Below are 72,089 nucleotides of genomic sequence, written 5' to 3' on the forward strand. Positions count from 1 at the left end.
TTACTGGAGTTAATGCCACTTTCAACCACAATTATACTAGCACAACAATGGCAAAATACATGAACTCAATGGAGACTTCAGTATGAGCTGTCGAACCCCAATGAAGAAATCTATTTAATGCAAATACAACCTGATTAAATGATACCGAACTTGCTTATTCATCCAAAAGCTCATATATTTGGATTAGACTTTATATATGACTAAGATATCAAAATAAACCTTCAGATAACACTCAATGTTCAAGTCACTGCACAATAAGACTTAATAATATACACATTTTTTCATGCCAGTAAAAACTTTCTGCTTTTTAGTAGTACAGACACGGCAAACAACTTCATCAGACAAAATACTGTTGTTGTCCATAATATTCTGGTATGCCCCTCTTATCAAGCAGTCTGAACTCCCAACAGCATATCAATAAATGAGAAGAGAATATCACTGGTAATTTATTGACAGTTGTGACAACATGCTGATTGTTATTAACTGAAGAGTAAAAAAATATCAGTGACATCTTAATGTCATTAATGTCTTCAACTAAATGCTTAAAATAGAAGCTCTCTGTACAACTCCTACATAGCTTTATCTGAGGATGCTGGGAATTGACTATAAACATTACAGTTCCAATGAATCTGCTGTAATAAATCTGGACACAGCATGGGATGGTTAACTTTGCTGACTTTCATATTTGAGTGAGTTTCCCTTTGCACTGAAGAACTCACTGTTAGGAGAAACCTGGTTTGTAGTGCTGTTGGGGGAAATACCAACATCATAACAGAGATACCTGGCAATTATGCAGTCAGGGAAACACAAGAATGAAGGTGCAGTACTGGGCAGAAAACCAAAGTTATGTTTTTACAGAAACTTGTCAGTGTCTTCCTCTTCTATTACAATTCAAGGTTGGTATTTTCTTTGCCGGGGTTTTCCACCCCTCTGTTAGCTTTTTGTATCTCAAGGCCTTTCTACTCCCCATCACACCAAATGGGTAACAACAAGAGTGCTGCAAGTCCCGTGGTGGGACAGTTTAGTCTCTGACATTCAAATTCATAAGAGAGCAGTTCTACCACTGCAAACTACCCCAGGCTGCTTCCAGAGCATCCCACACTACCCAGAACTACTTCAGAAGACGGAATATTAGTTCTGTTTTATACAGCTCTTTCCATCCTACACGTCTGCTGACAATTATTTATTACTACGTTAATAGTCTTCCAGAGTCATGTATGCCACTAAGTAATTACCAGAAGTAACAGAAAGGTTTAGGTCCCCACTACTGAAGTATAACCTATCAGAAGATTTTGAAGTGGGTACAAAATTAGCACAGATCCCTGACCCTTCTCAGCTGCTTGGAGGAAAACGCTTCACCTGCAGTCACAGAGATGAAAAACATGTCTAGCATTCAGCCAAAGCAAATTACATTTTGAGATATACATTAATTTGTTAGTAATCTGTTTTTACAAAGGATTAAATTGTTTCAAAACTACCCAAATGAGACATTTTTATTTTCTTAAATAAGATTTTTTTTTCCCTCTCCAGATTATCTTTTCAAAACCATCATCAAAATTCTGGTCTTTACTGATTCAAGAAAAAACAGAACAGAGGAAGGACATTGCAAACTATTTCCCACCCACCTCTATTAGATACTGTTCTTAGATACAGTAGCTAAGCATCTTCTTTAATGTTATTACTGTAACTGAAATCTCAGCAAATATGTCAATGATTTCTAAGATACCACCCCAGGACTGTACACCGTACTTGGATTCATCTGTATAACGTTTCTTGCTGCCCTTTTACCAAGGCCAACAGAACATAAAGTATATTCTGTGTGACAAGAAGGGAACGACTTTGCCTTTGCATAACTCTTTTTCTGCCCAGAAAGTACAATAGATCAAAGGGGTCTTGGATGGATCGTCCATTCAAACAGAAGTATTAAACATATTACTAACCTGTCATTCCTTGTTCATGCTTCATGACATGTTAGAATGTCTTTTTACTGACTCTGTCCTCTCTTGGGTTTGTTTTGTTTTGTTCTGTTTTGTTTCTGACAGGGGTGTTTTGGGGGTTTTGTTTTTTGTTTTCAAAGATATTAAGTATAGAAGCATGGTAGAACTGCTTATATGTATGCCAAAAAAAATTCACATGCTCAGCATTCTCATTTGACCACTTGTCATATCCACAGTATTGAAAATTTCCAAGGAGAAGCCCATTTGTAATGCTGGGGTCACAAAGAATTTTAAATGTATAAAACAACACATGCTCAGATAAGTAAATGATAGAACAAGAAATAAAACCCCAAAGTCATAGATGATAGCACTTTTCTTCTGACAAGTATACTTAAGACATTAAACTTCCTTATTCCTATAAAATGTATCAGGAACATTGTGATTAGCTTAATGGAAATAAGCTATGACAGATTTTGGTTAAAAAAGATACAATTTACACTGTTGGGGAAAATTATTTTCTCTATAATATTTTAGGACAGAGATTCTGTAGAAACACGTAAGTCCAAATGAGGACAATTTGACCAATAATGGTAATCCTACTATTTTTATAATTGGTACTTTAACTGTATTCGGATATCTAATATCTACAGATGGAGGTGGACACTGCAGAACTTTAAGAAGGAAATGCAGTTTAAAAGATTCGAAACATTGGTTTCCTTTTCAGTGATTTCCAAACCAGCACTAAAAAAAAATAAAAATATTATTATAAAAACCTTTTGCCCTGCCAATCTAAGAAACTTTTTTTCTTGGACAGACTCCAAATGCTGTTAAAGTTGTGCATCACTGAGATTAATAGTGATGTTAGGGGAGTTGTGAATTTTATTACGAGAATGTACTGATGTATTGTCTAGGGGCAGCAATTAAGGACTGGCAAGTATTTCTATGTCCTAATTCCTGGTAACAAAAATTCAGAGAGCTTGAAACTAGTACTTGGGTAGAATATAAAGTTTGATACCATGCACTTATTTGACCTGGAAATCAAGAGCCCAGTACACAATCCTAAGTCCTTATATGTACAACCGGTCTCTCCAATCATAGTACACTGAAGTTATTTCTGTGCACTCAAGTTTTACCTAGAAGAGAATCCTGCTGACATTAAAGTTCCTTAGCACAATTTGACATACTACTTTGATTTGGAAAACTCATTTTGCTGTCATTTCATCTATTACCCCAAAACTTCTTCAGGACTTAAATCCTTTGCAAAAGCCAACCAGCTGGAAAAAGGATTTCATATCTTAAGAGCCAGAGCCACACATAGGCCTGCCATGCCAGATGGCTTATATAGGTCATATGTACTCCTCACCCTTCTGCAATAACATTTCTCTTTTCTGACATCCACCTCCTCCTTCACTAATATTACAATATCACTAGGCAGGGAACCAGGGAGAAGAAATGAGGACTACTGTCCACTTTAAATTCATTGCTTGCTCATTGTGTGTTACTTAGTAAATGAAGCACAAATACACCCTTCACACAAGAACTTTTGAGGATTCCTCATACTCTTCTGTACATATCAATGTAATCTGTAAGAGTCTGGCTGGAACTGGGCAAGAGTGAGGAGAGTGTCTGGGACATCACAGTGATGTTGTACAGATCAGAGAAATGCAGTGCTACTACCTGCTGCAAGATAGAAGCAGACAACTTCCATGGGACAGCACACAATAACCAATATTTATTTTGTTTGGTTTGGATCATTAGCAGAGAAGTCAATATATCCCACACACACCAGCTGTCGGGGGCTATCTAGAGAATGCTTCACTGGGCACAGAATTGCAGAACTTAGAGGTAAAAATGAGCCAGTCCAGGCCTTTTTGGAATAAAATTGTTTCTTACACAGCTCCTGCCTATGGCTTCTGCAGTTTAGTTTTAGAAGATCCTGATGGACAAAGTACCTGATATTCAGCTTACCTTTCCCTTTTTCTTAATTTCATCTTGATTCTCCTAATTATATTACCATGTACCACACTAATTGATGTTCACACATGGTCAACTCAGCTACAGCTGGTCAAATTTACTGCGTCACAAACCTAGCACAGTTTGGGATTCCTTAAAATTCCAGTTGTGTTAGTTAAGCATTGCCAATAAATGGGAAAATACAACTGCACTATTTTCAGAGTTCTTTTCGTTTTTCCAATGGTTTGTGCTAAAGGGAAGACAGGATCTCAGTTTGCATTTACTGTTTCCACCTCTTCCCCCCACGTCAATTAGATCAAACTACCACAGATGTATTTAGGCACTGTCACAAGAGAAAATCCCGATGAGTGGAGAGAAGCCTTCCACTCACATCCCAAACATCACACACATGCCCCCACCCTACCTCCAGGCATCTGGGATAAATCTACTAGCAGTTTTGTTTGTGACACTGTTATCAGATAATGACAATGCATTTCACCAAGAAAAGAGCAGCCTGCAAATTTTAAAAAACCACATAAATATCTGCATTAAAGTCATGGTAATGCATTCTAAAATGAGCTATAACAATTCTATGGTACTATCATCTCCCTCACTACCAATGTAATGGTTTCACAAATTTAAGGTATGATTGTGAGCTTATGTGACATATCTGCAATGCAGGGAATTGCTGCAACCCATTTAACAGGACAGGAAGCCAAGTGATGTAACCAGGGTTATATGGACAATCCGTATTAAAGCACAAATCAATCTCATGCTAACACCAAGCCACAGAAAATTTCTTCCTCTGAAAATTAAGTTACAAAACTCTTGTAAGTTGTACAAAGTGATAGGGTTTAAACAGATGACCACTTACACTCATACAAATAGCTTGCCACTACACTACCAAGCCAGAACCTTTCTCCCTTTGTCTAGTTAGCAAGAACACACTAACGTCCATTTCAGTATGCCAAAGGACACAGCACATCTCGGAGAGGTGCAGATTGAGATAAGGTCTATTCCACCTACATCAGGGGACAGGGAGTAACTAATGTAGGTTAACATAGAGCAATCTTTGAAAACAATCTCTAAGCATGCTGACAAGAAAATGACTTTTGCCTGAGGCAAGCAGGTGGTTTGTGGAATCTCCCCAATCACTTCTTCACCTCTCCATATTTACCTGTGAAAAGCGTCTCCTCCATCAGAACAGCTGTACACAACAGGAGACCAGTTTAGAAACTCAAGGCGTATCAAACCAGAGCACCAAGGCCATGCTGATTTGGTGAGTACTGCATCTATTTTAGCACCATGCAAATTCACAAAATAGGTCATGATCTAACCTAGGTTACACAGGTTCCTACAGACTCAAAATCAGGCAGAAGAATCACAAGGAAAAAAGCCCACGGGAGGGAAAGGTGCAGCATGACGCAGTGCTACTTCCAAGGAAAAGCAGAAGGCAATAGAGGATAGATTTTCATCACCACAAATGTGTTGGTCTTTTTGGTAAAAAGTAAATAAAATTTATTTTTGTTTACTACAAAAGGCTTGCAGTGAACCAAAACCAAATGAAAAACATTAGCTATGGTTCAGTGGGGTGGCAGTCATCCGATATGAACTGTAAATGCACTTGAAAGCAGGCTTTATTCATCCTGGTACTCACCAGGCTACTTGTACAAATCCATGCAGCCGCTGTGTCTTTCCTGGAAAGCTGTAAGGCTTTCTCGTGCCCTCGGTGGCAGGCAGGCGGCATGGCGGCAGCCACGTGGACTCAGCACAGGGAGGACCAGAAGACCATCATCTCCTTGTACAACAGAACTCTCCTGCCACCCTCACTGAGACACTACCATGTAGCACAGGTTGCTTCAAAGGCACTTAATAAGAAGGTATTCATCTTGAGTATGTCACCAGCAATTACTAAGATTTAGATGGCAGCATCTGAGCACAGACACCAAAGTGCGTCACTGTTCACGCCTCGGAAGGACAACGCCCCTGTGGGGCAATCTCTCTCTGCACACCCACACCCTCACCACAGGTTTTGGGTGTCCGTGCCCAGGCGCTGGCAGTGGGGGCTGTGGGGGGGTCTGGGTCTCTGTGAGGAGAGGCCGGGGCTGCCCCGTGCTGCACAGGGCCGGTTCCGGCCGGTTCCGACCGGTTCAGCAGCCGCCCCAGCGCAGGGCACAGCTGAGCCCGTCAGCGAGGCTGTCCAAGCCTCTGTGGAAACATTTCTGAGAAAGGGCAAAACGCTGCCCAGCAGCGAGGGGAAAGTGTGAGGGAAAGAAAGCATGAGGAGCAGCCCTGTGAGCACCCGCGTTAGGAAGGCGGGAGGCCAGCTTCGTGGCCCTCAGCCCTGCTGACTGCACCCCCTGGAGCCCCACTGAAACCAGAGGTAAGATGACACCAGAGAGGACAGAAATGAGTCTTGCAAATGGAACAGAGCAGCTGGCTCCGTTTTACCTGGGAAAACAAAGGGAGACAAAACTTCTCCTCTCCCTCTGACAGGAGCTGACGCCTGGCACGACGCTATTGCAGGTGCTCTACCTGGTCCTGCCGCCTTTCACCACAGCCACCGCTGGCCACAGGGACACGGCCAGTCCAGACATATGGACAGAGAGCTGGTGACGTTCAAACCCGTCTCCTATATGGTAAGCTCCCCAAATTGTCACACTCTTCCATTTCTGCATCTTTCTGAAAGTAATGCATCCAAGAAGCAGACAAATGAACACATTTTAATTTGAGATCACCAAACGATTTAATAAGTAACCATGAATACCTAAGGAAAAGAAAAAGCAACGCCCAAGCAAATTCCAGCACTCAAGCACACCGAGTACTGTATTACACCACACATGACACCCCAGCAGTAAGAAAAAATGACAAAATCGAGATTCAAAGGACTCTGCTTCAGTGTCTGTGAGTACAGCTAAACAAATAATTCTGCTAATCAAACACTTTTAGCATACTCACTCCCCTAGAACTATTTGCAGAGCTCTGAACTGCTTGGGTGCTGGTCAAATGGATTTGAACACGCAGAAACCAATCTTTTATTTTCATTTTTTCAAAATGCTTGAGAGATTATGGAACATTTAATAAACTACACCTGAGACTCAGTGATACACCATTCATACCTTTTACATTATATGGCACCAGTTTTATTGTGCATACAATATTTTTAATTTATTTTTTCATTAAAGATGGCAATTGATATTATACATTATTACAACAGAGGAAATATTCACCTATTTTTCCTTCATGCAAATGAGATTTCCAAATATTAAAGAAATTTGAAATTTCTTTATAGATTTCTGATTACTAGTAGTATTCATTGCCATTGACCAGTATGGAGTACAAAAAGGGAAGAAACCAATTCACTTTATTAAATGTGACCATAAATCTACTATATTAAAATCAAATTCAAGCTGTAAAACACAAATATATTTCCCTTCAGGGGAAAAAAAAAAAACAACTGGAAGGTTGAGAAGCAGGATGAAATTTTTAAAAATCATGTAAGAAAAGAAGTGATAATGAAATTAATAAAACCATAATAATAATAAGCATACTGGCCTGTACTCATCGACACAGAGAATACCTTAAATCTGCACAGAACTGCATGGGTCATGATATAGTTCCCATCTATACAGACTATTCTTGGGAAATTGGGATGCCAAGGGAAACTAGGATGCTTATTGGGAGGATGCAAAGACAGAGCAGGCGGTTAAACCGCACAGTCACCCCAGGAAGAAAGATGGAACTGGTGGTTGCAATTCCAATTTTGTAGCAGGATCCCAAGACTCAAACAACAAAAATGGTGCAAAGCAGATTTTGCCTCTTGAATTGCTCTAACCTCACTGAATCCCAAAAGAGATGGACACCAGGAAAATGTATAAATGTGTGAATCTCAGGGAGTTAGGTATTTTTGGTATTTCTGGGGTGGCAATACTATCTTCAGCTGCAGATTCTTATTTAATACAGTGATTGCCAAACATACTGGGCTTTGATTTATCAGAGATGATCTCGCAACTCTGCTGGGGTGGGTTCTTGTGCTGTGGGTGTTATAGTTGACACAATGAAATTGCATTTTCATCTGAATCATCCATATTTAAAGTATTTTTTGCTCCTCCACTTCCCTAGGTTGTGTCTCTACACAAGAGCAGGTCCAAGTGTAATGTTGTGTTTGGATATCTCTGAAGTTCAGAGCTGCCCTGAACATTTAGATTCAAGACAGCTAATATTTGCCTAATACATCTTGATAAAATGTTTTAGTAGACTCAAATTCAAGTTTTTGTAAAGGTCTATTGGCCTTTGTGTTGGTCCATTCCTATTTTCAAGGACCAGCCCACTCACCTGTTTTTCATGTGCAGTTCAGACACCAAAGTAGACTGATAACAGTTTCTGACACCAAACACAGCGTTGCTTTTTTTGTTAAAAAAAAAAAAAAGCAATTTTAATTTTAAAATGCAATCTATCATTTGTGTAGAACTGGCAACAGCATGTGTAAAGCTAAAAGAAAATGATCAGACCACATAAACTTAATAATGTGGTGCTAGCAAGAACATTTAATTGATTTACAGTGCAGCTCAATATATATTCACTGTGCTATGAGTAAAGCTATAACGTAGTCCATCAGTTCTTAGTGGGCTTCCTCAAGAGCTTCATTCACAAGCCTATTAATTAGCTTGGGTCCTTCAGTGTCCACCACTCAGATTTAAATCACTTGTTTCCCATTACGCTGTGTACTATACACTGCAGGCCTATAAAATCAGGCATTAATACTTCTATCAGCAGGGCTTCTGGAAGTCAACTTTAATTATTATAGGTGAAATCTTCCTAATCCTTGCAAACAAAAATTATTGAAATACAATGAAGTAGTAATTCAGGGATAGTGTTAAACACTGGAGTATGTTATGGTCAAATACCATCAAGTTTATTCCTCTTAGTAGGAAAGAACATTTAAGATCAATATCTTTTTAAAAATGCCAGAAAATGATGTTTTTTCAAGCAAATTCAGAAAGTGAACCAATAAATTTAAGAGCCCTTCAAGTTCTTTAAATGCTGCATTTTTCATCATACAACTTCTACACTTTGTGATTCAGTTCACAGGAAAAATAAGCCAGACAATATGGCTAAAACTGACAGCAATATTTGCCAAGTATGTCACATGCACAAAATAATTATATAAAATTATATTTAATTATTTTTAATATTTAGTTATTCATTCAAATTGAATACTTCCATATAAAATTAATTTTAGCATTACTTAATGTCATGTTCTGTGCTTATATTTGAGCATGGCTTTGATTTACATTGCAAACTAAGATCTACAGATTGTCAGTCAGCTTCAAAAATAAAAAAAGGCAAACAGGACAGGATTAAACAATAATATAACAGTCACAAATCAAATGCTCTCTACACTTCTGTGGAATATAAACAGCTGTTTCCTGGGTTTTAAAAAACATACTATGATTTAAAGCTCCTTAACAATTTGACAAAATTACTTTATAGCACTTTAAAATATTGCCTGCAAATGAATCTGACAAGCAATGAAGAAAAACTGTTCTTGGTACCATTTCAAATTATATTTGTTGTGCCACACAAACAACAAAATTTAGAACTTCACTTTTAAACTAGAGCTACATCATCATCTGTGACTGACCTGTGATACCTAGAAGAACATCAAAGAACAGCAATCTTTCAGGCTCACATCCAGCTCTGACTGAGGTTCACATTTCTTTCACTTACATTCTCTTGTACAGTGTTTAGCTGGTACTTATTTTTTCAGTGAAAACACTACCACAATAGCAACTCCCCCCCCCTTTTCATCAGCCATGCTAGCCGATAAAGATTAAAAATCAACAACATGGAATCCTATACCTCCGATACACATACAATAGCCTGTTTACGGATTCAACCTTGCAAATTACCCATCAGATTAGTATTTAGAAAAAAATTAGTAATTGATGCTGTTAATAAGAACACCCTTATCACATTACATAAGATAGAAAATATAAACAAGCATCTCCAGTGGTTTATATTATGGTATAAACACTCCAACAGTCAGTGTTAAAATTAAAACCAAAGCAAATAGGCACTGTCAAGTTACCCCACTTGGCTATTACTAGACTTCTTGCACTGTCCTGTGAAGCAGCTGGTGCTTGCTGCTCTTGGGGCAGGGACATTGCCCCTGCAATACTATTGTTCTGATTGACTCCCATCCTATATTCTTCAAATCCATCTTACTGGGACATGTTATGCAACAGCTAGAGAAATTAAATAATTTTATCACTTAAATGAAAACGTAATTTTTATCACTTAACTAAAAACTGGATTTCAGTTGCAGTGAAAACAACAATTCATTGGGTCAGCACTGTGCTAAAGACAGTAAACCTTACAGATGAGAGGGAGGAAAATGCTTATTGCAATGCCTCTGAATTACAGAGGATGTATTGCATTAAAACACACTGCTGGGTAGCATTTAGGAAATGCTAAAAAGAGACAAATTGAAAGAGATAAAACCCCATATCCTGCTATGGAGCTTAATGCAAAATTCCCATAGATGTCAACAGATAACTCTCTATCACAGTTTGGGGCCAAAGGCAGTTTGGCAGGTTTGGGGCCAAAGGCAAAACTGTTAAAGATACTTTGAAGATTACACCAGATTTTGAGATTCCAAAATTAAAACACTTCACAGTGGTGACTACCATGAAAGTTTGGTTACATTTTGCAAACCATGTATAATAAAGCTTTGTAAATTAATGTACAGAAGTACCTTAATCTATTAGCTCCCTTAAAGTCAGTGAAAAGCTGTTGAGAAAAGCCTGACAGTTTCATTCTAGCTACAGCGTTATTAAGCAAAACACCTGGCAGATGTATTAAATAAAAACCACATTTCAGTAGCTGACAAACCTCCCTTACACTGTGTACTAGTGCCACAGCTTTGTCCGTGTACATGTTTTGCTGTTCTCCTTCACATGTAATTATAGTTCCTGTTCACTAAGAGCTTTAAAAATCTCTGGGAGTCTTAGAAAGCATGAAGTTATTAACTGGGTTGTCCTGTCAGGATTGAGACTGAAGGCTAACTCCATCTTTCCGTATGCCACATCCTATAATAGAAGTATGCAGTTCTCTATTTCAGTAATTGCTTTGTTCAGGGACGTTGAAGAACAGTTGTATTGAATATGCATCTATTTACAATATGTCAGTCAAAGCCTCTAAATATAATAACATTAAGCTCAAGCAACATTCTTGCAGGGCAATACTTCTTAGTAAACACTCATGGGTGGATTTTGGAGGCTGTTTCTTTTAGCAGTAAAGAGCCAAGGCTACATATACTATCGCTGTTCACAACAAATAATAAGATCTAGGACAGCTGATGTTCCTTTTTTAGGTGACAGCATAAGCTCTGTTTTAGAGCTTTGAAGAAAAAGTCACAGTCCTTGAATTAGTCCACATAATCATTTTGACACTGCTGAAATCTGTATAACACTGACGAGACATTTCACTTGTCCTGTTCAGGTGGAAGAATCCTGAAGCCTGGAGTAGTTCATATACAATTTCACATGCTTTCCATCATCACCTTCCACCTTCAGCAAAATCATTTACTGTCTTTCACTCTAAAGGTTTATTAATTTGATCAAGGGCAAAGGTAGTATGTTCCACCAGTTAATAAAGTTTATAAAGCACTAGGGAATCTACTTGGATGAGAATCATCACAGAAATGCAAGACTTAATCAGACCAAAACCAGCTGCTAATGCCAGAGAGATGTAAAACTCATTTCGAAATTAGAAGGGGTGGCTGAGCAAGCAGACAAAATTGAAAAGTTGTATTATGAGACACAGGTGCAAAGACTTTTAACCTAAGTTAAGATTAGGCTTTTAAGGCTTAAAAAGAAAGTACTGTGAAATGCACCTGAGGTGAGTAGTTGAAAGGATACTCAGACACAAGGGATGCGCTGATCATAAGAATTTTCAAATGGGGGAGTAGGAGATTCCAGCAGAGAAAAAATATTTAAACACTGAAGCTCTATCAACATTATAAGCTAGGAATTACAATAGAAGTGACAAAATTAGAGAGCTTTAAAAGAGCATTGTATAATCCAATGACGATTGAACGAGTAACCTGCAACCAGTCTGAGCAGATGCATCAGAGGTATGATGTGTGTGTTCAGAATGGTTCTGGACTACGTCACATGCAGACTTAATAACAACATATCCATATGTATAACAGCATTCATTTGTCAATAAAGTACCAATATTCAGAAGAAGAAAATGAATGAAAACACTAACTTTACTGCACTTCAAGATCACTGGTGCAGGTGGGGAGTTTTTTGTAAAGAAATTGGGTGATGTAGCAAGTGTTATTACAGTGCCATCTAGTGCGAACGAGGCGTTTGAATGAAGATGGCAGATGGGTGAAATCTCTGCAGCCCACAGCACCACCACAGGAGGAGAAAGCCTCTCCACTAGGGCCATGGTAGGTAGAGAGGCCATCCAGCTTCTTGCTAGGAGTTAGGAAATCTGGCTCAGACAGCAGTTAGCAAAATATTTCCATTCTTGCCTTTGGATGAATTGTCGCTCAGAGTATCAGTGTCCTGCATTTAGCATTTTTAAGTATCTGGATTATGTGCTGGGCTACTTTTCTCCATCATAGTCACTTGCTCCTCCCTCAGTCACACAACGGAGAAGAGCTTTGTGCTGACAAACAGAAAATGCTCTGAACATGAGAAAATATAACTCTGATTTGGCTGAATGAGAAAAGGCTTAGCAAGTAATAGTCTGTGAAATACTCACAACAATTCCCACTTCATACAGACTAGTACTTGGGCTCTGGCCAACTTTGTACCTGCAACGGCTCACAGATATAGGAAGCCCATTTCTTTCATGATACCTTAAGTATTGACAAGGTGGTCGATGCATCAGGTGCCAAGCTGAGAACAATAAGAGAAACCACTTAACTGTGAGTGTTGCATTTAATTTGTTAAATTCTAAAGTGAACCTCTTAGACTACCCCATGGGGGTTTTGTCACGACCCAGACTGGATGGACCAGGGAATCATGTTTAATTCGAAATTCCCTCGGGCTAAATTAAGGTGAAATGACACCAAACGATCAGTTAAAGATTTTATTCATGACACAAGCAAACTGAACTGGGGAGGCATGGTAGTAGGTGGCAGGGTTTCTCACAACAGGAATTGGCATAGGACTACTTCTGTAAACCAGGTAACCATATACATCAATTCAGGGAATAAGGAGATCCCTCCCATTGAGTCACGAGGTTCAGAGCAGACCCCCTTGCTTTCCAGACTCCTCCTCACAGAAGGGTCTAGGGGCAGCTGGATCTACTCTTAGTCTCAGACTTGGTCAATGGTTTATATCTTGAAACGGATGAGGTGTAGGGATTGTGGAAAAGGAAAAAGAGAAGAAAGAGAGAGAGAAAGGAAGAGAGAAAGATTTCACCAGTCCTGGGTCCAGCATTGGTTAAATCAGCCGAGGGGTCCAGTCCCGGTGGGCTTGTGCACCCGGGGCTTCAGTTTGTGTCCTTTTATCATCCTTGCCCCTCCTTTGGGCAGGCACCCGAACTCCTCAGGTTAATGAGCAGTTTGTGAGCCTTTGGGCTTGGGGGTCATTTGTGGAGTAACTTCTCCTTCCCTGCAGATGTGGCCATTGTTTGATCTTTGTATCAGAACAGCTTATCAGAACAGGGAGCTGCGCACCCTCCAGCATGCCCTCCCCCTCCTGTTGCTGATGTCTGAGCTGATGGGCTTTTCACCTTGGTTTCTTGCTGTGCAGGGTTTGTCTTTAAGCAGAACTTGCCCCACCACAATGTTTGAGACATTAACTCTTTCAGTCTCTCACAGGTTTGCAAATTCTTTGAGGAGGAAATACAAATTCCAGCTGCTCACAAAGCTACAAAGAAAGCCTGGTTACTGCACATGCAGGTGACCTTGGGGCATCTCAATCAGATCCACAGGGGAACTCCATGAAGGAAAAGCCACTCTAAAATGCTGGCTTCGTTAAAGAATTTTCTATTCCATCTTTTGTAAAGATAGATTTGGGTCCAAAATGAGAACGTCTGTTCGTATCTGCCATGCAAGTGACAAAAACTCATTAAATCTACAATAGTTTCCATGTAAACCCTGGAGACAAAAAATAAGTTCTAAGGCGCAGCTGCCATACCAGCTTCAGAGCAGTTTTGTGCATTTAACTTCCTTCAGAATTATACAGTCTTGTATAAATTTTGTAGGCAATACAGAAAAGCACAAAACTTCCTATAAAAATTCTGACAGAATTGCTTTGTGACACATGGGCTATCCCTGCTACTTCACAGGGAAGGGCACCCAAAATGCACATCTTGAGCAGGTACAGGAGGTGCAATTCCACTAAGAGTGCAGTGGAAACACCTTCTCCTAGCACTGTATGAACAACCTTCACTCTCTTGCTACACCCACTGCTGCTCACTTTTTGATGTCAGAGCTCTGCAGCCTGAGAGATACAGGCAATGAATCAAACTTGCTTTACATGAAATGAGAAAATTCTTCTTGAAATCACAAACCACAAATCAGGAGCCATACACTTGTCTCCTCTCCTGCCTACACACAAACATGCACCCATACACATATCCACTTTATTTTATACGAGAAGTAAATGATACAATTACTGCCTGCCTAACACACACAATGCATGCAGAAATGTTTTCGATATTGCCTTACTTTCTAAGGTCTTTCACGGAATGATTGATCATTCATAAAAATAATGTATGGGCCCAGCATGGTTTCGTTGGATGGTATCAATGTCCAAAAGCCAAAATAAAGAAAGAAGACATGTTTGTTTGGATCTCTCTGATCCTGAGCTGGCCAGAGACTTGTTTTAGGCTCTGCTCAAACTACAATTGAAAGTATCCTTCCTGGATGCAGGGAAGAAATCCAGCATTTTTGTTCTTCCCTAGCTCCTTCCACTTAGACATTCTGTATACATAGGTCCCATATAAATCCCAAACCCTTTGTTTTGCCATTTATGGTTCCCTAGAATCATATTACAACAGCTTTGATTAAAATACAAACCAAGTGAGTAATTGCAGGCTTTTTAATTTTACAGCGTCAGTTTGTCATTGTAATGGATATGTTGGAACATGAAAGTCTCTTAATGAATTAAAGGAAATGCATATTTAGAAGGACTTAAAACTTCCCATGACCAGCAACCTCATACACTCACACAAAAATAAGAGAGGGAGAACAACTTTCCTTGTCAGTGATACAAACCCCCAATAAAAATGATGAACTGTATGTCCTCCTGACTGCAGCTCTCAAAGTGGCTTCATTGAATATCATTAAGCAGAACTCTTGTGTACTTATTTTGAACTGGCCCTTCCATCTATATGTATCCATGATGCTGAAAAAAAGTTATTTTTACAACAAGAGTTGAATGGAAAATAAAAAAGAAATCGCTCTGTTAATATTTTTTGTCCCCTCCAATCTGTAACATCTCATCTTAAAAGAAGCAATACATTTCAGGGATGTTTGTTTCCAGGAAGCAGGTGCTTGTTTTCCCTTCTGCATGGTGTTCATCATTCAACGCGTGTTTCACAAAAGACACAGTGAGAAGCTTATTGTAGTGGAAATGCTGGAATACCATTTTTATTGTGAAAATCTAATTCGTAGATCTAATCACACTTGGACTACCCCTCTGATAAGCAGAGTAAACCCAAGTATCATTAAGGAAACTGATACATTTTTCCTGATGCACACTCCAAACAAGTAGGAAATCCATTTCGACAGCTGTGGTAATTAGCAAAATACAGGGCTGAATATGTTTTGTTATTTAAAGGACAGCAGAGTAAAATAATCATTAAGGATTTGCACTCATATTACAAAAGTAGTATTGGCTGGTAGAGCGCATTTCATAAAGGAGGGACCCACTCCCACTCCATCTCTGCTATCAGTCTTTTAAAGTAACAATAGGGAACAGCAGAACTACAATGTCACTGCTGCAGTCATGCCACAAAGTATTTATGCATCATTGTCAATACCGCTAGCTATTATTCTTCAAGTAACACGTACCAGATTAAACTTAATTGTAAAATAGAACACCATTTTTCCTTTCAGTTTATGCATGAAAACTACATGCACATGTGTGCACACAGAGTGGTAAATGCAGAAATGAATGCAAATTTTATCCCATTCAGGGAAGGCATTTCTGGGCATTGGAAAAGCAACAGACCTTAAAAATAAAATTTAAAAAAAGAAAAAAAAGAAGAAAAAAGACCAGAAACAAAATATCTTTTTCCACTTATTCCAGAGCTACCAAGGCAGGAGTAGAGCTTTCTTCATGGCCCATTGCTGCACTCCCAGTGTCTCTTGGTGTATACACACGACTTGTAAAGATTTCTGGGTTTGGTGGTCTCTGCTTTCCATGGCAAAGCAATTTCTCCAGCTGAAAAAAAGCAGAACATAGCACCACGCTAAGCTGTTTAATGCAGCTGTAACTCTTGCCTAGACTTCCTTGGCAATTTGCCAAGTTGCAGTCAGAATGACTCAATTTTTCCCCTGATTTTAACTTAAATCCTCAGACGTGACAAGCACCTGCAATTTGTAATGATTAGAAAGTGGGAAGTATTCAGTGACCTTCCTATTCCAGCCCTGAGACCATAAGCTTACTCCACACTCTAAAGATTTTAATAGCTTTTCCTTAGTGTTTACGCAACAGCCTTTTAGGAAGGCGTTTTCCATTTCTGAGAGATGCAGCTCTGGCTGGACCTAGGCAGAGTGGCAGAGCAGGGTGGCACCGGACTTGGAAATGGGAAATACACATTTATACTCTGCATCTTCTTTCCATAGGGCTCCTCCCACACCAACTAAGTGTGCTCCAACATGACGTCATTCTGCTACTTTCTACCCACGTCCCAAACCCTTCTTTTGGGATCTGCAGCTCTTCAATAGTGTCAACACCACTCCACTGTAGCCCTCAAGTTTTACTGAAATTGCTATTTACTCACATTGCTGACTACATTGAATAAGACTCCAATTCAGCAAACACTTGTGCACCCACTTGATTTGAAGTATGCACATGGTCCAATTGACTTCAGTGAAGTAAAGCATATGGATAAGTGCAGGGCAAGGACGAAGACTGAACACAAAGCATGTTTACTGGATACTGCCATACAATCATATGTAGTATTGCTTTACTTATGGTGACTAAACTTAACTAGATTTTTGTCCACAGGAATGTCCACATCCACACCTCTTACACCAATTACTCTGAGCAAAACTATTCAATACAGTGTCTGTTAAAATGATCCCTTCACAACCACTAATTTTATAACTTGCAAAAATACCTCAGTCCTCCAATCTTATTTGGCAAGCAATTTCTAATACATAAAGGAAATAAATGTACTTTAACAAATTTACCTCCCTTCACTTGCATGTGGTTTTCTGCTAAAAATCAGCCCTTTTCCCAAAAGCAGTATGTGTTTGATAAGCATAAATTGTCTCTGCTTCCATTTTTTAGCAGAGGGATGTATGTTAAGAAATAAAAATGCAAGCAATTGTTCCTCCTGCTTGCTATTCATTCCTCAAATACTGAAAGTCTCTTTATGAATAATATGAATTGATGTTCTTGTCAGTAGCAACAATATTTACAGAATGTATGTTACATTAAAGAGGAAATTGAAAGTAAAGATGCGATTCCACTAAGAGAGACATTGAAACATGCAGACTATCTCACCCTTGCAAAGTCTGCTCACCTTTTGTCAAGATGTTTTGCTTAGTATTCATAAACCTTTTGTATTTGATGTTGACTATTTAAATCAGTTATTATCTGTCAAAGTGGGTCTCTGCAAACATTTGTGATACCACAAAGAAATAAACAGCAAGTTACTATAAAGCATAACAAAAACCTGGGATTTTTCATAAGCTATAGAAAGTTTCCACCATTCAGCTAAGGATGTTCCTTGTCGGAAACACAGAGAAAATGTTCTGAAAGTGAAATACAGAACTAAAACAGCTAGTCTGATTCACTAAAGTCTTTCAGTGTACCTAAGGAACTACTATAGGCTCCATTAGCATAGCAGCTTAGCACCAAATGCTATCATTAAAATTGACATAGAGCTGATCATAGTGCAGACTACAAAGGTCCCATCAATACCAGTGAGCTCAAGAGGAAACCTCATCTGAATAAATGTATCTCCACAATTTGCAAGCTGGTGGAACTATGGTGCTTAATTCCTTCCCAATATTCTCTTAAAAAAAAAAAAAAAAAAAAAAAAAAAGTAGTTAATTTTCCTTAAAGTAATTCCTGAACTCATGAAAGGAGAAGAACAATGCATTCAGCACATAGTTCTTAGGGTGAATAGAAAATGATCACATTTTATTATTTACTTGGAGATCAATAAATATACTTCTAGCCCAAGTGTTTTACACCCCCACAGCCATTGAAAGTACAACCAAAACTCAAACTCATAAAATCCAAATTACATTTCCTTTTCTCCATACACAGAAGCACGATGCACCAAAACATACCACAAAAAAACCCAGTGAGAATCCAGCTTTCTTTACATTATCCAAAACATCTTTTTCAGATGCTCTTTGACCACGGGAACAGGGGAGCGAATTCCAGAGCCAGACATCTGAGAGCAGTGTGTTTTGTCAACAGTGCCCTCTCCTCTCTCAAACAGAAACCAAGACCCTTCCCAAAGGAAGGAGGGAATCTGTTCAGATTGCTGAGGAGCCTTGCACAGAGTCACCGTAGAGAAAAAGAAGTGTAAAATAGGCCCTTTTAAACAAATATTTTGAAATTGTGGACTTGCTGACACAGACCACTTAACACAATTTACATAGTACATTTTAACAAAACACACCTCTGGGTAACCAACTCCCTCCACCCCAAAATACCTAAGCCAAGTAATAGAGTGCAGTGAGTAAAAGAAGTTAATTAGGAAACCAAACCAAAACAAAAATCGTCCAAACCAAAAAACCACAACAACAACAAAAAAACCCAACCAAAAGAAAAGAACAAAACAGGACACCTGGAGAAAGAGGAAAGGTGTAGTTATTATTTTACCACACTGTATTTCATCCAAAAAAAGCTATTTCAAAAGACTGCTGCAAATTTTAAAAAAAAAAAAAAATCCTAATGATGCTGAATATATGCAGTAGGGGCCATACACGAATGGAAAGATGATGCCTTTAACAGGTTTTTCTGTTATGGTTACATTCAAAGCAGACAATTATGCAAATAAAAAGAAAGAAAACTCTGTAGAAGAAAATACTTCTCTCTCACAGGAATGAAAATGAAAACAGTATTAATCATATGGCTCTGGAGAATTTGGTATTAAGCACTACTAGTGACGAAAGATAAAAAACAGTAATTCAAATGCATTTCAACTGTCATAATATATCCATTAATATTCTTTTCTCTCAAATTTTACATTTCTCATTTCTTTCCTCAATGAAATAGGAAAATGGCTTATGAGGGGGGATGGAAGGCAAAGAAAGCAAATCAAATGGAATTGCAACAGGTAGGTAAAAAGCAAGCCATGCTTCAAGCCAAGACAGCTTCTTGAATGGATTTATATTACTGCGTGACTGAAGTACTGTGCCATGATTTTGGATAGATTTGCTGAGGAGTATATTCCCAAAGCCAAATTGAAAACGCATAGTTACCCAGAAAATATCATAAGAAATTGTCCTAATTTGTCCATAATAATGAAGCCGTCACGCTACAAATGCAAAAATTTATATTTTTCAGTGAAAACACACCTTTTTTCCCTTTCTTTTTTTTTTTTTTAAAGTATGCCTCAACACTTCATGCTTTTCAGTAGACAATTTCCCAAATTGGCATCGGCAGGCTCATATATCTCATGGCAATACTTGGTAAACTGGACTGATTCCTAAGACACTCTCCCTTTTGGTTGAGAAAAAGAACATAATTTTCTTCTAACTGGACAGTGAAACAATGCACAAGTCAAATGGTAAGATACCTGCAGTCAGTGCAAGAAACGAGAGCAACAGTAGAAAAATCATGCTATTTTTTTATACTAAATCTGAAATGGAGAGTCAAACTGCCCTTAACTAGAGGAATAATTAAAATATCATCTAGAGGTGAAGGTTCAAACCCCCTTTTGTATGAAATGGTTGACAAATATGCTCCAGTAAAAATGCTGTTCTGTTCCTACCAGCACTTCTGACAATGCTGTGATGGAATTTTACCTTTCTCCTCTTCAGTTCCTCAAGCAAGGTGTTCTGTCTCAAAATCAAGACAGGTATCTATACATATTCTCTCTCATCATCAGCCCTGCCGATACACCTAGACATGTGCATCAGTAGCATTCATTCTGCACACCCTTGTTCACATCTCATCTTCAAATCGTGCTCTCATTACTCCTCCGATATCTCATCCCATTCACTGTATCCATAAAGATACATGTGACTGAACCTATTTCCTTCATACACTGCTCTTCCAAGTTACACTGTAAACTGGCACAGTTTATTCATATAGCCAGCTCCCTTTCATATGCTGCTCACTGGCCCTTATATTTCAATATACTGCTTATCCAACAGAAATGGTACAATGGCCTTTCTCAAAACTTACCTGAAATCCCCAATGATCAGAAATCTGTACAGTGACATGTATTTGCAAAAGAGGTTTTCCAGGACTTTTCGTACAGCCCATGTAAAAATTGGACATTGTCCAAGAACAGTTTTTGCAACACAGAACACAACCACTAATTTAGGAATGTGTTTCTGTTTTATCAAACCCAGTATCTGCTTTATAAAAATATGATTCCCCTCCTACCAAGCTGCTGACCGATATATTCTGTTTCTTTTCACTGAAACTTAGTATCATGCTGTGTTTTCATGTTGAGATGAAAATTGGAAAACAGGTATACAGGTTTATTCTGTCATCTTGACAATCTGTTCTTTCCCTGTGATATTTTAATCCACTTTCCATACTTTCAACATTAACAACTTCTGACAAACTTTTCTTCACCCATGAAGATAACATCCTCATAAATGACCTTACACTATGTCTGAGGCTTGGAACATGAATTTATTTCCTTTTATCGCTCTGTACTAAAAAGGAAGAAAATGAACCATTATTAAATCGGGCTTTCCTCCTGTCCTTTTTAATTCTCCTTAGGAATAACAGTTTCTTTTGCTTTTATCTTTTCATTCTGAACTACAGGTACAGTCCTATTATATCACTTGCTGATGCCTTTAAGCATAATAATCAGCTCAAATGCATTCCTTAAATCAATGAAAATGAATTAAATTAGTACCTGCAGGCAGAATAAATTAAATAAAGTGTATAATAATACAATTCTTACACATTTTTCTCTGTGCAAAAACATTAATATTCTGTGCCTGACATTCAAATAAACAATTTTATCCCATTAAAATGAAATATCCATATTTTCATTTTTTTTCTTATTAAAATTTAAGATTTTTTAGAATGACAGTATTCCAAGAGAAAAGGTAATAATCTGTTTTCCCACAGAGAACAGGAAGGCAGAGGATTCTCATCTACATTTTAAAGAATTGTACCACTTACAAAAAATACTGGTTTTCTAGGACTGAAAAATGAATTTCCTTCTTTATCCACAGGACAAAACAAAACCAACTGTGGAAAAAGCAACCCGCGTTGTTTCACACAGACATTTCTGCTATCAATGTGGTATTTTTATGAGCAAGCAGTTCGTACACGTCCTGGTCACTACTTGAAACATGAGTAAGGATTGAACTTCTGATAGAGTTACCCACAAGAAGCAAGGCTGAGCGTACACACACACATTTAAAATGAGACACTGAATATTGAGTAACATTGTAATCTGCAATTATTTTAGATAAAATTGGGATTTGCATCAGTTCTTACTGTTAAGTGTTCAGCATCACCTCCAACACCCTTGCTTATAGATTCTAAACTATGTGTTATGAACCTTTCCCAGTTGACCCACAATAAAAAAAAAAGCATCTTGATTCAGAATAAAGGTCAAACTGCATTAGAAATTCCTTAGTCGGATAGATAAATTGTGAAAATGAACTTTTTGTCAACGGCTATTGCCATAGCGTCAACAATCTAATCTGTGTGATAGCCATAAATCCAACAGGAAATCATTATTTTAGGAAGTAATAAGGTTGCCTTAGTGCTGTGAATGGCATGCACTCACTAGGTCAAGATCAGGGAGTAGCCCCAAGGGATATTCCACTGTTCCCTCTCTCTTCCTCCAAATTATCTAAAGGGAAAGGGGTTTACGCATCTCCCAAAATTCATTTTTCCTTTAGAAAATAAGGAAAGATAGAGAATATAGAGAAAAAGTAAGAAAAGCTTTCAGACTTGCTTTCCTTTGCTCCTTTCTGCCTAAAGTCTACCTAATTACCTTATTTAGCCTCAGCCTCTGAGCACCTCTTGATTTTTCATGTATTAATAAGGCATATTCCAGATGAGGCACAGAGGCAAAGCAATTTGCCCAAGCTGCCCACAAGCCCACGGGTTTCTCAAACTCCAGCCTAATGCCATAATCAGCAGGCCATTCCCTGGCTTTGCAATAGGTGAGAACCCAGGGCGTTTTTCAAATGTTCATTTTAAGTTTCATTTTAGCATAGCTAATGTCGCCTATGAGAGAATTTCATCTTATGTGAGAGTGTCAGGAATCTTCTGCTGACAAACTCAGCTGATGACAGCTCTCCAGAGTCCACTGATAATACGTCTGTGGACAGCCAGAGACTCCCTGCTGGGTATCAGTGCACAGCGTTCATCACTCTGCTGCCAAACAGGGCCTGGTGTAGTGAAAGAAATCAGAAAATACCTCCTGGCCAAAATGAAATCAATGGCAAACACCTGTTCACTGGTGGGCCCCAGATTAAACCTCACACCTGGAACACCTTCCTTTTGAATGGAAAAAAAGACAGTGTTTATGGTAAGCTATTTTTTAAATTTTGGGGGTGGTAGTCTTCTCAAAGACCTGTGGAAGCATCTACTAATTTCAGATGATGTCACATATAGAAAGTGAGTGAGCACACTTTTTTTCCCTAGGATTTGAAACAGACTAAAAAGAAAAATTATTTCCTCTTATTTTTTAATTAGAATTGCCTGCCCCTCAGCAGGTGGAAGGACACTGCCTGCAGGAGCTTTTTTGTTGGCTAAAAACCTGGTTTATATAATCAGCATGGTAATTAGTGAGCTCTTTGCTATTAAAAGGAACTCATTACTGCTATATTTTTCTGATTGATCCATACTCATGAACAATTTAAAAATGTAAAAAGCATTTTGTGAACCACTTAAAATAAAATCTTCAATATGAATATCGAGAAAACGTAACTGACAGTTGTCTTTGACTAAACTCCAGTCTATAATTCTCTAGCAGTTCGAGCAAATCTACATGGAACTGGAAAACCAAAATAATTACCTTAAGTCATATATTGTTCTCCGCTACTTGTCAGATTTCCTTTGCAAGCGATGGGGTCTGGTTAGATCAAGTAAATACTTCAGATTCTGTGACACTTTCACAGGTGATGCAATCAGACAAAGCAACCAAGTTCCTACACAAGTAGTTGTAGAGTCACTGGATTCCCCTGGATGACTCCACAACTTGCAGCGATGCTGCTCTTTTCCCTGAGGGCTCCTGGGAGGCTTGCCATGTCCATGAAGTCCTGTTAGTCACATGGAGAGATAGCTTTCTGAGAAGCAGTTTGAAAATAAAATCACCTTTACTCAAAATTAACAATAAGCATGGATCTGAAACTGTTACTTTCAGTTTGTACTGAAAGTACAGAATGAGTTACTTTCAACTTTGTACTCTCTGCCAAGTTTTCTCATGCTTCAAAAAAAAGTGATAAATTATCCAACAATTTCTAATATTCAAATTCAAGGAGAAGGGAGAAGAATGAGGGAGAGATGACAAGAGGGTGGACACATGTCAACTGCTCAAAGAATTTCCCTTATTCAGGAAAATCTCAAGTGAAATTCTGCCTCCAATGAAGTCAACATACAATTCAATGAACTCAACAGTGCCAGTATTTCAGCCTTGACCTCCATCCTCTAGTGCTTCTAATAAGCAGTCTGTTCCTTTCTTCCTGACCAGCTCAGGTGCCACTTAATTTCCAAGCTAGCTGTGGCTCTGAGGTTGACCCCATTCTTTTAGGCATTAAAAAAAAATTTGATTCTTCCATCACGACAGCAAGCCAATCTGGTGTTTATAGGCCTCACTACAGCACCAAATACTTCTACAAACCGAAAGGGCATCACTAGTAACTGAAATGGGTACTTTTTTTGACAGGGATCATAAGTAACTATGGCTGGCCCAATTCATCTGCTATTAAAGTAAAAAGCAGACTTCAGTGAGAGTTGGGTCAGGCCCTAAAATCATGCAGCATGGTCACACAGTGCTTACAACAGGAAGGCAATATGGATTTCAGCTCAGACGTTCATGAGAATCAAGGTAGGTCACTGTCCTGGAGGGCATGAGGACAGCCATATCACTGTTCTTGTACTTCTGGGCACTTTATGTGGACAAGTGATCTCCACGACTTATTTGTATAATTTTCATTCTATGCTCCCACAGAAACACTCTGCTGCCAGCATTAAAACTACCAATGTGCCATTTCAGAGCAATTCCTTTAAGATAATGAATTTCAATATTTAAAGGTCTATTTCCCTACTCTGTTCCTTCCCATTTCCATATTTTGAAGAGGAAAGGATTATGCTATTTCAGCCTTTGCTCTTGTTTTTTTTAGTGCAATAAGTATTTTTAGGGTCTTTTCCCCTTCCACAAAAATGACTGCTTATAGCACTCACTTTGCTTTAAGAAATTTATTCTTGCTTTCAAGCTGTGGAAACAACTCTTACTGAATATTATTTTTATCTTTCTTGGAGATGGGTGATTTATTTTTAATTGCTTCTTTAGGTCAGGATGCTGCTTACCACTATGCCTACATTTACTGTGTTCATTAATTTAAGCTTTTTTAAAAAGTAAAATGTCAAATCACTTTTTTTCTCCTGGAAAGGGAAGTCATGGTAGAGAGAGAAATCAATTATTAATCACCATTAACCGAAAGTAAAAAAAACCAAGAAGCATCTTAAAGACTCAAGTGCTCTTGAGTGAATGAATTTATACCAGATCATACTTTTCCAGCAGAAGCTCTCCTAGGAAATTAAAGCACAGGGAGATGGACGTCTAAGTCCTCAGAGCTACTGAGGTCCTTTATTTTCATTTCAAGGCAAAAAAACCCCAAAACCCAAACCCCACACTTAAAATTAAAACAAAAAAGAAGGAAAAAAGAAAACAAGAAGAGAAAAAACAATCTCCAAGGTTACACAAAGATATACACGAAAACAAAGACCACAGCCAGCTCTTCCAAATATTAAACTCCAGTTAATCCAAATCCAGCTGTCCAACCCCTCAAAGTTAATAAATTAATATAGTCATAGAAGTACAAGATTGTAAGCCCAGCACAATAAATTGTAACATCTACAGATTTCAGTAGATGCAAGTAAATACACCCTTTGTTATTTCCTGCATTTTAATCTAACAAGTATGAAAAAAGTACATGCAAAAACCCTGGAAAAATGCCACTGCTTCTCAATCCTACATATTTATTACATGGATCATAGGGGAGAGCCCATAAACATCCATAAACCGATTTATAGCCTCTTCTGCTATGAAGCAGTGTATTGAAAAAAGCCAGCCCAGAACTGCCTTGAAAATGTGATTCAGTGATCTTGTATTTGCTATATTTTATGCAAAGCATAACACTAGCTTTTAACTCTAACTAATAACATTATTTTTGTCTTTTTATCCTGTATTTTGGAAAGTAAATTTGGACATAATACTGTAACTATCACACTGCCACTGAACTTCCTACCAGAGAATAAAGTCAGTATACAGATAAGAATACATCCATTTCTATAAATAAATAAATAAAAATTAGTATAACAAATAACCATCAGGAATTCAACTCTCCTAACAGATTAATTCTAACTTTGCGTAACTAGTATTCAAAACCAGATACGCTAACATCAGCCAACTGAGTGGAGCCACCACGTGTGTACCATGCAAGGACTCCTCCGTTTAACACTTGCAGTGAAATCACTGCCCCAGGCAGTGCTGTGTGCGCAGCTCTGCACCCAGCTACGGTCAGGCTGCTTCAGACCAGGGTAACGGTTGATGCAATAGCCCATCCCTGACAGAAGACTCTGCGGTGTGTCAGATGCCCAAGAAAAGAGTGCACAAACCATGCTGAAACTTTTATTGGTCAAGGTCATCCTTCACTTTGAAGTACAGCTTCAAACCCAGAAATGCAGTCACTTGTAACCCTGGAATATGCTGCTGAGCACCAACCCTTTGCCATCACTTCCGTTTCCCCAAGATCTGCTTCAGATCAGATCCCTGGAATCCTATGATCTGTCAGTCCTCATCTATCTACTGTTATTTCCTGATTTATTATAATTTTAAAACTAAAGTAGTGGGGGGTTTGTTTGTTTGTTTGAACCAAGGACAAGGCTGTTAGGGAATCAGGGTGACACCATTTTAACAATGTAATCAGAATTAATTTCCTCTCTCTTTTGTCAAGTTCGTCTCCTGCCCTTCAAGAGCTTGCTGGGACATGCTTCTGTGCAATATATTGCTTTATTTTCCTTTCCTTTCAATTTTAGTCAGTTTGACACCATAGGCAGTTTTCAACTGGATAAATTGTATTTTCTTATTTTTCTAAGAAATCTGGTCAAGAATATTCTACAGGATCCATGGTTTTATTCCAGTTTCTCAGCATATCTTCTGTCCTCCTCAGACTATCTTTTTTTGCCTGTTTTAACTGCTGTTTGTCTAGTAACAGGCAACTCCCTTCCTTAGAAAATGTCGCTCATGGACCTTCATTGCTGTATGAACCAAGTATCTGAATATGAACCACTCTGGGAAACCAATGGGCTTAGGCCTGTACTAATACTTCTGTGACCTACTCATTGCTACAGGCCGTACTAGGAAAGAAAGGGGATATGCTAAGAAACCTAGATGAGAGTAACATAGGAATCATAAGCTACGGCAGCATCATTGATCTGTGTAAGAAAAAGCAAAGCTGAGAGCATGTGTTCTCACATGAGAAATGCATTTTCCTGGAACCACTCTTTCCAAGAATTGAAAGCAGAGAGTGAGATCACAGACCAGAAGTGGAAAGTCAGCTGAAGAGTCCTGCTCCTCTGGGAATGACAAGCAGGTCATTCTTCTGAAGTTTTTAGGGAGAAGTACGTCAGTCCAGCTGATGAAAGGAGATTAAGGAAAAAGTCAGTAAAGGAAAAGTATTCTGTAAGTCCACACAAAGGTAGCAACCAGGAAAAAAAAAATTCAAAAAATGGCTCATCTCCTAAGTACCACATGTTAACTTTGTGCCAGCAGTCTTGTTTTTTCAATAACTAATCTATTCATTACTCCAGACTAAACTGACTTTTATTACCAAATGAGTCTACACTGTCAGCTGAACTGATTTCTTCTTTTATCAAAGAGTTTTTATCTCATGGACCTGACCTTGTAGACAGAAGTCAATCTGTACCTACGGGCTGAGTGTCAGAGCTGTCCCCAGTGTGGTTGACGAAGACAACACTAATGTGACCACCAGGAGCTGTAGCTTACTTTGGGGAGGTATTCCAGTATGGCACTGCGGTCAATTTTGCTGCAAAGACAAACCCGAGAAAAACATTTCAATGAGGCTTATGTTGCTGTTAAAGAACCAAACAGCATCACCCTGTTCACACTTTTAAAAGCTTCTCTGCTTGTAGTGTCCCCAGAGTGAAATTGTGAAAATACAAAGCAGCATTTTAGAATCCCCAGTTTCTCCTGTAACCAACATCCTTGCACATACTTGCTGTGTCTAGCAAAACATTGGTTAAAGTGAGCCCAGACAGAATACAAGACAACTTTTTTGCTCCAAAGTATTATTTATTTTAAATTTAGATATGGAGTAAATTACTGCTAGTCCTGCTACACTATGTTCTTGCTGTTCTTTTCATGCTATTCATGATACTAAAGAAGGCAGTGCTATTTTTCTAAGATTTTATATGGGGGGCATGAAGGTGCCCCACATAAACTAATGATGGCAAAGGGACCTTTGGGATTAGTGGAACTGAGACCTTTAACCCTACACTGCTTTCATTCTGGACTGTAAGGTGCCTGCCAACATTTTGCCTGCTCCTTTGGCACCTCTTTATACTCTTAATTTTCAGGACAGGTAGTAATATATTCCTTTGGAAACATGACACAGCTTGTAACATCTACTTTTTGAGAGACCCCCTGCAACAGTAGCAACTCCTCTCCATACCCTACATAAAACTCATGAAAAATGGGCTCACGATCAATTACTAACATTTCTCTTATATCATATTATCCATTTTACATAGCAAGGCAGCTTCTAAGTGCACCAGTCTTGTTTTAAGCAAGCCAGCAACTTTTTGCAGGGAAAGGCCATAATACAGAATTAGTGACGTGCCTCAGTGAAGGACACTTTGGAAAGGAAACTAGACCCTTGTATAATGTATTACCTTTTATCTCTTCAGATTTCAGTACACATGTGAAAATTTCAGATTTCTTCTCTCCTCAGAAGGTATTTGTCTTCAACACAATGCCATGACACAGTTTGTCACTGTTCAGCATAACTGCAGTAACTAAACCTATTTCAAAAGAAAGAAAAATGAAAGAGACTGTAGCAGTATACAAAGAAAAGAGAACTAACATGAATGGAAAGCCAGTACCAGGCCTCCTTGTTCTAGCTAGTGCAATTAGTATTTAATGCTAATAATTCATATCTCAGTAAGACACATATAGTTAGCACTGACAATAATGCAGGCTCCAATAACACGGGATAAAATTATAGGCATGCATTTACATAAACACTGCAAACTTCACCCTTTTTCACTTCCCTTCACAGATAACCCCACACCAACATCATTAAACTAATTTATATCCCTGGCTGGAGAATATCAAAAACCATTGTGCAATTTTCCATTTCCTTTGAATGAGCTTTCAGTCATAATCTACATTTTTATTCACGTTAACATCCTTTGCTAAATTTATAAGGATATGTGTTTCAATAACTGAAATCAGTGTATTTGCTCTCAATTGCACTGCTCATTTCAGATTAGTTGTTTATTTAACTGAACAAGCATTCCACAGAAACTTGTGACAACCAAGATTATCATCTGACCCCCTGAGATTACCCACAGAGAGCCACTCACTGAACTATTTTGAAAGTTGTTTGGCAAATTGAGAAAAATATTTGCATATTCTGTGACATAGGAGGTACCTTCTACTTGCATAGGCATGCAGTGGCCTTGTATAATAAAATTAGTATTTCCTATATCTACTGAAAAACACGTGCGTCCTAGTATCCCACCGACCTATTTAACAGACACATCGCAGTTACACTTTGATCACCCACGACATACCTAGATCTTCTTCCTTCTCCTGTCACTTCCTACGATAGATCTATATTTTGTGGTAGAAATGTTTGATATGAATCTCTAAATGACCTTGTATGACCTTGTACTTTCTACTACTGAACTTCATCCTAACTTTTAAAGTTTTCTAATTCTTTCCATATTACATTCTGATTTTTCCCTGAGTAGAGAATGCTTCATAAGTTTGCCTCAGCAGATTTCATTAGTATATGTCTACTTCTTGCACCAAGGGTAACTAAAAATATGAAAATATGAAATATAACCAATCTGAAACTTGGAGGAGCTCCACTGGGAACCATTAGGAACAGTCTCAGGAGCATGATTATTCTCCTAACTATACATAAAAAGAGAGGAAAAGGGTCTTATTTATCATTTCTACATAGAAGGACAGAAAATAAAGGCATCACATAAAAAACAACAAGCAGATAATAAAAAAAAATCTTCTGCCTTATAGGCAGGTTTCCACAAGCTACTACTGAAGCCCAGTACTTAGTAGTACTCACAAGAACATTAAGATGATTAAGACTACAGTGTGCAAATGGCTCAATTCAGGTACACATTATACACGTATTGTTCCTGATTCCCTGAGGCACACAGAGATCAATACCACAGTTTGAGACCAAGGCCAGCTTTTTTTTCTTCTCAGCACGATATTTTTAAACTAGACGCTCCTTACAGTAACACAGATCTGCAGCAATCCAGCTGAAACCAAGTGAGATACATATGTTGCAAATCAGTTAGAATTTATTTTAGAATCAAGTCCTATAATTCAACTTAAACATTCAGAGGAGAAAAGGCTACAGGCAAAGTCTCTGCATACCTATTTTAAGGGGGAGGAAAGGGAAAAAGTTATGACATGCGGATGCTTTCATTGCATTAGCTCTTAATGGTATGGCTCTTTATTGCCAACAGCTCCAAGTATCACAAAAAGCTCTTACTTTGCCATTATCCTCTTCATGTTGGTTTTAAGCTGGTTAGAAGCCAAGGTCCAGCAACCTCGCATCAGGGAAAAGCTTACAGGAGAGTCTAATGATGATCAAAATCTGTACTGTACATCATGAAATTGAGAAAAAGTTATTTCCTTTGTCACTCTTTTTATGTTGCCCTTCTTATTCTGCCACTTCACCCAAGACAGGTTTCAAAGTGGCATATATATATACACACATAGTAGCAGGTGAGATTTTTTTGGCCCTGCATCAAGCAGCATGCTTAGCCCTGGTGCTACTATTCCCTTTCCCTACTTCTGCTTTTCTTAGTCCTCGGAAGATCTCTGTTCTGAATAATCAATAATTTAAAGCCCCCTGAAATGTTATAAATTATCTATTTTTGTAACATTTATGCTTAATTGCCGCAACTATGACAGATTTGTTAGCAATGACAGAGGAATGAGTTGTTCCAGCATGTACAGCTAAAGCTTGAAGTAACACCTGGGTTTTGACCAGTAGAAACTGTGGCAGTGCCATTCAGCAGACTGGAGAAGAGATGGTCACTCTTAACCTCTGTGTACAGTTGTGGGGAGAATTTCTCCCTCACCCCACATAAACATTGTCAGCTGAGCATCAGACACAAGATGGAGTTCTTCAGATGGATTAATTGTAATAAACATGTAAGCAAAGCAAAGGAAGTTTGGGTTCTCCTTTGTAAAGCTTTTCAATTTTTAGCCAGGGGTGGTCACAAAGTTGAAAACAGTTTGGTTTTGTTTCCATCTGCAGGTATCATAAAAAGCAAAGAATATGCAGTAGTGGAGACCAGCTGTGAGTCATACACATGCCCTTCAAGACGTAAAAGTGTCAGGGGTTTTTCAGGAAATGTGAAGAGAGAAAGTGATAAAGTATTCTCCCTCAAACCAGGGTTTGTACTAGCTGTTCTTGATGATGCTCCAGGCAACTTCATTTAGCCTTTGGCTGCTGCCTTGCCAAGCAGCCTTTGATGTTGCCTCAGGCAATTATCATCTAGCCTTTGGCTTCTGATTCATTGGACACCTTTTGTTGCCATTTCTGATTTGTGTGATCAGATCTTATCAATTTCAGGTATATATGACTCTTTTTGTCCATCTGGACAATTATGTAAATCTGATGTAATCTTGGTCTTTTTATTTTTATTTAATTCACTTCAATGGTTTTATCTTCTTTCCTCTCTATAATAGACTCAGAAAATCCCATTCTTCCTGCCCAATGGGATGCCTCATCTGCTTTGATTTTTCTATTCATTTTTTGGGTGGGAAGGAGAAATATGCTTTCTTTGCATTTATCTCATTTTATACTCAAAATGTTGAATGCATACCTTCCAGAGCCAGATCTTCCATGCCCTTTTGCTCAAGACAATATATCTTGGCCTTATCAAACAGCAATGGAAGAGATTTAGAATAAGATGGCTGCTAAAGCTGTGAACTCCTGCCTATTACTCCTGCATTAATAGAAAGAGTAGTAAAAAGCTGCCATCAGATTTCTTCTTTGCTCATGATACTTTAACTTATTTCTTCCTTGACTAGGAAAAAGCTGACTTTAGATTAGACTGTAGCTGTAAGGTGTCATCATTTCAACTAATTTGGGGAGTGGGAGAGGAATGTTTGACCAGCTGAATGTTAGCAGATATTCTGAGTTTTACTATACATTTTTGATCCTCACTTTTTGTATACATTCCTTTTGATCAGATCTTGTGACTTTTCAAAGTGATAGGCCAACTTCAAAGAACAATAGTGTCTAAATATCAAAAGGTTTCCACAATTTTAACCTTAAACAAACTGTATTGCATACATAAATCTATCCTCAAATTTATCTAGCAGCTTCCCTATTACCACACCACAAAACAGATATCACAGTAATGAACATTAATTCTGCAAAGGAACTAACTGCAGACATTTGGAGCCACTCTAGCAGTAGGGTGCTTTTATCTAAATAGTCAACGAACTGGAAGGCCTCATCTAATGCCTGCAGGCTGTAGACCCCGAAACACACCACTACATTAAAGGTACATCCCCTGTTTTGGAAAGTTTACACAAGAAAATTACAACATAGCTATACAAACAAAGACGTACCATTAAATAAAAAAGCATGAAGTACTCCTGCTAGAAATAGCTTTTAAAGGAAAGGCTATATAGTGCAAAGAAAGCAGGAAACTCTTCCATTTTAACTTCCAGAAACTTCTCCTTGCTCAGTGCACTCCCAGTTCGTACATCCGTGCTCGGCAATGGCACCATGCAGGCACCAGAGCCAGGAACTGCCATCAGCCCCACTCTGCATGTCAGGGCAGCAATGTTTGCACTGTATTTCACAAGAATGTCTAAATGCTTCTAAGCTAGCAGCTTTCCCTCGCTCGTTAGTAAACGCACTAACATGAAAGTCTGAATGGTGCAAAGTCACAGGGTCACTTCGGTTGGAAGGGGCCTTTTGAGACCATCTAGCCCAAACCCCCTGGCTCAAGCAGCATCAGCAAGAGCAGGCTGTCCAGGACTGTGTCCAGTTAGGTGTTCAGCACCTCCACAGACAGAGACTCCACAACCTCTCTGAGCAACCTGCTCCTGCATACAGCTGGACTCTGTTACATCATCTGCACTCTCCCATCTTACAGACGTGATATCACACAACATGACTAGAGGTGTGGGGGCGAGGGGAATCACTGGGCCACATGGCACTTGTTCTCAGTCATCCTCTACAGCACAGCGTGAAAAACATCATCTTCCAGCGTGATGAAGCAAGGGCATACCTGCTTTACTAACAACACTCCACAAGTGAAATTCGGTGGCTTGCTTGGTTTTGGTTTTTTTTTTAGTTTCTGAATAATCTTATTCAGGGAGAAACAAAATGATCATCAATGGAAAACCAAAAAGTAAATGCAAACCCTAAAGTCTCAAGCTTAGTAGCACTGACTTTTCAGAGCATAAAAATAATGCAAGATGGCAAAGAACTCAAAGAAAGATAACTTTCCAGTAAGATCAAATTGCCTGGGGTGACCAACATTTTAGCAAAAAGCCAGCCAAGTTCTGCAGTTAATATCTGAAGAAAACATAAACACAAGAATAAAATACTATGCAAAGAAAGGCACTGAAGCACCACTACACCTGCCCAAAAGCATTGTAACCATACGCTGCTACTATTTCATAATACTGCAACCCTGACATTATGTAGCTTTTGCATTAATGCAAATGAACTTTTAACTTACTTTAAAATGACAGGAACATTAAGCAGTATAAATTTTCATGTGGCTAACACTCTTGTGAACGCACAAAGGCAATCGCAGAGGTCTGTTTAGACGGTTTACACAATACTATATTGGCACTTAACTTTCAGATTTGGCTGGAAAACACTTGCTCATCATCGATGCTCAGGAACATAAGCCTAACAGCAGTTCTCAAAGAAACACCTACACGCTAGAATACGCTTAGTCATTTTAAACTTAAAATTACCCTTTTTTGGACTCTAATAACAGAATGTGGTGCCTTTTTTGGTGAAGTATTTTCATGTTTTAATCATCTTCTGACCACACTGTAATTTGAAATTAGTCTTATGTCTTTAAAAAATTTACAACCATGTTTTCAAAAAAAAAATCAGCTACCTCATTTTGTCAAAAGTCACTAGAAGTAGGAAGCACATTTTGCCAAATATCTCTGGGAATAGCACCCAGTCAGAAAAATATATAATTTGGGATGAGGCCTTGCTTGCCCCATCCCAAACAGCTGAGCTGGGTTAGCAAATTCAAAACTTACATCACTGTCAAAACTCAGAATCCTTAAAAAAAAAAACCACACCACAAAACAACAACAAAAAATCCCCCAAACCCACAACTGGTAACAAACCCTTCTACAAATACTAGCTCAGATATTCAGTCTCGGGGTGAAACACCAAATATCTACAGCATACTAACATCTGATGGCCTTAGTAGAAACTCCTCTTGCCCTGTTAGGACTTGTTTGGTTCTGATCAGATCTTTACCATGACAACTTTGTAATCTGTTAGAGAACAGAAAATAAGACCTTGTTTCTGTAACTCTTTTAAATAATGTTTGTAAAACTTGTGCTGTTAAAACAGGTCTTCCTAGTTTTCTCTCCCCCTGCTTGAATATTGTTTAGTTCCACCTGCACATTGATTCATAGCCACAGTAGTTTCTACAAATTACCCTTCCTCTAGAATATTATTATGGTGCCCCATAATCACTACATCACTACTAACTCCAGTTACCAATAGTACAGTGCGCTGAGTTGGGTTAATCATTATCTACCCAGGCTTAGATGTCACAAACTTGCTGGAAAGAAATAAATTATAGATCAATACTACTGGAACTGGAATGATCCATCCCAATTAATTAGAACTACCATATTTCAGTACATTTCAGACAACAGTTACAAAGATTCAGTGAATTACTGATATGAAAAAGTCAAACCCTTAAATAAATCTTAGTAAGCCCAGTCCCTAAACTACCATTCCACAGAGACAGGGTTTTTTTAATGCACAATCATAAAATAGTTTACTAGTAACAGCTGAATTTCAAAGCAATAGCTCCATACACAGCCAGTATGAAACACAAAGCCTTCACAGCCTTGCATGAATGGACTGGGTTGACTAGGTGAGAAATTGCGGCTACACTTCTAGCAGATGGTTTAGCTCAAACGTCTTCACAACATATCTCTGTGTCAAGTTTATCCCAAATTTTGGGAAAATCCCTGAAATAGTTAAAAGGCTTCACTGGAGCAGGTATGCACCTACTAGCATATCCACCTAGTATCAAACTAAATCTTACCATTGGAAGCTGTGACAAGTCAAGCATGAGACTGATGCTATAAAGTAAAATAAATTTGGAAGAAAAAAACAAAGCACAGATATTTATTCACCCTAGTTGTTAGCAGAAGAATGGATGTTTTAGTCTGGGATTCATCTATGTGATGTATCTATTGTCCTCTTATCCTTGCAATTAACCCAAACAAGTTTTGGGTGAGAATATCATCCCAAATTGAGTGGTTACTACAGAGAACTGGAACCTTGCCCAGCGGAAGGACTTCGTCAGAGACACAGGCTGGTGCTTCCAACAAGAGCCCGAGACACTCGTTCTGTTTTACAGTGCCACTGCCTGACCAAAAGCCTGTCTGTACGTCAAGGCTGTAGCTCTGTGGAAGCAGCCAACAGCTTCCCTGTTGCAAAGGGAGGAAAGACTACTATGGCATTCTGCCTTCTTGTCTCTTAAAAGCGATGCCCTTCCTCAGCGTGAATGGTCTGTATCTGCCAAGATCCATTTTATGAACTGAACTAGCACCTCCAGAATAGCCCTTGGGAGTGGATTTGGTTTTAATTTGCCTGCAGGATGTCATGTGCTGCTTGCTGCACAGGGGAAGGAGCTGACAGCAGCATTGTTTTGTTACAGGTTATTTTTCAGTGCAGTCAAAAGGATGAAATCACACGTATTATCTAATTAAACCAAATGAATCAGTATTTCTGTCTTGCACGCTGCTGGCATATCATCTTAGAAGATGTGCTTTTGAAAACAAAAAACCAATTTTATTTCCCTTTGAGAAGCTCCACAGAGTAATACCATCAACCATTTTAGGAATACCCCAGCAGGTCAAACCAAATCTATTGCTGTCCATCAGACCAGATCTAGAGTAGTCTTAAAGGAAAAAATATTTAAATCTATCAAAATATTTTCTTTAGTATTAATTTAACATTTTAAAATACTTTGATTTGCCTGTGTCCACACAGGGACAAGCACTGTGCATGGCCAAGAAAAAAAAAAAATCCTGGAAACAGAGCTTTTTATTTAGCTTTTTGCTACTCAAAAATATAGCAGGAACTTCTGGAAAATAATCCATTCTATCTTCAGGAAAACAACTTTGCATGTTGTTCATAAATAATCAAAAACCTTAAAAGATATCCAAAGAGTACTGAAATTTTCTCCCTTAATGGAAAAGCATTTAAGGTATGTGTGTGTGTGGGAGGGGGTGGTTTACATTGACTGCACAGACCTAAAGGTGCAACAATACGCAAGCTTCCCGTACCATTCACGCAGCTGAACGGAACTGAACTGAGCAAAGACAAAAATTGGACTCAAGTGTTTGCATCTCTGCCCGTGTTTGTGATTGAGAATGGAAGAAATATATTTGGGGCAATAATTACGGCTGCTTTGTTCCTTCACCCTGCTGATCACTGATTACAAGAATGAGTTTCTGGGGAACTATTTGACTTCCCCAGCAGTCTGAGCTCCAGACTGAACGTGCTGATGAGCAACGGAAAACGCTGAAGGTGTGGCAAGCTGGAGGCTGCCCACAGAAATGCAGTTATGAACATAACAAGTGTATTGTAAAACATGCTTCACGTTTTTCAAACTTGCTGTAAAGTCTATCACTCGCCAATTTCCTATGACAAGCTGAAAAGCTTAAGTTTTTTCCCACTTTGCAACTGATCCAGCAGGACCATGAAGAGACAAAAAATTAAATGGATAAGCTAAGAAAAAAGAAACAAGGAAATAAAAAGCGGCAAAAATCATACACTGCACAAGGAATAGAAGAAATAATAAAGGGCACGTGTTATCCCAGAAGTGGCACAGTATTCTTTCAAGTAATGTTTCTGAATAGTATTTACAGACCTCCAAATCATATCAGAAGAGCAGCAAGGGAAAAAAACATGTTAACCCTTCCAAGGTGTTTTGGGATGACATTGCTTTGTTTAAATGAATCCTGCAGAAAAGGCACAGGACGACTCACGTGTCCCCACAGCGTTTCCTGAACCCTTCTTTGAAATGTTTGAAAGTTTAATGACTTAAATTTACTCGCAAGTATCATCAGAGGTATTCTAGGATGGGACTTCAATATACTTACTGTCCTTTCAAAAGATTGAACAGAAATACCTCAACAAAATAACTAATTACAGTAAAACAGGAAAAAAGTATGTTTCTAATAGCGCTTAACTGTTTTGCATGACATAACCCCAAAAAGAGGAAAACCAACAACCAAAGCACTTTATGTGAACAGACCTGCCCAGAGTACCAAACCCAGCACTGACTCTGCAGTTAAGAGCACTAACAAGACGGCTACAAACTTCCCCAGCCAGTCCCAGACCTGGCAGGAGAGAGGCACAGGTGGGACAAGCCCCATCACCACCACTAAGTTACCATCGCCGTACTAGAGGGGAAGCCGCAGATTTGGACCCAGAGCTCTTAGAGGGAGCGCGAGATGAAACCCATACCCTGGACACAGTCAGCAGGGATATTTTCAGACAGTAGCTTCTGAAAAGAAAGTAACTGTCACGCGCATGGACTAATCCAATACAGAATTGGTTTCCTGATAATGCTGAAAACTCAGCAAAGACCAAGACCCTTTTGTGCTCGACACTGTACACAGTTGCTGAAAAGTACTCTTCACCCTCAAGGTCTAGTTGCTGAAGAGGGTAAGGTAGCCAAGCTTTTGGGAGGGAAAAAAGGGTACCCTGAGAATAATAAAAAAAAAAGTTTGGAAGGTGGAAAGTTAAGAACGGAGCAAGGAAATAATTCTCAGAGCTCCTGACTAAGAGACAGGCAATACTACCTCGGCAACGGAAACGCTGTGACCGTCTCTGCTCGCCTGCCAGCCTCACCACACGGAAGCACACGAGGCTTGTTACTTATCGCAACTCGTGACGCCCCCGCGTCACCTGCGCGCCGTATCCCCTCTCCGCAAACCCCACCAGATCCGGGCTGACGCTAACCCCGCGGTGTCGCGGTCCCGCTTTGCGTCACCGGACCGGGGCGCTCCCGACCGTTCCTCCCGAGCCCCCTCGCTGGCGGCATCCGACCCCTCCCGCCTGCACGGCGCTTCGGCCAGGCGGTTCCCCGCTCCCAGCCCGGCGGCTCGAGGGCCGCTCCGCCGGGGAGCTCCCGCAGCCGCCGTTCTGGCGGGCCGCCCTCTCCCCCGCCGGGCAGCCGCCGTCACCGCACCGCCGCGACGCTGCCGCGCTCCGCGGGACGGGGACGGGGACCGGGACCGGGACCGGGGCAGCGGCGGCAGCTCCGCCCCACCGCCGCGACCGCGTCACGGGGCAGCGCAGAGGCAGCAGCAGCGCCACACCCCGCCGCCGTGACGTGTGGTGACACTCTCGCCCAACGGCGCGGCCGTGACGCCCCCACGGCGCGCCAGCGCGCGTGCGCAGTCCCCCGCCGCCGGGAAGGTCGCAGCGGTGACCGGCCCAGCAGCCGCCGCCGCCGCCGCCATGTTGTCCGTGGCCGCCCGCTCCGGGCCCTTCGCGCCCTACCTGTCGGCCGCGGCGCACGCCGTGCCCGGCCCGCTGAAACCGCTGGCGCCGGCGGTGGCGCGTCGGGCCGAGAAGGTGCCGCTGGACCTGAGGCGGCCCCTGCTCTGCCGGGAGTCGATGAGCGGCCGGTCGGCCCGGGGCGGCCTCGTCGCCAGCGCCAGCCTCAGCGGTGCGTGCCGGGCCCTGGGGGAACCGCTCGGGGCGGGGGGGGGGGGCGGGCAGCGGCCGCCTCGCCTCGCCTCGCCTCGCCTCAGCCGGCGGCAGCCGGGCCCGGGGGCCGGCCGTCGCCCGAGGCGGGCCGGGGGCTTAGGCGGCAGGCGCCGGGGCACCGCACGACGGCGGGCGGCGAGCCGAGGGTGGTGCTGCCGCCTCCGCCAGCGCTGCTCGGTCACTGCTCGGCCTGTGCCCGGCGGGGAGAACGGCACCCGCCGCAGCGGCTGGGAGCGGGGCGGGGGTGTCCTCCGCGCTGGAGGTCTGGCCTGGCAGGCTGGCGGAAAGCGGGGTCGTGAGTAAGTCGAGAGGTTCTGGGTTTTGCTTCTTTTCTTTTTTTTTAAGATTTGATTCCAAGACGTCACGAGTATGGCAGCACGCATTCATGACTATAGAGTTAAGGGCGCTTGAAAGGCTGCTTCCTTTTGATGACTGGGGTGGATATTTATTCTGTAGTTGGGAAGATGCAGGAAAACTCCGTTTAGTGCAGTAAGGTATTTAACCGAGGGGCATCAAAGCAGAGACGTGCATTGAGAACACACGGTGTGTTTTATACTGTTGCAGAAAAGCAGCTCTAACAGTGAATTTGTGACGCCAAAACCATTGCTGTTTTCTTTCTTGGAACTCCTGTATTTCCTCCCCAGTTCATGCAGTGCTCAGAAGAGCATCAGCCAGGTAAAGGTACTCCCAAGTCATCCTTGCGGAACCTGACTTCCAGCCAAAGGGCAGTGCTTCTCCATGAAACGGACAGATTTGCATTTCATGGAGAACTGCTGCCCTGCTCTGCTGATGCTGGGCATGCAGCAACAGTTTGCTCTATGCTGTTACAGAGGATATTCATATAAGTCTTGGAGGTGGCAGTGCCTTGTGGAAGATGATCTGTAGTGATTAGAACTACATATTTTCCCTGGCCCTCAACTGTAAAGGATATGTTCAGGTGAAAATTCTACAAATCTGTAACTAATATAGCTGTCATTTAGTCTTAATTAACATCAAGCACATTTTTCACTGAATCTAAGGAACTTTTAGAAGTTAGTTGTATTGCTCGTTGCTAAACATAAAATATTTTAAGCCTTGATACTGAGATAAATTAGTATGGTTTACTCTCTCAGAATTTTGAATTTCAGTTTAATTTCTCTGCAGTTAAAATCCTACAGCAAATACCTTCTCTGTACTGAGTTACTTGTAAATAAATGCAAATATTTTCCCCATTATATTGCATATAAATCCCTGAGAGTTATTTTAAGTACTTGAGAGAATGGGTTTTATGAACCTCTGGTAACTTTGCACCAACTGCTAGACTAAATAGTTCTTTTCAGATGAACAGAGGTTGCACTTTGGCGAGTAATATGTTCTGTCTTTGGCGTGTTCTTTTCTTTGGCTTATAGATTTTCATTGAGGGAAGCAGCTTGCTTTTGCTGGAAAAACTAATGGAAGGCCTCGTAGCCGTCACATCCTGTTAGTTTAGCACACAGGTTTGACATGGGAATCCCACTTGAGAAGCTTGGGAGTTGGATAGTTATCCAATCCTTCTGTGAAGTGAGCCTGGCAAATAGGGGACTGCACGTTTAAAAATTATTTACTGGTACAGTTAGCTTTGACAACAGTTGACTATAAAGGGGGATGCCTAATACTGCATTTTTAATCTCAAAAATGCTTAACCACACACTTAAGATTATTAAAGGCATAGAACTTAAGTCAAAGAAAAGCACAAAAGTGTTAAGCTATAGATGTGCAAACTTTACTAAATCAGATTTCTTCACAGCAGTTTTTTTCAGGGAAACATTTGAATGGAAAACAGGTCTGTCTTGTCTTAGCTAGTCATGGTATCCTGCAGGAGTTTTGCCTTGAAATCTTCTGAAAAAACAGTTCACTTTAAACCCAGAACTTCTTGCAGATTCTTCTGCACCCTTATCAGGCTTCATGTAATTTTCAAAGAATAGGTAAAATAGTTTCACAAATCACCTGCTTATCTACTAAAAATACCTTCTGGAAACCATTTTCCTACAGCTTAAAATTGAAAGGTCTAATTAGTGGAATCCTACCTAGACTTTGGAATAACTTTTACCCATTATTCCAAAAATGCAATTCAAAAAGTATAACCTAAAATAAATCATGTTTTTTACTTGAAAGTGTTGTCATTTCATATCCTTTTTCTTGCAGCACCTGCCAGTGTTCGTTGGGTCCATAATGATGTCGTGGTACCTGACTTCTCTGCCTATCGTCGTCAAGACGTGCTAGATGCCACCACATCTTCTCAAAGCAGCAGTGAAGCTAGAAAAGGGTTTTCCTACCTGGTGACTGCAACGACATGTGTAGCAACTGCATATACTGCTAAGAATGTTGTCACCCAGTTTATTTCCAGCCTGAGTGCCTCTGCTGATGTGCTAGCGTTGTCAAAGATTGAGATCAAGTTATCTGACATTCCAGAAGGCAAGAACATGGCTTTCAAGTGGAGAGGGAAGCCCCTTTTTGTGCGTCACAGAACGCAGGCAGAGATTAATCAGGAAGCTGAAGTTGATTTGTCTAAACTGAGGGATCCGCAGCATGACTTAGACAGAGTAAAGAAACCAGAATGGGTCATATTAGTAGGTGTCTGCACTCATCTTGGCTGTGTACCCATTGCTAACTCTGGAGATTTTGGCGGTTATTACTGCCCTTGCCATGGGTCCCATTATGATGCCTCTGGCAGAATCAGGAAAGGTCCTGCTCCCTATAACCTTGAGGTTCCAACTTACCAGTTTCTTGGTGATGATGTAGTGGTTGTTGGCTGAATAACGAGGTGCTTGCTCACTTTCATGTTCCTGTGAATGTACACTCAAAAGGGTTAACTGAGATTCTGGAATACTGTAAAACCAGATGATCCTAAAAACATATTAGCTGTGTAGATTCTCAACCAGAAGTATGTTTGAATACTTCCCTGTGTTCAATTTTAATAAAAACTTGGAGTAAGCACTTGTTCCTGACTTGTGTATGGACTTCCAGTGTGTCTAGTCAGAGAGATACTACAGCAGACCCAGAATATGTTTATGGAGCCCTCCTGAAGGGCTGCAGATTCAAGATAGACACTGAACCACAAAGCCATTGTTTCCTTCATACCATGTGTTTTCATTATTTTTATTTTTTTGTTGTTTTTACTGCATTATGGGAAGGAACATCTAAAAAAGATCTTGCTGTGAACTTCTAACAGTGTTTGGAGTAAGTTTCAATATAGAATCCTATGAGATGTAATCCTTCTCCTTTCAATGTATTTTTTTGTTTTCAAAGGAAGTGAAGGAAAAAGTAAATAAAAACCTACCTAGAAAGAAAATTCTTTTACGTTGTTCAGAGGCAGCTTATAATTGTTTAACTAGAATGATAGCAATGTAATTTTATTATGATGTTGACAAAAATAAGCGTGTCGTGTTAGAATTATAAAATTATTTTTTTACTTGCAGATAAGGCTTGATCTCATGCATATCTAAACGTCAGATCAGGTGCTTAGGACACTGGAAAATTTGTGACACTTTTCCAAAAGAAGTAAGTTGAGAGGGAAGTAAAATTGGAAATCCCAAGTTTTACAGAAGGTGAAAAATAAATCATATGAACGACTCAGTCTGGACTAATCTCCAATGTTGAACATAGCAGAAGGTTGAGATGCCATCAGAGGTATTTTAAGACTCAATGATTTGTGTGAAAATTATCATTTCATATTGCCTACAGGCTAAGCCCACTACAGGCCAAAATTTTGAAACCCCTCTTACCTTGACGCTGACTCTGAAGGCATGGAGAAACAAATGCAGCCTGAAATAGATCTTTTAAATAGCCTTGATCCTGCCAGTACAAAACAAAGCTAGCAATTAATTGCCTACAGTATATCAGGAGAAATAAAGTTTGCTGTGTCCAGAACAAGCAAAAAAACCAAAACGACACCAAACTATCTTGTATTTCCTGTTTGCTTCCCATTCTTTACTGCTGTTCTGTGAATGCTTGTGTCTTGCACTGCATCAATGTGCTCCCTCCTGTTGCAAAATAGAAAATACAATCCTCAGAATTCCCTGGGTCTGGAATATTTAGCCTCACGTATATCTCCTCTAAAGCTGTGATGACAGTTGGGTTAAAGCTGAAGTTTTAAATAATCAGAATATTGATGCATTTGGCTCACCTGTTCTCAATTTAGTGAAAAGATGACCATAGATGACTACTACAGAAGTTCATAGGTATGCATTTTACACCATTTCCTAAATTTGAGCTTTACACCTTATTACTATGCCCACAAAAACATTCTCAGGATTTTTTTTTGGTATAATGAATCATGCTAAACCAATACTGATGTTCCCAAACTTGTATCTAAATAATTGGTATTCATGTATGTGCCTTGTATTATAGGGTTGATCTTTCCTCAGATTTTCTATTTCAAGGAAAAAAGCTTAGTAATTCCTAAAGTAACATTAGAGCATTGCTTATCTGCTCACAAGTGGCTACTCTCACCTCATCCTAAAAATGTTTTTTAGCCCACAGGTACATTATTTAGGCCTAATCTTTGTTTACATAATCACTAAGTAACTGGTACCAGTAAACTTGCCCCCTGTAAAGCAAGGAATGGCCAGGGCTGTTTCTGAGTTGGCAAGTGAACACAGTGAAAGCTATAGAGTAGTTATGTCACAGCTGGGTTTAAAGGGTCATGCATAAAATTACTTGCACAGAATAAGCTGTTACTTAAATTAATCAAACTGACTGGACCAAGTCTTGCCAATTACAGCTAATGCAGCACCATGACATTGAACATGTTTGAGAACAAATTGGCAGCTTTTACTGTGAACATGAGATGCCAGCAATACCTTTATTCACCAGACTGATGACATAACAGTTGAAGAAGCTGAAGTATTGCTTATATTATAAGCTTATATTACAAGCTTATTGCTTAGTGCAGATCTGATAGTCTCCATCCTCTCTTCAGTTCAAGACTTTGTTCTCTTTATAGTGACAAAAAGATCATTCCTAATGGGCCAAGCGTGCCCTAGAAAAGAATCAGGATTAACTAGAATTTGAGAATGAAAGAGTTAATAGCCTCAAATCTCCATACCCATTCAGTTTGGTATTGGAAGTATGGTTGCAAATTAAAAACCGTGAAATTTCATCTGAACACATTAAAATACTTTTTTACTGTTAAGGTGTCAAACACTGGAATAAGTTGCCTGGAGAGGTTGGGGAGTATCCATGGAGATACTCAAATGCAACTGGACAGAGTCCTGAGCAACCCTGCTTGTGCGAGGGAGTTGGACTAGATCATCTCAAGAGGCCCCTTCCAACCTCAGCAACGCTGCGATTTGCAAGGAATAATGTCTAATCATTGTATTGTCTTCTCTGGCATCAGAAACTCCAGAAGGCCCAAACTCCCTGAGGGGGAAGCATGACTCAAGCAAGGGTAAACCTCCACGTGGTGATGTGCTGATTGCCAGTAATGAGCTCATAATTACCCTGTGGGCTAAGATGTCCTTGGAAGGAGGTCCGCTACTGCCACTAATTACGAACATTACCACCATACAAATGGCTAATGTTACCCTTTTCATGGCTAGTGTACCCCGTGGGGCTGGAAGTACAAGTGTTCAAGTACACAGAAAAATACCACTATATTTTATTAAATTCTGAAGATTCATTGTATTAATAAGAAGCAGTGGCTTGCTGGGCTTTACTACGTCTCTGTACTTCCACTTTGACTCCCTCCACTTCACTAATGGCCTTAACAGGGCTCTATTCCTAACATCAGATCCTTTTCACTTAAACCGTTTGCCAGCGAAAACAAAAATCAAACTCGGAGATTTCACCTAGCTAATAGGGCACCTTTCCCCTTCCAGAAATGTATGAAGCCCCACTTCTCTCTTCATATCTGGGTTTTCCTCATATTTGTGTAAGAAAACTCTGTGCTCTGTACAGTTTTCTTTTTGAGCAGCAGTATGAAGTCACACTTTCCCCTGTGCCTCATACCGTCAGCCATATGATCAGTCTGCTTCAGCCAGCCCGGCCAGCATCATTTGCTGCTGTTGACTTGACATGGTGGCAGGAGCTAAAAGCAAGGACAGTCTGATGCTGGTACAGGTTTGCCAGGTTGATCAGTGTTGGGGCCTGATGTTTTTCAGCAGCTAAGTTGTAAAGCACAAGCCTATGCCAGAGAGAAGAGCTGCATTGCCTGCCTTTCAACTGTGTGCCTCTTAGATAGGAAGGAGCAGCCACGTGTCTGTTTCTTCTCAGCTAGCTACTTTTTCTCCTTTAGAACAGAACCGTCTTTATGAAGTTGCTGACCAGAGTTCATGCTTATTTAATAAAAAAAGTTCTTCAGATAAGGGGAATAAAGATACTAAAATCAAAACATAATTTTTAATATTTGACATTTCAAAAGCTTTGTCTTTCCTTATCTTTAGAAGAGGGACAATATTTGTAATGTTTACTGCTGCCAAAGGAATAATTAGTGCAGAGACTCTAAACAGAAAATCAGAATATGAAGTCATTTTCCTGGCTAAATAACACATGGGGTTTTTAACCCTTCTGATTTGTTAGGACAGTTTCCCACACTGTACAGTCATTAACGTATGTTCTTGCAAACGAAATGAGGCAGCATTCTCAAAGGCCATGTTGCACAGCAGCACAGTTATCAAGGACACTCTTGCCACTGACCACCAAAAAAATCTACATGAAGGAGAAATTCCTAAGCAGTTAAGGTATATCTGAGGAACACAGTAGTCAGTTCCCCAGTTAAAGGAGCATTCAGCGTCCAAGCAATACATTTCTGATCAGTAGAAGTGACAAGTGACAGAACAATAATGATCCTTCTCCAGCCCTGAAAAAGGAAAAAGTAAATAATTTATAGAGGAAGGAGAGAGTTTAAAGCTACTGAAGGTTGGGTGTCCTCCATGGATAAGATTTTCTCAGCTAACTACAGATGATGTTTATTTTATGTGTTAATTGCTTTTATCCTCCACAAGCTGGTAGCACCATGCATTATTCAAATGATTCACATTCTAAGACAATTTTTGATTATTTATAGTGTTGGGAAGCTCTGGCTGTGATCTGTATTAACTGTGCCAGGTTTCCTGCTTTCAAGTAATTTCTTTTCCTTATGTTTCAGTAATAGTTTTGAAGAGATGGCTAAATGAAAAATACCCTTCATGTTAATAATGCAGGTGATCCTGACTCTGAAGGACTTTAGCACTTCATGTCCATTAAAGTCTTGCAGTTTTGCTGACCAGTATACATTTTGCAATCACCATGAAAATCCAAATTTTCTCTTGTTATAACCTTTTAAAAATATGCGATTTACACAGGCTCAGATCAAAAGTATCCATTAATCTGGGGGCCTGGGTTGATACACCTAGAATCTCGTGCTGATCAGGGTGGTTCCCCAGGCTGTAGCACCTAATATAGAATAGAGTTCCCACTGATTCAGCTACCATTAAAAGTACTTGACAGTCCTGCAAATCATGATTTTAAGTTAAAAATCTGGAAGAGGAGAGAGAAATGTGATGACCACCTGCAAACAGCTAGAGGAACTAACTGCAACAGCACACAGGAACCACAGCACGACCAGGGATACACCTCACGCCTCTGGAGTGTCATTCCAGAGCATCCTTCCTTTCTTTCCTGCAAGCTGGGAATTCACCCCGATGCAACTACAGCAGCAAATAAAGAGGGAACAGCTTCCAAGAATTACTTTTGTCCAAAACCCAACCAGTTAGTTGCAAATGTAATATGCCGCACTTGACAAATTATTTAGCATAATTATGACATTATAAAAACTACTGTAACAATATCAATGATAACAGCCTTTATTCTTGCAAAAAATATTTAAGGGGTTGGGGTGTTTTTAGAGGACAATACAATTTTTTTAATGCACTAAAAGCAGGGGAAGAAACTATTTGTGTAATTAGAAGGCTTTATCAAAACACGGACACAAAATGATGTCATATAAAGCCTATGAGGAAATACTGACCTCAACATTTCAAAACTTTTAGATCTCAGCTGTGATTTCAACTTTTCAAATGATACCATTGCATTATACTTCTAGAGAAAAACAAATAGAATACATATATTTATTCTGCTTGCAAAGTTGGTATCTACTCCCAAGATGAAATGACACCCTTTCTGCATTCTCATACTCTTCCTGGGAATCAAAGAGGCAAAACACAACATAGAGTGCTCCAGTGGATAATACTGTATGTGCCCAGGGAGCCAGGCAGGCTCACCTTTCAGCCCACTGGATTTGTTTTGCATTCCTGGCTATAAGATGTGTCTGCCAGGATGCAGACAAGCTGAGCCAGAACCACAGGGGCATTGGGCACATCCCGAATCTGGTATTTCTGAAATCTTTAAGCTGCAGAATATCTCGTCATTCAGTTATCCTAATCTAAGCTGCCATCAAACCCCAAGATCTTCCGTGTTAAACTACAGCCTACAAACCTTCCCAGCTTTGGTTCTTCTTACTACAGAAAAGTCCAACAGAAAATTTTCAAGATGCAAGTAGTATAAGCTTATTCACTAATAAAATAGTAAAATAAAGAACTCAAACAGATTCATAGAATTAAGCAGTATTAACCAGAGACTACAATGTGGTCTGACATAATGCTGATATCTGGATATATAGAGCCAGAATTCTGTCTGACACCAGCTTTACAATAAAAGTGTCATTCATTTCAGGGACACTGTCTCAATTTATGCAAGTAGCAGTCAGTGAAAATTTAAAACCATTGTGTCCAGCCTATTTTGTGAACAACCCACAACCTATGTGCATGCAAATATTAATTCTAATGTATAATTTTCTTTTTGCTTCATGAAAGAAGAAAACTATTAGATTGCTTTCTCCCTCTCCTTTTCAAATGCATTCAGACAACACAAAGTTCCTGTAGTTGAAGCAAGTGGACAAATACAAGAAAAGGTGTGTTGCCCATATTACAATGGGCTCAGGATGTTGAAATGTGTATATGGTTCAGCTGAGGCACCTGATTCTGCCAGATGAAGTTAAAGGCCAACCCCACAGAAAGATACTGAGATTCTAAATCTGACTTGGATACCATAAAGTCCCCCAAGAGGAGTCTTTCGTTGGCTACTGAGGAAGCCGGGTTTGGGTAGGTGGTTAGGGTGGATGCTTGAAGCTGGTAGTGCAACTCTTCCATTGACTTCATGCTCTTACTCTGACTGAGCATCCCCAGCAGGTGACTGGAGTCTGTGTGGTGGGTTCTAGAAGAGTCCATTCTGCCAGAAACAAGGGCAATAACTAAGAAATGTTAACCAGCAGTTATATTTAACATAACTTAGCCTCAGATATTTGTGTTTTAAAGAGAGAATTTTATTTTCCACATACCTAGCAATTTAGCAAAAAAATCAGCTATAACTGAGAAGTCAGACAAAACTGATAAACTCCTCCTAGCAAACAAGGAAATGTCATCAAGAGGAACGTGGTTTCAGAAAACAGTTTGGTCACACTTCCATCACCTAGCCCCAGCCACTGTTAATATACTTGCCTTGAGGTGCATGTTATCAAATCCTGGGTTGGTAGAAGAGGCACGGCCAGGTGCAATTTGCTGATTCCCATACCTACTGGATGTATTGCAATCATTTGTTGATAGTGTTTGCAACGGGAGGAGGAAAAGGGAGCACTGAGTACTTCAACAAGGCTCACTGTATTTAGAAAATTTGTGTAGGAATTGTAAGAGGACAACAGCTACAACCCATAATGCAGTCCCTTAGATGAACAGTTGTATTAATAATAAATTTTCAAAATTAATAATGCTTCAATTTACTAAAGCCTTCATTCAGATTTTGTGCATATTGAAATACTAAATAAACCTATAATCCTATTTGTAAGCAGCTAGAGTACAATAAGGTGATAAGTAATGGCCTCCATAGATTTATCAAGAACAATTCATATCAATGCAATCACATTTGTTGCTATAATAGGATAACAGGCCTTGGAAACAGGGCAATATTAGCAACAGATATCAAACTTTTAAGTAAGATTTTCACGCCATCTCACAAGACATTCTCATGTCTACTAAGAAACCTGATATAAGTGGAAGTATTGTAGAGTACAACTGATTCAAAAACAGTCCTTATAGATGAACTATCAACAGTTCCCTGTTAGACCAAAGTGACATGCTGTGAGGAGTTCTGCAAGAATCTGTTTGGGTCCAGCACTGTTCAGTATATTTGTTAATGAACTAGATGTCAGAAGAGAGAATGACCTTTATAAAGTTTACATGTGGTAGTAAACTGGGTAGGGCTGCAAATGTTGATGAAAAAGGATTAGAATTAAAAATAACAAATAATGCTCTACAAAGCTAGGATGTGTTGTAATAGATGCAGAAAAGGATCTGGGGTTATAGTAGATCACAAGCTGAAGATGAGTCTACAGGACCATAATGTGATGAAAAAGGCTGCCCTGTTGGGATGGAGGCTTGTATGGAAGATGTGAAAACCCACCCTACTTTATCACTGGTAAAGCATTACCTGAAGATGATGTGTAGCTCGAAGTGCTTTATTTAAAGAAAATTGTGGCCCAACTAGAGTAGTATCCAGAGGACTGCAACAACTATGCTTAAATTTACATACAACTGAAATATAAGTGGAATAATTGGAAAAGATGGAGAAGACACAACAACACTTTTTAAACTATTTCAAAACAAAAATATAAATAGATAAATGTGAGCTATTCTCTGTAACCTTTGGGTATAAGCCATGAAATAATAGGCTCGAATTAGAAGCAAAGAGATTTAGCTGAGACTTTGGGGGGAGGAAAACGAGTCTTTCCAACTGTAGAATATTTAATAGTTAAGAATAGTTCAAGATAGCATACCTGAAAAGAGAGGTGAAAGAGATTTAGCTGAGACTTTGGGGGGAGGAAAACGAGTCTTTCCAACTGTAGAATATTTAATAGTTAAGAATAGTTCAAGATAGCATACCTGAAAAGAGAGGTGGAATGTCTGCACTAGAAACTGTGAAGAACACTTGTCTGTAGCAGCTTAGCCTTCACTGACGGGGCTTTGGGGACCTTCCGAGGTGGCTTCCAGCTGTACACCTCTGTGAATGCATGAAAACAGAAGAACAGATAGTTTGCAACATTTTTAATGCATCATATTTTATCTTTGAAGATTAAAATCTGTGGGGATAAAATATAATGTTGAAATGAATGGTATTCTTGATACAGGAATAGGGTAAGCTGAGAAATCCTCATGCTGAGGGACTAGACCAATCAATGGAAGAAAAAAATGACTGATTACAAAACATTCCTCAAGTCGGGAAGTTGCAAGATAGGGAAAAAAACGAGGGAAATATCACTGAATGCATGCTTTATTCTCACATTCTTTCCTTAGTATCTGCTTATAACCACTGTTAAAGGTAGGATACTGAGCTATATAGACTTTTTGTCTGACTTATTAGAGTTGCTCTTGTATTGTTTAACATCCTGCATCAACCATGACTAGTATCTAATGAAATGCAAGAGAGAAACAATAGATTATAACTTGGCTTGCTTAAAGAAAACACAGAACTGTTGGCATTTATTGTCCTAACACAATTAGCAACCAGTTTGTGTCACAACTATGATATATTTTCTTCATGAACTATTTAGCATTATAACATTTTAATAACCTCAAGACATTAACTATGACATTGCCTTGTTCTAGCAATGCATACTCAAAATGGAATGTACCATATTGTTTGCTACATGCACTTTTTTTTTTCAGCATTAAAAATGTAAAATAAGCAATTCTGGAATTAAACCACATTAGAGATGCATATGTTATTTGGCTTTACCTAGCTTTTACAGGAGCTAGAAACATGCAACAGGGGAGACGGCCTTCTCTGCCTATAAATGGCAGTAAAATTAGTAGGGGAAGATAACTTCCACATTTAACAATATTATGTAGTACTGATGGCTGATGTCTTTTGTCAGCCAGCTACAGAATTGGCAATTGTACTGACTTCATCCTCTCCCATGCCAAACAGAAGTTACACACCTAGAGGCAGAGCTGGGATCAGAAGGCAAACAGTACAAATGATAGTTGGTCTTGCTTCAGGACTTAGCATCAGCCTGTATTTGCATGATCTTTAGTAGAAAATTCTGTAGTAAAAATCACCAATATGCAGATGTCTATACGTAATTTTCTGCAAGCAATCTAATAGTAGCATTGGACAGAACTGGTTTACTCCCACCATGTAACATGGTAACAGAACTCCAAATTTTCCTCTGTGAGCCGTCACATAATTTGCAAGTAATTGCAATACATGTCAGCCTCTAGTTCCTATCACACATAAAAAGTGCCAACTTCCTGCAGAGATCTATTGGTTTGCACAGCCCTAGGACAATCAAAAGAGCTACTGAGAAACGCCTAATTTCCTAGCAGGTCCAGGAACTTCTATATGTATCGGGTTTTAATGGTTTAAAAAGGGCACTTAAAAACATAATGTAAACCATGTGAATATGTGTCCCAAGAGGATAGACTTTGTGTGTACAGAGATTATCCTCCCTTGTCTACATTTGAAGAAGTTAAAGGAATAGCAAAAGCAGCTAAATGAGGTAAGTTTTATTTCATATGTTAACAGCACTACTTTTTATTAGTCTGTGTTTAAACCAGGAGGAGGAGTATACCAAGCAGTTTATTTTGTAACCATAGCTGCTGTGTATAACTCACATATAGTTGGTGACTGATGACAGCACCCTTTAGGTAATGTTGCTATTTGAAAAAAAAATAAATGGAGCTCTTCATTTGGATTGCAACAAGTGTGACAAAGCATTTCAGATGTCGGTCTGAACTGTCACCTGTAGGACGTCACCCCTACATACAGAACAGCCTGTCAGTTGTGACAGGCTACAGCTGGGTTTTTCCCCTCTATTTTCAGTTCCAACTGAACTGTAATTTTGAATTAAATAGTTTCAGGAGTGTCAGTAGCTTTTCTAACAGTTTGCCTGGAATTGTATATATACGAAAGGTCTAAAGTACATTGAGGTTTTGTGCAAGCTAGAATTTAATACACACAAGATGTGGCTCATAGATTTCCCACTGAAGTACCTATAGTGGCATGACAAATTCTGACCTAGCAATTATTCTTTCCCTATAATGACATCAATTTTGACTGCCTGATATAAAAACTGCATATTTAGGTCAATGTGTTTTTCTTTTTACACTTGTAATATGCTTTGATTTAGATGTTTTTATTTGGACTTTAATGTTTCCACAAGCAGAAGCCACTATTTACTCTTCTCTCCAGTTCTTTTAATATCTCTGCTTCAGACTACAGTACAAAATAAAAATATCTCTCTCCTAGTCACTGTACTAGACACTGATTAGAAAGATGAATAACTGCTTCAAAACATTTATGTTGCTTCTAACTAAATAAAACACTGCTATTAGCTCCTAAGGCATATCTGACATTGTATATCTGATAATCAAACTCTTGCATTATGGTACAAGAAAAGAAAAAACCTACCTATACATATATATATTTCTACATGCAAATGAGTATATGTCAGACTCTTGGGATGTAATAATTTAATCTTTACCAGGGTATTTTCTATATCAGCTTTTAGAAGGTTGGACATTCATCCAATAATTTTTTAGGCCATAATCACAGTGCCACTCAGCTTGTCCTGCTCACTTTTCTTAACCTACTGGAAGAATTGGTCGCGATCGTTTCATTTAATTGAATGTGACAAAGATCTTCTCACCTTGTGCCAATCATTTTTCAGAAACATTTGTTTTTGAAGACAGTTTCCTATTTTGACAGATAATCTGTCCTTACTAATAATTCATATCAATAGATATGGGCCATTCTTACATACAGTCTATAAATCACCAACCGTTTTCAGCCTGAATTTCTTGTCATCTCTAGGCTGCTCCGCTGAGGTCACTAAAGGTTGCCATTGCCAGTGCTATTTATCTTCCAAATTTTTTCTCCTCTCTACCTTTTCAGTTCATTTCATTTCCCAGGCAAACATACTTCCCCTTATGTCAGCAGGTCACCTGCTCTGCGGTAGGTTTCACATCCATTCTCTCGTAGACAGGAGTGACGCTGCATGGGCTCTGCACTGCGAGCACACTTCCCAACTCTGGGTCCTTCACTTCAGTTGCACTCATAACCCCAGTGAAAAACACAAGGATTTATCAACTGGGTAGGTTAAAAGAAGTCTGGAGGATTCGTGATAAGATCATGGAGTCATGGTCTAGCTTGTGGTTATGGATTAGGCAGGCTTTATGTCCAGAGCCCATCAGTCTAGAAATAATTATTGTCTTAATTAATCCAGTATTCTTCTACAAAGGAAGCATAATATCTTCAAAGAGATCTAGAGTCAGCATGAAATAGGTTGTTGCAACTGAAGCATGTAGCACACAGAAGTAGGTATATCATCCTACAGGTACAATGGTAGCCTAAATCTTGTCTCATTTTATGTACTAAACTGAACAGTGCTGTGGGGCTTCAATCTTAAGTGGCAAAATAAGTGCACCATGAACAGTAATGAATTACAATTTCCTGATTGCCAAAGCTCCACTGCATACAGCATGGCCAGAGTCACAGCCTCTGGACCTTTGGTAGAAAAGATTTAGCAACCTATGAAGAAAATTCTTGAATCTGTGACTGCATTTCTCCCTATTATGTTTGTGATATTTAAGTCATTTTCCTTTCCATTTACCTTCCACAAAGCTCAGAGGCAGCAAAAATTGCCTCATTCTGTGGTTTTTAGCTGTCTTTCGTTCATCAGTAGTCTATCATCAGAATGTTTCTCCCAGGTGAGATATAATCTATTAACATTTTTGGCAGCTTCTTGTGTGCTGCTTTTTCGCTGTCTTTACCCAAGCGAGCTTTAAGGGAATGCTTTTTAGCTGATTTGTATTTGTTTGGACAATACAAAACAGTTTTCTCCATTTTCTCCTGTAATTAGTTTTATCAGTATCAGTTTGTTCTTCATGAAAAAAAAAAAATATATCTTATATTCTTTAGACTTAGTTGCAAAGCCATTCCTGTTTCCTTGTTTCCTTTTGGAAACATCAACATTTATCTGTTGATATTTCTATTTTGAAATAAATTACAACAATTAAATAATACTGAAGTCCTTGACTAGAATTATCTTTCACAACTCATTTAACTAATGTTTATGAAAACACTTTCATCTAAGGATCTTAAAGACTGCTATTACCATTATCTTCTAAGCTGCATCCCAGTTGCACTGCAGCGTGTATTCCTGAATGACACGCTGCTTTGAAGTCTTTAAACTACACAAGAAAGTCATGGCTTAGGGATGTTTTTGACAACTAATTGTAGTTTTTGATAAAACTCTTCCAACTCACTCTGTGAGAACATAAGTCTCAGTGTTTTCATTATTCTTGGTTCATATTTTATTTAGGCCACGATTAGCTTGTCACTCACTCATCTCCAATCTCTGACTCCCCAGTAATGTCCTTCAGTGTAACCACAGAAACCCCTCTATATGCAGCATAATTTATTTCTGTTTCATTTATGTACTAATCTTTGATATATCCAACTCATTCTGCCAAATGGTTATACTCGTACATAATATTTTTCAGATGTGTTGGTTTAAAGTCACATTTTCTTTCAGCTGTGAAAAGCAATTTCGTTATGACATATCTACTATTTAGACACCAAGCAGTGTAGAGAAGTTCTTGTCCTTTCCCCCATGACCATTTTAACCCCAGCAGAATGACACCATCTGATAAGGAATGGCAATACTCAGAATACAATTACTTGCGGAACAGCATGAGTAACTTGAAAAACTGATTAGCGTGATGTAGTCCACCACTAGCCAGCTCAATATACAGGTTATACTGGTTCACACGCTCTGTAGATTCTTCACAGACTTGCACCAACCTCCCACTGGGCCAATATATTTGATCAGTGATTGACCTGAATTTAAATTCTTTTAAAACTCATGTTTCATGCAGTACAAATCAGAGGAGAACAGTATAGCAAGAAGAGTAATCGTAAGAACATATGTTAGAAGTAGGCTACATCTGCTGGCATAGTATTTAACACCATCCCCTTTCTCAGCTTGTAAATTGTAATTGGATGAGTCTCCCCACACAGAGAAGGAGAGTAAGTGGGTGGGAAGATGCTCAGGAAGCATTTTACAGCTCTGCAATTGCACAGGAACCTGACTAACACTGCTCAAAACACTGCTCTTTTAAAGACATATTTAAAGGAGCAACAGAGAATTTTCTGGTTTCAGGATGAAGCACATCTGCCATAACACAGATACTGTTCAGTTACCAGTTAAATCTTTCCAATGCACCATTTAGATCATCTCCCAAATTAACAACAAATAAAAGGGCAAAGAAGGAATAAAAAGCATGCAGAGAAATCATCAAAGAACAAACGTAAAGCAAAAGAAAGGAAATATGGATTACACACAATATCATTGCTTCAGAATGTGAGGAAGGCAGAAAAGTACAGGTAGTTTAACAAGGGCAACAGAAAATTCATAGGGGAAGGTCCATCTGTGGCTTTTGAACACAGTGCTCCAGGCTCAGTCTCTGGTTCAAGAGAAGCCTACAGCAGATAACTGCTGGAAACTGGGACTGTAAACCCAGAGGAAGGACAACTCTAGTCTTGCATGTTTCTTGTGCTCTTTCCAAAAGTATTTGCTACTGGTTAATGCTGTAGATAGGGTGGGCCAGCTGTGACCCCATACAGCATTTCTTACGCTCTGAGGAGAGCAAGGAGCTCAGTGGCACTGGTAATTATCTTTCTCAGTGGCAATAATCTACCCCTCATTTTATGCTATCTGTGATGAAGCAACAGACTTCTACAGATTTATTTAGGGCTCTTTGAATAAAGTACCCTATATATAGTAGGTGACAGTTACCAGTAATGTTATTGTTATGATTATTACTGTAGAGAAGATTTCAGCATAAAAATGTTTTTAGAGCCAAGGTTTATACAGACTGATTTCACATTGCACTTCCTACACTAAAATACTCCACTGAATAGAACAACACAATAATTCTAAGATACGCTGAATCCAGAGGTTTGAATAGCAACTGTAATGGCTCCCTTAAAGCCAAGCCAATTCCAAAGCAAATATATAGCTCACATTTCATCTCCCAAATGAGACAGGAAAAGGCCAGTAAGAACATTCCTCATAAGCAAAAAGGTTTAAAACTTGAATATAGACTTTTAAAACTTGCATATATTTTAGATTATTGGTACTTGGCTGCTCTGTAATGAAAGCTATGGTCAATAAATATCTCTGGGCAAGATAAGGATGATCTTTGATATACCCAACAGCTAGGAAGAATATCAGCATAGGATACTATTTGGGTTTGCATCAATTCATTTTTTCTGTGCTCTTTGGCTCATGTTCTGATCTCTGCTACCCCAAGCACCACAGGTAGTAGTATCCGAAATATCACAGACTTCTCTGAATTTTTCCAAATTTTAACTGCAGTAATAAGATCAGCTTGTATCCGTCATGGTTTAATGTCTTCAAAGTACTCATTTTTAAACAGAGGCTGTCACAACTATCGCCAACATGTAGCCTTTAATCAAAGTAGCTAGAAGATAATGCACTCATTTGCTTAATAACAGTTGTTGCTAACGTTACATACTGATGGACCATTTCATTACAGAATTCGCTAAGTTAGGTCAATGTATTATAGAAGTTGCTTATGAAAATGATTGAATAAATTTTGGACCAATCCACAGTACAGCACCAACCTCCAGATTAAGTGGGAAAAAACTTCACCTGGTAATACAAATTTGTAGGAACTGGTCTGGTGTTTTGAAAATAAAGTATTTTTTTAAACCATTCATTATTTAATCAAGCCTATTTACTTTAGAATGATTATCTACTTATTTAAATCTTGTTATAACATTTATTATTCTTCAAGCATTTATGAAAAAATAGGTAAGCTATCTGGTTCCTGTAAATAATATATTAATTAAATTTTCTTCACACAAAATAATTAATTCTGAACAGTAACACTGCATTATAAAACAATTCCTAATAAAACATGCTCTAATTATAATTCCAAAGCTCACATTATTTTTGAAACTTGTGTTGGCTTTTTGATAGATTATAATAAAAGCAAATTATTGTATGTTTTAATAACATAGTTGTCAAATAAAGCCATAATGCCCAACTGATGACTAACCACAACATATAATTCCCCATAAAAGCTAATTGACAATTGATTTTCTTAAATACTGAAAGAATTCATCATGATTAACACTAGTACAATGAAATCCAAAGGAATTAGAAAAGATTTATCTCTAATTGAGCATTTCTGTAAATATTAGACCTACTGAAGAGAATAACAAAGTAGGTTAGAAACACAGCATCCTCTTCCCTGGTTTGTAGACAGAATATGAATTACAAGGATGTAACTGAGGAGCTCGGTGCTTTTTTGTAGGTGCATCACGGTTTATATACACAGTAGCAGCATGGCGCGTTGCGCTCTCAGTACTCAAGCTCTGTCAACACGCTCAGCTCTGGGATCATCATCTCGTTGTCTCTAAATCCTCAACTAGATTTGCTCTCATAAAGAAAATTCGGGGGGGGGGGGGGGGAGTAATGAAGAAAAGAGTAACCTTATGGAAAACAAGATGATGAAAGCAACAGTAGCTATGCAGATAATTTTTAAAGGTAGTTGATGTGACAGCCTCAGCTGCCCTCTAAGCACAGTGGGTGGATTTTGTGCTGGAAGGGAGCTGACGAGGGAGGCACACAGTTCCTTGCTGCTCTGCATCAGCCCCATGCAGGAGGCATGTGGCCTCAGGGGCTTGGAAAGAAGCTGTGCTGGAAGCAAGTGTGCTAGTACCCAGAACGAAGCAAGGTAATATGAAATGGAAGCTAATGAGGGAGACAGGCAAAGACCCCTACTGCCCTTAAAATTGGATAATTGGAGCAATAAATTTTTCCATGCCATGTTAAATACAAAACAGGAAAGCCAGTGAGCATGATTATTATGTATCAGCTTGTCCAGGGAACTTTAAGCAGTAATTAAAATACAAAGACATTTCCCTGCCCTGGAGAATTTTCGGTGTGCAGCACCCCAATGTCGTGGTGACAGGCAATTCATGTCCTTCACTAAACCTCAGTAGGGTTCTCATGGGGAAACTTTAAAGTTGTCACTGTGGGATACATCAGAAAGTACAAGTGACACAGAGTAGAACATAATAAAAAGGTAAAAGGCTATTGCTGTATGAGCACATGGCCAATTTAAATTAGTCATGCACACTCAAGACAGCTCTGTACAGCCCAGAGAACTTGCAGCCCAAGGGCAGGAGGCTATTAGGCTGGCTTTTAAGCTGCTTTACCTTCTTTTTAATGCTTCGATACTAGAGGAGCTACCAGGGTCATTTGGACAGCCCCTCTTCTACCCAAAGCACTCAGATCTTCCCTGGTATTTAAGTACAAATCTTTTGCTTTACACTTTTTACAGCATGCATTTCATTCCCAGCTATTGCAATGTCTGCTTCTTTTCTATGTTACCAGATTTTTTTCCTTTTTTTGATTAGAACTAAAACTAAATGAGAAAGGATGTTGCTTGTATTAATGAAAAAAAAAAAGGCAAATGAGATTGTTCTTGTGCTTTCATGAGAACATAGAAATGGTAAGCTGAGTCATATAAACTAAAGCAGTTTTGAGAGAGATGTCTCAGTTCAGTACAAGTATATAAAATTAAGCAGGAATATCAAGTCAGGTAACTGTCTCTACCTAATTAATCCATCTGCATTTACCATGGTTTTACCATGTACGAACAAGTAAACTAGAGTTTTAAAATGACATTTGTTTTCCTTGCACCCAGAAACAATGATACCAGTTTAACAGAAGAAAAACACATTAAGTTTTGTTGGGGGTTTTTTTTTTTTTTTGTGCTTTTCATACCTAACACATTGTGAAGCAGCCTAACACTGCAGAGGTGGTCTAGGAGATTCTGTCATTTGTGTACACCCAGCTCACCTGGACTAAATAACAGAAATGGTTTCACTAGAGAAGAAACATTATTCCTAACCCACAATTTTCTTCCGTATTAATTTGAAAACGGCTATGGAATTACTGATGACTTCCTCAACAATTAGTAGGAATGACCAGATATTTGGATTTAATATCCAGCTTCCAGGTGGCAACTAACCTTTGTGTAACCAAGTTGACTCTGACAATGAGTCTATTCTGCTCCGTGATTGCTTTATCCTTTCCCTCATTTGGTCTAGTCACACACCACTGTAAAAGACCTCTTCCTGAGCCCGTCCCATCATCCCTCCTACTCATTCCTCTGCCAATTTCCTCCCCCCCTTATGAAGAAAACTCCTGATCTCATCTTAAAGGGCTTACAGAATTTTCTCTACTTGAGCTTTCATCTCCCTTCACTCCTATCATGGTGCATTCCCTTCCAGATCCCTCTTCTCTGCTGCCTCCTTAGGGCTGTATCACAGAGCTCCAGGTAACGCGCAGTGTGTGAAAGAGCAGGAAGGGAAGAGCTGGCAAGACCATATTTCAGGAGCTTTGGCCTATTGCTGGATTTTCGATTGAGACAAGTGGTTATTGATCAACATGAGAAATTACACATGAACATATCAGCATTTACAATTCCTACAGATATGGAAGCTCAGCTGGTGGGGAATCCACTGTTTCTAAACTTCCAGATATCAAGCTGGGAGTGTAAGACATCTGGAAACTTCATACTAGAAAGCCAGGTTCCCCCGAGAAATTGGCTTAAGCTGCACACATTAAGGCATCCATCATCACAAAGCTGTGACCCTTGAATCCAAACTTGGAGTCATAATTTGCTTCCCAGTGCAAAGGTTTAGGCTTTCTGGCTTCCCCTTAGCTCCAGCAGATCGCACTGGAGTACAAAGCTAAGCCAAGCTGGTCAGAGCCTAGAAGCCATATTCTACTTTATTATGCACAAACACATCAGTCAATAAATTATGTATGTGTATGAAACAAACAAACAAAAAGCCTTAACCAACTGCATTAAAAAAAAACCTAAATGGTAAAATAACTTAAAGAATGCAATTATTCAACAAAACCAATCTCAGCGTGCATTTTTGAGATAATAGGCTAAAATGTAACAGCAAGCACACCATTACCTGTTCCAAAGCTAGTCTGATAGGAATGCTAAACTGACAATAACCCAAATGACTAATAATCCATTTATTGTCCAATATTCTATAATGAACAGTTAGAATGGTCAGATCCTTTGGAAAAAGGTATAGAGCTTTGTGTAACGCACTGACTATAAAAACATAATCCTATTTACTATTTTCCATAAAACAAGAATATGAGAGCATTTGCTTAAATGGAAAGCCACATGTATCTTTGTGAGCTATGCATAAGTGGATAATGACAGCCAGACTTCTAGACTTCCTCTGCCTGATCAGTTCTGAGGAACTGTCTTCAGTATGAAAAGTACTAAATAATACACATTGGCTTCTCTTCTTTGCATGTGCTTTTGCATCCATCTGTCACCACACCTGAGGAAAATGAACCCTGTTTTAAATCTATGGTTTATGACAATTACTGGGAAATGCTTAAAAAATGAAGCAAAAACCAAAACACAGCACAATATAGGAATTGCTTGTGGATGTCACTGTCAGAAAACAGTAGTGAAGGGAGCAATTTATTAAGTTTAGTTAAAAGGAAGCCAAACACTGAAGATGACTTCCATCCATGTAGGATAATATTAGCTATTTAGTACTACCAGGAATTACCAAATTAAAATGGGAGAACAGTGGTTTTCTTTATTTGGCAAAATAACTCGCTTGGGTAGCCTTTCTGTATCCCTTTATTGGAATCGACGCACTGATCTTGCTAGAATTACAGTGTGATTATCCATGGACAAAACAAGAATATCCTGGATTTACATTGTTGGGCGACAACTATAGTTTGTGCATATGTGCACATATGTATGCAGTTAGAGAAGTAAGTCATTTAACACAAACGCTGCTCATGTTACTCTCTTATACTGAGGGGTCAATATGTGTGCAAATAGGAATTTCTAGTTTGAGGACACGGTTGCATATTTTTACAAGAGGATTGCTACCCTCTTGAAAAAAAAAAAAAAATCAGACCTGCTATGTCACATGAATCATACACGTGGCAGACTGCACTCATGCTTCCACATTTAGATTTTGTTTTCATTGTTCCCTGTAGGTTTTTTTCTGGCTATAATTAGAGTTAATCACATTTCAAAGTACCAAGATAATTATCTCCATGTCAAATTAGCTATTTTCAAATGAAAGACTATTTCTGCTTAATTTTTCCCATCTTGAAAGCAGCGATCCCCAGATCTTTTATGTCATTTCTTTATGAACATCAGGTTACGATAAGCTACTTTCTGAACCACTGCTTGAATGCAATTTATTTTACATAGCTTTGCATAATAAAACGGCATTTTAGATAACTTATTCAAAGGGCAGATATTAATTCTCTGAAGATTTCATTAAATCATTCTTTTCATGTTAAATTAATGTGCCAAGTTAATTTTGGAATAAACAAACCAAGATATTTAATTGCTTTGTGATAAATATGTAGTGCTTGCTTAGAATTTTATCATGCAGTTTTACATTTTAAAACTCCATATATTTCTGTGTGTCTTGAGAGATTTAAATTTATATATTTACTGATACACACAATAAGATGTATTTAATAAACTGGTAACTCCATGTGCATATCAGACATAATTTTCTCTTTAATAATTATTTTGTATCCTATGTTTTCCTAAAATATGAATAAATTACAGAAGGGGTTTTCCTGGAAGAAGTCAGTTCTAAACAAATTGACAGGAAAAAACTGAAGGATAATGATCAGCTTTGACAAACGGGAACTAACATTAAAAAATGCAGCTGCACAAAAGCAAGACAGCAAAACTCAGAACTGAAGCCAGACTTTACCTCAGATTTCACAAGACCACTCCCCTCTTTTTTCCCCCTTAAGTAAACGTAAAGGTGCGCTCCAAAACTGCACCATGTAAAGTACAGTTAGTTGGAAACTAGCTTAACTGATTTTTGAGTTTGAGTTTCAGAAAATGGTCACCTTTAAGTGCATGCAGTCAAATCAAAACATTACACAACATCTGCTCCCAGTTTTAAAAGTCCTAAGACACTCCATGCGGTTATTCCAGGACTGATCCTTCAAGTGCTCCTTTCAACCTTTATCACTGGGTAAACAAAACCACCACCTACTAAATCTGTGGTTAGAAAGATAAGTATGCACTGCTAAACAGTAATTAATGCAGCATCTTTAATAAGAGGGAGATTTTGATGAGCTTTACTGGTACAAAATAAGCCGGCAGTCCAGCAACAATTATTTACTAACACTCTTAACAAGGAGAAAGATTTGACTTGAGATTTTAGAGCTGAAGGGTACCTTTGACAACCATCAGTAATTATTATTACTGCTGTAACAATATGGTTGGATGCATATTTTACTTTATTTCTTGGTAATATTTCATATTACTTTTAAAGGATACAAAAATCCATTGCAATACTAATATTTCACACTGATTTATGCAAGCATAATGTTGGAATTAGTGCTCTGATGTTTTCTTCTGATAGGGTTGTAAAACATTCTTGGGTGTTATTTCAATTCTTTTTATATCTTTTCAAGAAAATTATACTCAGCTAGAATAAATTATTTCATTTCTTCAGTTACCAATAAATAACAATCTTCTCATTTAGGGTAGTTTTTCAGCATGTATTACAAACTGGGAAGGAACGCCCAAGTTGAACTGTCGTATGAATACTGATAGCACACTTTTAACTAGAAAATTAATTATTTCACAGTTTTGTAGCTGAAAAGTTTCTAGTGAATCCTCTATAGAGAAAAAGGGTGATACATGCTTATATTTATGGAATTACTTTTCTGTCTGGAAAACAATGGATGCTGATCAGTTGCTGGATTGATTCTTAGTAGATATAGGGTCTAGGAGAGCCTCCCTTCCTTGTGTATCCACCCTCATCCAGTTGATCTAGCTGCAGTCTCTTTCACCAGGTGGGGACACAAGGGGAAAATGCACCTAGTCAGGAGCACATGGAGGAAGGGAGCCAGAATCTCAGCATCCTTCTGAGATTTATGTTGGCGTTGTTCTCCTACGGCCTACCAGCCTCTTAGCAGCTAATGTGGTACTAAAACTATCCATTTTACTTTGCTTTTCTGTGTGACATTCACTGTGCTCTAAGGATGTTTACCTCAGTAACACACGCAGGGAATGCCTACTTGATGGATCACAAGCATACTTAAGCATGATCTACATGCCAATCTGCTCTGTTCTGGTGGGTTTGGGTGTATTAAAAAAAGCAATGAGTTTCACGACTAATTGTCCTACATTAATAGAAGAAAGCACTTGGTATAAGTTGCATTCGTGAAAGTTCAGTGAATTTTGTTAAAGGGCAGGAAAACCACAGAGCAGAGACATTTTATACTTCTTAACAGGATACACAAAAGGTAAGTTTTTAAGCTTTCAGGACAAATTTAGTCAGCATTATGATAGATAGTAATCCCCTATGAGAAAAAAATAAAAATATGCTTAATTTTAAGCGCCAACTTAAGCCTCTTTACATCCAAGACTACTAGAGCTCACCAAATTCAAACAGTCAGTAAACTAACAACTCGGTATAAACTAAACATTACTGAAAGCGAAGTACCTGCCCAAGTGCTTCATTGACTCAGCCTGAAATAATGTGTATGGAGATCTCGCAACTGATATCACCTTGGCTTTTTACACATATATTTGTAACTTCTACAAAAACAAACAAGTATTGGTCAAAATATTTATTTTTTGCCAGTGGTAGAAAAGTGTGCATGCATGTTCAAAATTTGGGGATTGTGTGAAAAAGCGAAACCTGCTTGTTCTCCATCCTCCACATACTAAAGCAAAGAGAATGCACTCTAAGTGGAGCACACCTATGGGAGTACACCTTATTCAGATAAGTCCTCAAAGGGTTAAGCCCCGGCCCATTTTCAGTGGTTTAAAATTCTTTTCTCTTGATTATAAGAAGTCATTATTTATCTGAATGAAGAAGAAGAAGGAAGAGTACATGGTCAAAGCAAAAGCAGAAAGTATACATGCTAGTATGTGACCAGGTCCTGATCAGCATCCAACTGTGAACACCAGCATTTCTCAATGGGATGAAAATTTGATGATAGGTTGCATGTGCAATTGAGCAACACAAATACCTTATTCTCAGCCACACTAAGGGCCAAGGCTGCACTTCTGAAAATAATTATTTTTTTGGAATACACAATTTTGAGGGTCATTGCCCATGGACTGCTGAAAATGCTCTCTCTGGGAATCTAGACTTATTTGTTTGGCCATGAGTTTCTATTTCACAGTGCAAGATAAGGCCTATTTGCTGCTATTGCCCATCACAATGTAATCAGCTTCTGTTATTATCATCGGTTTATTCATTCTTCTGTAGCATACTGTGCTGTACTCAAGTTCAATCAGCAGAGATTTATTGTAGGAATGACTTGTTTGTTGATTTGCTTGCTTCCCCTCCTCCCAGACAGCACATACGTGGAGGTATGTAGGTGGGCTACAACATTTTAATGGTTTCCTAACCCTAAATTGATGGAGCTTCTGGAAAAGTCTTTAAACCGATGCCCAACCATAGTGTCTAATTCTTGTTTTGCAGGGTAATATTAATATCTAGCAGCTTCTGCCTCTTCACGTTAACAGAAATTGTTTCAATGCAGGGTAAACAAAGTGAGAAAATGAGGGCACTGCTGCCTACGTTTGGGAAATGCTGCCAAAGGCAGCGGGCCAGGGCCAAAAAGAAACTCAATCCTCCTGCAAGCAGTCGTCCTGTGGAGAGATTAGCTGTAAGATAGCCTGGCTGAGCACACTACAATGTTAGTGTAGGTGGAATTTTCTGCTGTAAGTTTTATAAAACTGTAAGCCTTCTTTCCTATATTAACAGCTACCCAGGCACTTTTTCCTATTACCAGAAGCACTTCAGGGGTTTGCTAATGCATTGGAAGCACCTTTCTGATAAGCCAACATAAATAGGTACAGCAATAAATCAATAAGCATTATGCTACTCCATGATATGGAAGGGGATCATTTCATTATGCTGATAAAAAAAATGAAAAAACTATATGAAGGAGCATTTCTATGTACAGAGAATCTGAGGTATATTATACCTTGATAGGAGAGAAAAATAATTACAGGATATGCTACTGACCAAAAGCAATCAGTACCACGTGACAACTGTCAGGATAGGCTTATTAGAGAGGGTTGCATTAAAAGACAATATGCCTTATGAGGAAGACAGAGGTATTAATAATACGTAACACACATGCAGAGTGATGCATGCGTTACACAGTGGCAAGCTAATGCTTCCCAGGAAAATATATTGTTTTAAACACAGCTTTAATTAATTTCCTTGTTCAAGTATGCAAAGCTGTAGCCAAGAAAGCATCTCCTTCCGTATCAGTTTAAATAGCACCTTTCTCCTATTTGTTGGTAGCTCCTATTTAATACTCTATTGCCACAAGAAAAATAAAAAATAATTGCATTAATAAAAGCTAATTGCATTAATTAACAGATGTTTTGCTTTTAAATTTCTATAGTAAAATGAAAATTGTGCTTGAGAAGTTGGACTAACACGTTAATGGTCCTACTTTTCATTATTTATTTGGTACACTTGTTCAATAAAATCGGCCTCTTCCTCTAATTAAACACATTTTATACTTTTATTGCCATTGCATAAAGTCCGAAAGTCACAACAGGGAATACATTATAGAGTCATTACACACTTCCTAGATGACTGAAAGCACTTAGTTTCACCTCAAATATCACAATGCTGTAGAGAAGGAAAATATGATGGTGATTATTAATATTAACAATCACTTAGTAGTGTGCTTTTATGTTGACAGTCTCCCAGTGACTCCCACCATCTCTGGATCCAGCTCACCATACCCTGCAATTCAACCTCTACCGGCAGCTTGTCCCCCTGTAGAGCTCCTCTGCATGGAGAGGAGTGTCTGGTGTCCTGTGCTGCCAAAGCAGCTTCTCTCCAGCAATCGGGACAGAGGCTAGATTTTGGCCAGACCCGGCACCAGTCAGGCCTCAGCTCAGTTCCAGAGAGTCCTTAATCTTGAGTAAATTAAATATTAGGGGAAGATAATACTGTACAACAGGCTTTGTGCCCGATTCAACCAAACTGAACACTGAAATGCAGAAATAAACCTAATGCAAGCTGTTCTTGCCAGCCCCACAGAATATATGAGGTCCAGAAAGAGTTTCCTGAACACTGTGAAAGGCTACTCCAAACTAACACACCAGCATGAAAGGAAGCAGGAAGAGACAAAGGATGGAGAACATTATCCAGTTTTTGTTTAAGATGCCTAAGTCCCAAGGCACAAAAACCCACACAGTCTACCTAAGTCACAGAGATACTCAAAGAAGTATTTCAGCGTGAGCTTCAACATGTAAACTAGCTTTATAGGACAGCACCAGAGGTTTGTAGTAGCCCATCTCATCTCAGTGCTGTAACTCCTTTATTTTCATTATCTGAAACACAGTGCTTCCAAGGCCCTTCCTTCTTTATTGCTTCTTTCTACACCAAAGTCTGGGCACTATCATTTCTCTCTAATAGCCTTGACGTTTGGGATGGTTAACCAAAACCACCTTATATTTTTTTCCCCCCTCCCCGCTACCAGACTCTGTATTTCCTTTGGCTGTAGCACATGTGAGTTTTCCTCTGTTCCTCTTCAAGTTGTCCATTAGCACTACTCATTTTTACAGCCTCCCATGTCCGCCACTCAGTCTTCCAGTTGAAGGACTTGCTTCCCATCACAACCCTCTCTATTCCATTCACCTGCCCACAAATAATGTAGATGTTTGGACAAGCTCAGTAAAGCTGTATTTTCCCAGTCACATCATTAGCGTATGCACTCACTGGGAGACATGACAGAAGTAAAAGGAAGGGAAATAATTTCAGTCAAATTGTTAGGGCTTGGTTTTGGTTAAAAAGAGAACCTCTTAAAATGTCTATATCAATTATAATTTAATCTCCTTTGCAATCATTTAAAATTCCATCCAATTAAGGTAGTTTTTGCAATATACCTCAGAAAACTTCCTATGTGCAAAATTTCCCTCTATTTATGTTCCCTGGTTCTAAATGCTGCTTCTCTATTGATTACTATAATTCAGCTCTAATTGCACTTTTACAAAGCAGAATGAATAGATTACAGTTGAGCTAAGAGAAAGCCAAACATCAATTATTAATATAACAGAGCTGGCCTTTACCATGTCTGTATTATTTACTTTGGGGAGTTTAAGAACCTGCTGAATAATATTTATTCTTGTAAATTAACCACTTCAAAATATTTGTTTCCATTAAGAAAAGCAACCAGACTAATAAAATACACTTTCAGCAAATGCAAACAAGCCCTCAGTGTCTGTAATGATACGTGAAAACCCAACGCACTTTCTCAGAAGGAGGCAGCCTTGGTATTTCAGAAAGCAGCCTACATATTCTTCACCAAGAATAAACACAGCTGGTTGATCTCCAGATTAGCTTGCAGCACGGGGTCTTTGGTTACTGTTTCAGTCGTTGTTATTATTGTTAGGCTATTTTAGCCTCGACAGGGATCCAAAAAGCAGACTGCTTCAGTAAGGAGAAAAAGGTAGTGGTAAAGCTGGTATTTCCTCAGTGCAATTTTTTGTATTTACAAGGCCATTCCACCAAGACCTCTTTCCCAGCCCCATTTTGGCCAGCACGGTGGCCATAACCCACCCCACCCCCCTTAATTTCTGGCTCCCTCATTGGTCCCACTTCTTGCCTGTGCATCTTCTGCTTCTTTGCTCCAGCAATCTGCATTTCCATTAACAGCCGCTAATATTGACAGAGTTTATACTCTAACCTTACGGCCTATGGCTCTGGCCAATGATTTTGCTATATTGATTTTTTTTTTCTTTTTTTTTTTTTTAAATATATATATATTGCTAAGCAAGAAAAAATTTAAATTATGCATCTGACCTTTGTCTCTTCTCTTTGGATACTTCACCTGCCCAAAGAACAGTCATCCCTTTTCTACCACTAGTTTGATCATCTGCAGAATGATCTGGCTTGGTGCAGAGCCTGCCTGGCCAAAGCACAGGGGGTGGCAGTTTGCAACCACATGTACAGACCCATCAAGAATTTCACCTTAGGAGTGAATTTCAGAATTGTCTGCAGGCAGATGGTATCAGCCACAATTCCCCTTCAGTATTTAACTGCTACTTTGAAGGCAGCTCACATGCTGCATAGATTCTGTGGTGGATCTGTAGGTAGAGCTGAATTTCCTCCAGTGAATAAGTACTATGCTTAAAAGCAATTGTTTCTCAAAAATATTCACCAAAGCTAATTCTGTAAATTTCCACTGTATCATACTCAAGAACTCACTGTACAATAATTAATTAGTTAGCCGTTTGCAGCTAGAGCTGGAGGCATTCATCATCTTTCCAAAAGCATGCATATCACCATCTGTAACATCCACTCAGTATTTTGGCTCTGAATGAGATAAAACATTTAACACATTGGCTGCTAAAAGTTAGATTTGTTGCAGAACCATAAAATGTGAATTCTGTTGTGCTGCTCCTTTGAGAGCACAACCCCAGCATTTGCCACTATGGTATAGTCTCTCATCAAAAAGCCTGGAGGGAATCCAATGAAATCTGTGCACAATATTCAACTGCTGTTCAACTGCAAGAGTGTTAATCCAGCTCTTTTCTCTATCTGATTAGAGGAAATCAGCCCTTTCTACCCATTAGGCATCTTTTATATGCTCCTGCAATATATATGGTTTTATTTCTTTTTAATTCTTTGGAAATAATATCAGTGCAGTAGAAGTCTAGTAACTGTGTGTCTGTGATAAAAGTTAGGACTAAATTGTACCTAAGAAAGAAAACAAGATGCTCCTCCTTCTTTGATTTACCCAGGAACTGATTAGAAACCCTCTGAGCAACACAATCCTTGGATGTAAGGAATCTCATCAAGGAAGACTGATAGCTCTGGCTTGATTAGATCCCTCTCCCCAGACATGCTGTCTTGCAAAGGGTTCCCAGCACCTCTGAGCCTTCCAGTTGTCTCCTCCAATGTATTGATTGGCAGGGAGCCACAGGTCATCTACAACCCCCACCCCTCAGCCTCCACATCTCTAAACATGTTATAGGCAGATTCCTGGAGCTGAAGATTCCCTTACTTCATTTCAGAGTTAGAGCTTTCCAGAATATAATCCCTACTGTGCAGATAAAACTGCACTGCTTGTTCCTGAGTGTGTAATTTTGAATTTGGCTGTGCTAAAGCCCAAGGGAACTTGCCTAACCAGTGAGCAGCATCAGTAAGTGCTCTGTCCTTGATATATACCTCAATCTTGAGTCATCTGCAAATTTTATCATTGGCAATTTTATATTTACTTCACAATTGTCTGTAAAAATGCTGAACAAGATTAATTTTGATACTAATTCACTAAAACACCCACTTATTGATTTCTCATTAACAAATATTTGTCATTATCTAAAGGTCTGGCAGTTTTTCAAGCACTTCTACATGTTTTAACAATGTTGTACAGTGCTAGTTTTCCCTAAGAAATCAAAACCTTAAGCCATCACTCTGTCTATGTCAACCAATCTCTTCAAAGGTTTTTAAATTTATTGGCCAATTTCATGGATATTTTATAGTTCTAGAGACCTGAAACATGTTACAATCCTATAATTTCATGAAAATCAGTAATAAAAATAAGTAAGCTCTTCTAAAAAACCTATGAAAGAAGAACGTGGTTCAGAGATGAGCTCTACTCCTTAACCACCAAAGAAATCACACAAGGGATCATACTCAAGACAAAAATTTCATAAGAAGGCAGGTGTACTGGGTTTGTGTAGCAAGGTTTTGGTAGCAGGGGGGTTACAGGGGTGGCTTCCATGAGAAGCTGCTAGAAGCTTCCCCCATGTCCGACAGAGCCAATGCCAGCCGGCTCTAAAACGGACCCGCCACCAGCCAAGGCCGAGCCCATCAGCAACATTAGTAGCACCTCTGGGATAACAGATTTAAGAAGGGAAAAAAAGTTGCAGGGGGCACAGAAACAGCAGCCGGAGAGCAGAGTGAGAACATGTAAGAGAAACAGCCCTGCAGACCCCCAGGTCAGTGAAGGAGGAGGGGGAGGAGATGCTCCAGGCACCAGAGCAGAGATTCCCCTGCAGCCCGTGGGGAAGACCATGGTGAGGCAGGCTGTCCCCCTGCAGCCCAGGGAGGTCCACGGTGGAGCAGATCTCCACCTGCAGCCCGGGGAGGACCCCACGCTGGAGCAGGTGGGTGCCCAAAGGAGGCTGTGACCCCGTGGGAAGCCCACGCTGGAGCAGGCTCCTGGCAGGACCTGTGGCCCGATGGAGAGAGGAGCCCACGCTGGAGCAGGTTTTCTGGCAGGACTTGTGACCCTGTGGGGGACCCACGCTGGAGCAGTCTGTGCCTAAAAGGCTGCACACTGTGGAAGGGACCCATGCTGGAGCAGTTCGTGAAGAACTGCAGCCCGTGGGAAGGACCCACGTTGGAGAAGTTTGTGGAGGACTGTCTCCCATGGGAGGGACCCCACGCTGGAGCAGGGGAAGACTGTGAGGAGTCCTGCCCTTGAAGAGGATGAAGCGGCAGAGACAACGTGTGATGAACTGACCATAAACCCCATTCCCTGTCCCCCTGCGCCACTGGTGGGGGGGGGGGGTTAGGTAGAGAATCTGGGAGTGAAGCTTTGCCCGGGAAGAAGGGAGGGGTGGAGGGAAGGTGTTTTGAGATTTGGTTTTATTTCTCATTACCCTACTCTGGTTGATTGGCAATAAATTAAGTTAATTTTCCCCAAGTCAAGTCTGTTTTGCCCATGATAGTAATTGGTTGAGTGATCTCTCCCTGTCCTTATCTCGACTCACGAGCCCTTTGTTATATTTTCTCTCCCCCGTCCAGATGAGGAGGGGGAGTGATAGAACGGCTTTGGTGGGCACCTGGCATCCAGCCAGGGTCAACCCACCACAGCAGGTTGCACTGGCTTGACTGTACACCAAATCACCAGATCAACTGGAATATTGTGCAGTGCTAAGTCAGTAGCTATCAACTGTATATTTAAATACCTATACAGATACTTCGTACATAAAGAATAAAATCAGGTTTATTTGAGAAGATCTATTTTAAAAACATAATGTAAAAGACATCTACAAAAATACCACCAACAATTAATCTCACTCAACCAGAAGTTCCCTCTACCAGATCCATATGTTCATGTGTTCCCTTTTTCTTGCTACTCCCTCTCAAAGATATCACTGACTTGATCTGGACATAAGCTTTCAATGCATTTTTCCTTTTTTTTTTTTTCCTGATTTTTCTTATAAGCCTTGAGGTAGTATACAAATGTATCTGTTTAGTAAAACCTTTCCTTTTCCTTCAAGAAATGGAGGTGAAATCCACTCAGATGGAGGGGGGGATACTTTAGCCTTAACTTCAAAAGAGAAAAAAGAACAGTGGAACACCCATGATTTTATTTACAACAAACAAACAACAAAACCCCAAGAGATATGTCTTTGTTTAGGTGATACTGTACAGAGCCTTTAAAGACATTTGTGAAGATTCACTTTTTCACATGACACAAGCCACATTTATTGCAACATACAAGTAGCAGCCTGTTACATCTTGAACAGATAAAGTGTTATTAATAGTAAATTTCTCCTCTCCAATGAAGTCCTGCCATGAATATTTATCTACATTCAAATAGGAATGTCTCTCATCTCTGAAAAGAATTCATAAACTTTAATGCAACTTCAGACAATTTGATAGGTTTACATTTCCCTCAAGTAAACAGCTTCACATTAGCATATGAATGTTATTATCTATCCTTTAACTTTGCCAGACACTGGCCACTTTGTTGCATTTTTAATAGCTTACCCATGAGTTTTTTCATTAAACATTTTTGATCCATTGTTAGCTTTGATGTCAGCTTGAGAAAGAATTTTGCCTGTTTGCATATCGGTGAGCTAAGTTACCTAGAAACACTTTATACCAGCCTAAATTACAAAAAAGGCCTTATACAGCTAGAATGACTTCTCTGTTATAACACAGGTATCTGAGGAAAACACTTTAAGTACCATGAAGGATGAAAAGATATTAGAATCTGACCTGCACGTAGCATCATCCTCATTCTTTCTTACTGCAGTAGAGGTTTTTTAAAAATTAGAATGCTCATTTCGCAGAAAATGGTATTTTAACATGTTTTTTCTGAATCCCAGGGGAACCTAAATTACATGTATTAATGTGAACCTATAAAGAGAGGAGAGAGATGGAGAGATCCCCTTGATATCTTTGAAGATCAAGGAACATTATTTATGTACATTTTCCCATTATCTTTG

General features: G+C 39.3%; 1 protein-coding gene and 1 long non-coding RNA gene across 11 annotated transcripts; one reads left to right on the forward strand and one right to left on the reverse strand.

Annotated features, from left to right (window-relative positions):
* Window positions 1-15,482: 15,482 nt before the first annotated feature.
* LOC115346043 lies at window positions 15,483-38,305 on the reverse strand. Of its 10 annotated transcripts, none has more exons than XR_005933250.1 (7): window positions 37,981-38,305; window positions 36,884-36,974; window positions 30,250-30,359; window positions 28,397-28,525; window positions 27,387-27,531; window positions 23,277-23,520; window positions 15,483-16,306 (listed from the first exon to the last, which is right to left on the reverse strand). It is a non-coding gene; the product is annotated as an uncharacterized LOC115346043 (long non-coding RNA). The 10 variants fall into 10 exon arrangements; XR_005933255.1 differs by lacking the exons at window positions 30,250-30,359; window positions 36,884-36,974; window positions 37,981-38,305 and adding exons at window positions 35,280-35,285; window positions 37,490-37,697; window positions 37,821-37,974; XR_005933247.1 differs by lacking the exon at window positions 36,884-36,974 and having other exon boundaries at window positions 37,981-38,289.
* A 112-nt stretch (window positions 38,306-38,417) lies between these two features.
* On the forward strand, window positions 38,418-41,699 carry LOC115346040 (cytochrome b-c1 complex subunit Rieske, mitochondrial). The gene is made up of 2 exons (XM_030025681.2): window positions 38,418-38,692; window positions 40,897-41,699. The coding sequence occupies exons 1-2, from the start codon at window positions 38,482-38,484 to the stop codon at window positions 41,505-41,507; spliced, it is 822 nt and encodes a 273-aa protein (XP_029881541.1). The 5' UTR covers window positions 38,418-38,481; the 3' UTR covers window positions 41,508-41,699.
* The last annotated feature ends 30,390 nt before the right edge of the window (window positions 41,700-72,089 follow it).

The sequence above is a fragment of the Aquila chrysaetos genome, chromosome 9 (genome assembly GCF_900496995.4).
Source record: "Aquila chrysaetos chrysaetos chromosome 9, bAquChr1.4, whole genome shotgun sequence".
Lineage (NCBI taxonomy): Eukaryota > Metazoa > Chordata > Aves > Accipitriformes > Accipitridae > Aquila > Aquila chrysaetos.

Coding starts and splice junctions, on each gene's coding strand:
- LOC115346040 (XM_030025681.2), top strand. CDS start 38,482: ATGTTGTCCGTGGCCGCCCGCTCCGGGCCCTTCGCGCCCTACCTGTCG. Junction 38,693..40,896: donor CGCCAGCGCCAGCCTCAGCG/GTGCGTGCCGGG, acceptor TTTTTCTTGCAG/CACCTGCCAGTGTTCGTTGG.